This window comes from Pristiophorus japonicus, unplaced genomic scaffold (genome assembly GCF_044704955.1).
Source record: "Pristiophorus japonicus isolate sPriJap1 unplaced genomic scaffold, sPriJap1.hap1 HAP1_SCAFFOLD_79, whole genome shotgun sequence".
Classification (NCBI taxonomy): Eukaryota; Metazoa; Chordata; class Chondrichthyes; family Pristiophoridae; genus Pristiophorus; species Pristiophorus japonicus.
In genome coordinates, this window is record NW_027254707.1 from 1949710 (window position 1) to 2021798 (window position 72089).

Genomic DNA, 72089 nt, shown 5'->3' on the forward strand with positions numbered 1-72089 from the left:
AAGGGAAGGGAACATGAATTAGTCTCCCGTGCAGCGGCATGGACCCGGCCTGCATGACCATCAGCAGGTCGGGGCCATCAGAGGGAGCAGGGTGCGGCGGTGGCATTCCATTGTAGGATGGTGACGCCTGCAAAGTCACGTCGCTAATTGCAGTGAGGGCAGGCACAGCAGGAGGGGAGAAGGAGCGGCAATAGATTATAGAAGGACGTGACCGGGGCCCAGGAGAGGCATGAGACTGGGGCCCAGAAGGGGCAAGGGCCTCGGGGCAGCACGGGCCAGCCCAAACTGGTATATGTGTGCTCAGTCCGTGCAGCACAGCTAGTCTCCAGTCGCCTGGGGTAATCCTTGCCACTGGACCAAGACCGAGCTCTGACAAGCCAGTGTGGTGGCTGGTGTGCAAAATCCCAACACAGCCAGGTTCCACCCTTCAAGATGTAGCTCGGGATCTGCAATATTACGTCCTTCATTAAAACACCTGTGAACTTATTCTTTTTGGGCATGGAAGCAAGTCATCCTCGCTTCCAGGGACTGCCTGTGATGATGATGGTTATGGAGAAATCCAATATTGGACACAGGGTGTTTGAAACAATCCTGAGACAGAACATTACTCTCCATCTCAGGGACAGTGTAAAACAGAGCAGCAGAAACAAAGTCTCAGTGCCAGAATGAACATGGTTCAGTGCCCAATGGGGGCCCAGTAAATCCTGTCCCAGTCACTAAAGTGGTCTTGGGTATTTACCCAGCATTCCTCGCGATGGAGAATGTGCCGAGCCCAGACTACAGGGGCCCAGTGCGCAGGCGCGCGACCTGGCTGTATTCGGAGCATGCGCGGTGCGTGTAATGGCGGAGCGGCTGTGGTGAAATGTGCTCCGTAAAACAGCTCAATCTGTGCGGGGCGGAGGTGAGTAAAGGACCAGCGGGGAGCCCGGGAGGCTTCAGAAACACCTGGTGCCCGCCGGAAGCCTGGGATAACAAATGGAATATCGGCGGCTGCAGCCTCGAGGCTTTCTCCCGGTCACAGGCCCAGGGTAACGGCGGCCATCTTTGTACAGGAAGGCAGCGTCAGTCCTCTGACATCTTTGTTCAGTGAGCAGCAAAGCGCATGCGCGGCCATCTTGGTAAAGTAAGAGCTGAGTTATATTCTGACACCTCGGATTTCTCACCATCTCCGAGAGGCGCTGCTCAGTGCTCAGCTTCTGGTTACATCCCAGACAGTTGTAACAGGAAAGCCCCAGAGCTGTTCACTCCCAGGGTTAGAGTCCCCATGTACAGTCCCAGGGTTAGAGTCCCCATATACAGTCCCAGGCTTAGAGTCCCCATGTACAGTCCCAGGCTTAGAGTCCCCATGTACAGTCCCAGGGTTAGAGTCCCCATGTACAGTCCCAGGGTTAGAGTCCCCATGTACAGTCCCAGGGTTAGAGTCCCCATGTGTAGTCCCAGGGTTAGAGTCCCCATGTACAGTCCCAGGGTTAGAGTCCCCATGTACAGTCCCAGGGTGAGAGTCCCCATGTACAGTCCCTGGGTAGAGTCCCCATGTACCGTCCCAGGGTTAGAGTCCCCATGTACAGTCACAGGGTTAGAGTCCCCATGTACAGTCCCAGGGTTAGAGTCCCCATGTACAGTCCCAGTGTTAGAGTCCCCATGTACAGTCCCAGGGTTAGAGTCCCCATGTACAGTCCCAGAGTTAGAGTCCCCATGTACAGTCCCAGGGTTAGAGTCCCCATGTACAGTCCCAGGGTTAGAGTCCCCATGTACAGTCCTAGGGTTATAGTCCCCATGTACAGTTCCAGGGTTAGAGTCCCCGTGTACAGTCCCAGGGTTAGAGTCCCCATGTACAGTCCCAGGGTTAGAGTCCCCATGTACAGTCCCAGGGTCAGAGTCCCCATGTACAGTCCCAGGGTTAAAGTCCCCATGTACAGTCCCAGGGTTAGAGTCCCCATGTACAGTCCCAGGGTTAGAGTCCCCATGTACAGTCCAAGGGTTAGAGTCCCCATATACAGTCCCAGGGTTAGAGTCCCCATGTACAGTCCCAGGGTTAGAGTCCCCATGTACACTCCCAGGGTTAGAGTCCCCATGTACACTCCCAGGGTTAGAGTCCCCATGTACAGTCCCAGGGTTATTATCTCATAAGAACATAATAACCTAAGAAATAGGAGCAGGAGTGGGTCATTTGACCACTTGATCCTGCTCTGCCATTCAATAAGATGATGGCTGATCTGATCATGGACTCACCTCCACTTCCCTGCCCGCTCCCCATCACCCTTTAATCCCTTATCGCTCAAAAATCTGTCTATCTCTGCCTTAAATACATTCAATGACCAAGCCTCCACAGCTCTCGGGCAGAGAATTCCACAAATTTACAACTATCTGAGCGAATAAATTTCTCCTCATCTCAGTTTTAAATGGGTGGCCCCTTATTCTGAGACTATGCACACTAGTTTTAGTTTACCTTGAGTGGAAATATCCTCTCTGGATCCACCTTGTCCAGTTCCCTCGTTATATGTTTCAATAAGATCACCTCTCATTCTTTTGAACTCCAATGTGTATCGGACCAACCTACTCAACCTATCCTCATAAGACAATCCCCTCATCGCCAGAATTAACCTCTGAACAGCCTCCAATGCAAGTATATCCTTCCTTAAATACAGAGACCAAACTGCATGCAGTATTCTAGGTGTGGTCTCACCAATACCCTGTACAGTTGTAGCAGGACTTCTCTGTTTATCCCCCTTGCAATAAAGGACAATTTTCCATTTGGCTTCCTGATTACTTGCTGTACCTGCACATTAACTTTTTGTGTTTTATGCACAAACACCCTCAGGTCTCTCTGTCCTGTAGCACTTTGCAATTTTTCTCCATTTAAATTATAATTTGCTTTTCTATTATTTCTGTCAAAGTGGATAACCTCACATTTTCCCATATTATACTACATCTGACAAATTTTTGCCCACTCATTTCGCCTGTCGATATCTCTTTGCAGATTTTTCGTGTTCTCGATTTGCTTTCCCCCCCATCTTTGTATCATCGGCAAACTTGGCTCTATTACACTCGGTGCCTTCTTCCAAGTCATTAATATAGATTGTAAATAGTTGAGGAACGAGCACCGATACCTGCGGCGCCCCACTAGTCACCATTTGCCAACCGGAAAAAGACCCATTTATCCTGACTCTCTGTTTTCTGTTAGTTAACCAATCCTCTCTCCATGCTAATATACTGCCCCCAACACTATGAGGTTTATCTTGTGCAGTAACCTCTTATGTGGTACCTTATCAAATGCCTTCTGGAAATCCAAATACACCACATCCACTGGTTCCCCCTTATCTATTCTGCTTATTACATCATCAAAGGACTCCAGCAAATTTGTCAAACATGATTTCCCTTTCATAAAGCCATACTGACTCTGCTGGATTGAATCATGCTTTTCCAAATGTCCCGCGACTGCTTCCTTAATAATGGTCTCCAGCATTTTCCCAATGACAGATGTTAGGCCAACTGGTCTATAGTTTCCTGCTTTTTGTCTGCCTCCTTTTTTAAATAGAGGCGTTACATTTTTGGTTTCCAATCTGTTGGGACCACCCCAGAATCCAGGGAATTTTGGTAGATTACAACTAATGTGTCCACCATCTTTGCAGCCACTTCTCTTAAGACCTTACGATGTAAGCCATCAGGGCAAGGTGACTTGTCTGCCTTTAGTCCCATTATTTTACCGAGTTCTACTTCATAATGAATAGTGATTGTATTAAGTTCCTGCCTCATGAAAGCCCCTTGATTATCCACTTCGGTATTACTCTGAGTGACCGAGTGTTTTACTCTAATTAAACTGACCTCAGATTGTTTCTGTTAGATATTAACTCCTGCACGGTCCCAGCAAACACTCCAACTCCCTCGTCCCTCCGATGTAGCTGCAGGATTGCTTTGTGAAGATGGGCTCATGGAGAGAAACACCCTGCACGGAATGATCTCAAATTGAGCATCTCCAAGGGACAAAGCTCCCAGCTTTAATCATTCTCTGTCCTTTCCCCCCAGGCCCAGTCCCTTTGCTCAGATTCTGATAAAAGTAAATTGGCAAAAGTGCACTTTGATTTTAACAGGCTGAATTATTGCAGAGAGCTGCGCATGCACGGTTCAGCCCCACCCCCTGTGTCAATTCCCAGTGAGCAGAAGAGCACATGCACCCTCCCCTCCCCCAGCACTGCCTGCAATCACCATTCACTCAGTGAGCAGAAGAAGATGGTTTAAAACAGCCAGGAATGGTGACACAGTGGCCCCGGGGTAAGGCAGCGAGCAGCAGCCTCCTTACAGCAGCACAGCACTTTGGGAGCGTGTCCGCAGATGGTCTCAGAGATCAGCATTGAGTCCGGGGGAAACAGCCTGACAGTGAGGATGTGGGGAGTTTCACAAAGTGCATCTATTGCAGGCAACAGGAGAGGAGTGTGGGAGAAGATATTTTAAAGACGGGTTATATTGTTTCGGTGAGCTGAGTTCTCCAAAACCGTGTTGCTGGTGATTGAGAGCTACATTGTCGCTCCCTCAGGTACATCATATTCTCTCCTGCATCCATATCTTAGAACTAATAATGTTCTCGTATTATTATTCTCACAGCAAAATTATTCAACCAGCCATAACAAATGTGATCTTTCCTCCACCCAGAACACAAGGAACAGTGCAGGCAGCTCCTTCTCACACACAGTAAGTAGATTATCACTCACAGAACGCAGACACACAGAACTGGCCTCAAGTCTATTGTCACAGACAGCAGAAGCTGTCAGTATCACAGTGATCTGAAGTGGCACAGAGTGACATTGTGAATCTTACAGCCACATGGAGCAGTAGAATCACATGCTGTTTCACCATTGAAACAGATCACACTGACAGGTACATTAAACACCCACACTCACTTGCCAGAAACTGGCAGGTAGAGAATAAAATACAATCATCTATCAGAAAAAATGTCAAACAGAAAGTATAAACCACATTAGCATATCAGAAGCTGATGGGTACAGAGCAAAAGCCATATTCATGTTTCAGAATCTGACAGATTCAGTATTTAAACCCCCCGAACATACCAGAAGATGACAGGTGCAGAATAAACCCCACATTCCCGTACCACAGACTGACAGATACAGTATACAACACACACCCACATATATGAAAGTGACAGTAACAGAATAAAATCCCCACTTGCATACCAGAGAGTGACAGGTAAAGTGTAAATCCCATGAGCACATATCGAAAAACTGAAAGGCAGTCAGTAAAATTTTTACTTGCATCGCAGAAACTGATAGGGGCAGAATAAAACCCACACACACATATCTGAACAATGACAGGTAGAAGGCAAATTCTTCACACATATCAGAGAAATACAGGTTAAAAGTTCAATTGATTCTCATGTTCACATACCAGATACAAGCAGATACAGAGTAAATTCCACACTCACATAGCAGCAACTGACAGGTACAGTCTAAAACATACAATCAAGAAGCAGGAACAAATAGGTACAGTCTAACATAGCAGAAACTGAGAAGCACAGATTAAACCTCAACACACAACAAAACCCGACAGTTACAGAAAAATACACACATTTGCACATGAGAGACTGAGAAATACAGTATAAAACCCACACTCACACATCAGAGGCTGACTTATTACAATCCATATTCCCATAACATAAATTGACATACAGTGACATGCCCAGACTCACAAACCAGTAATTGACAGGCACAAGGTAAAGAGCTCTCTTTCATTCCAGAAACTGACAGGTACAAAGGAAAGCCCACTCGCAATTAAACAGAAACTGGCAGTTATAGAGTAAGGCCCACAATCACATATCAGAACTTGACGGGTACAGAATAAAACCTAGACTCCCATAACAGAAATGGAGATACAGAGAAAGGCCCACACTCACATAGCAGACACAGATAGATACAGAGTGAAACTCAGACTCATTTACCAGAGACCGACAGATTCAGCATAAACACTCACCTCCATAACACAAATTGACAGTTAGAAAGTAAAACCAATACTATAAGAGATTGGGGGTACACAGTAAAACAATACTAACATACTGGAGAATGACGGGTATGGAGTAGAGCTCACATTCACATTACAGAGATGGACAGATACAGCACAAAATACACACTCACTCACCAAGAATGGAAAGATACATGAAACATTGAAAATAGGTGCAGGAGCAGGCCATTCGGCCCTTCTAGCCTGCACCAACATTCTATATGATCATGGCTCATCATGCAACTTCAGTACCCCACTCCCGCTTTCTCTCCATACCCCCTGAGCCCCTTAGCCGTAAGGGCCACATCTAACTCCCTCTTGAATAAATCCAACAAACAGTACTCCACAACTTTCTGTGGTAGAGAACTTCACAGGTTTACCACTCTGGGTGAAAAAGTTTCTCCTCATTTCAGTCCGATAAGGCTTACCCCTTATCCTTAGACTGTGACCCCTGATTCTGGACTTCCCCAACATCAGGATCATTCTTCCTGCCTCTAACCTGTCCAGTTCCGTCATAATTTTATATGTTGCTATGAGATCCCCTCTCATTCTTCTAAATTCCAGTGAGTGTAAGCCTAGCCGATCCAGTCTTTCTTCATATGTCAGTCCTGCCATCCCGGGAATTAGTCTGGTGAACCTTCGCTGCAGTCCCTCAATAGCAAGCACGTTCTTCCTCAGATTAAGAGACCAAAACTGCACACAATACTCAAGGTGTGGTCTCAGCAAGGCCCTGTACAATTGCAGTAAGACTTCCCTGCTCGTATACTCAAATCGCCTTGCTATGAAGGCCAGCATGCCAGTTGCTTTCTTTACTGCCTGCTGGACCTGCATGCCTACCTTCAGTGACTGATGTACCATCACACCCAGGTCTCTTTGCACCTCCCATTTTACTAATCTGTCACCATTCAGATAATCTGCCTTCCTGTTTTTGCACCCAAAGTAAATAACCTCACATTTATCCACATTATACTGCATCTGCCATGCAATTGCCCATTCACCTAACCTGTCCAAGTCACCCTGTAGCCTCTTAGCATCCTACTCACAGCTCACACTGCCACCCAGCTTAGTGTCATCTGCAAATTTGTAGATATTACGTTAAATTCCCTCATCTAAATAATTAATGGATGTTGTAAATTGCTGAGATCCCAGCACTGAACCTTACGGCACCCCACTAATAAATGCCTGCCATTCTGAAAAGGACACGTTTATTCCCACTCTTTGCTTCCTGTCTGCCAAGCAGTTCTGCCTCCACATCAATACATTACCCCCAATACTATGTACTTTAATTTTGCACACTAATCTCTAGTGTGGGACGTTGTCAAAAGCCTTTTTTAATTCCAAATGCACCACATCCACTGGTTCTCCCTTATCCACTCTACTAGTTACATCCACAAAAAACTCAAGAAGATTTGTCAAGCATGATTTCCCTTTCATAAATCCATGCTGACTTGGACCGATCCTGTCACTGCTTTCCAAATGCTCTGCTATTAAATCTTTAATAATTGATTCCAGCATTTTCCCCACCACCAATGTCAGGCTAAACGGTCTATAATTCCCTGTTTTCTCTCTCCCTCCTTTTTTAAAAAGTGGGGTTACATTAGCTACCCTCCAATCCATAGGTACTGATCCAGAATCTATAGAATGTTGGAAAATGACCACCAATGCATCTTCTATTTCTAGGGCCACTTCTTTAACTACTCTGGGATGCAGACTATCAGACCCTGGGGATTTATCGGCCTTCAGTCCCATCAGTTTCCCTACAACCATTTCCTGACTAATAAGGATTTCCCTCAGTTCATCTTTCCCGCGAGACCCTCGGTCCCCTAGTATTTTCGGCAGGTTATTCGTGTCTTCCTTAGTGAAGACAGAACCAAAGCATTTGTTCAATTGGTCTGCCATTTACTTGTTCCCCATTATAAATTCACCTGATTCTGACTGCAAGGGACCGACATTAGATTTCACTAATCTTTTTCTCTTCACATATCTTTAGAAGCTTTTGCAGTCAGTTTTTTATGTTCCCTGCAAGCTTACTCTCATATTCTATTTTCCCCCTCCTTATTACACTCTTAGTCCTCCTCTGCTGAATTCTAAATTGCTCCCAGTCCTCAGGTTTGCTGCTTTTTCAGGCCAATTTATGTGCCACTGTCCCTAATTTCCTTGGTTAGCCACGGTTGAGCCACCTTTCATGTTTTATTTTTACGCCAGACAGGGATGTATAATAGTTTTAATTCATCCATGTGATCTTTAAATGTCTGCCATTGCCTATCCACCATCAACCCTTTAAGTATTATTCGCCTGTTTATCCCAGCCAAATCACGTCTCATACCATCGAAGTTTCCTTCAAGTTCAGGACCCTAGTCTCTGAGTTAACTGTGTCGCTCTCCATCTTAATGAAGAATTCTACCATATTATGGTCACTCTTCCCTATGGGGCCACGCACGACTAATTGCTAATTAATCCTCTCTCGTTATACAAGACCCAGTCTAGGATGGCCGGCTCTCTAGTTGGTTCCTCGACATATTGGTCTAGAAAACCATCCCTTATACACTCCAGGAAATCCTTCTCTACAATATTGCTACCGGTTTGGTTAGCCCAATCAATATGTAGGTAAAAGTCACCTATGGTAACTGCTGTACCCTTATTGAACGCCACCCTAATTTCCTTTTTGATGCCATCCCCAACCTCCCTACTACTGTTAGTTGGGTTTGTTTACAGACCACCAAACGTTTTCTGCCCTTTGTTGTTTCGCAGCTCGACCCATACAGATTCCACATTATCCCAGCCAATGTCCTTCCTTACTGTTGCATTAACCTCCTCTTTAACCATTAACTCTATCCCACCTCCTTTTCTTTCTTCAATATTGAATACCCCTGCATATTATGTTCCCAGCCTTGGTTACCCTGGAGCCATATCTCTGTAATCCCAATTACATCATATCCATTAACAGCTATATGTGCAGTTAATTTGTCCACCTTATTACCAATGCTCCTCACTTTGAGACTCAGAGCCTTCAGGCTTGTTTTTTTAAAACTCTTTATCCTTGTAGAATTATGTTGTAATGTGGCCCTTTTTGATACAGAATGAAACCCACAGGCAATTACCAGAAATTGACAGGTACAGGATAAAATCCACGCTCTCGTATCAGAAACTAACACACAGAGTAAAATCCTCATCCACATACCAGAGATGGACAGATATGAGTCAAATCCACACTCCCATACGAGACTACATTAGAAAATAAGAACATAAAAAATAGGAGCAAGAGCAGGCCATACGTCCCCTCGAGCCTGCCCCACCATTTAATACGATCATGGCTGATCCGATCATGGACTCGGGTCCACTTTCCTGCCCACTCCCCATAACCCCTTATTCCCTTATCGGTTAAGACACTGTCTATCTCTGTCTTAAATATATTCAATGTCCCAGATTCCACAGCTCTCTGAGGGAGCGAATTCCACAGATTTACAACCCTCAGAGAAGAAATTCCTCCTCAGCTCAGTTTCAAATGGAGGGCCCCTTAATCTAAGATTATGTCCCCTATTTCTAGTCTCCCCAATCAGTGAAAACATCCTCTCTGCTACCACCTTGTCAAACCCCCTCATTATCTTATATGTTTCGATAAATCACCTCTCATTCGTTCTTCTGAATTCAGTGAGTAGAGGCCCAACCTCCTCAACCTTTTCTCATAAGTCAACCCCCTCATCTCCGGAATCAACCCAGTGGACCTTCTCTCAACTTCCTGCAAAGCAAGTGTATCCTTTCATAAATATGGAAACCAAAACTGCACGCAGTATTCCAGGTGTGGCCTCACCAATACCCTGTGTAACTGTAGCAAGACTTCCCTGCTTTTATACTCCAGCCCCTTTGCAATAAAGGCCAAGATTGCATTGGCCTTCCTGATCACTTGCTGCACCTGCATACTAACCTTTTGTGTTTCATGCACAAATACCCCCAGGTCCCGCTGTACTGCACCACTTTGCAATCTCTCTCCATTTTAATAATAACTTGCTCTTTGATTTTTTTCTGCCATAATGCATGACCTCACACTTTCCAACATTATACTCCATCTGCCAAATTTTTGCCCACTCACTTAGCCTGTTTATGTCCTTTTACAGATTATTTGTGTCCTCCTCACACGTTGCTTTTCCTCCCATCTTCATAACGTCAGCAAACTTGGCTACGTTAAAGTCGGACCCTTCTTCCAAGTCGTTAATATAGATTGTAAATAGCTGGGGTCCCAGCACTGATCCCTGCGGCACCCCACTAGTCACTGATTGCCAACCCAAGAATGAACCATTTACCCCAACTCTCTGTTTTCTGTTAGTTAGCCAATCCTCTATCCATGCGAATATATTACCCCCAGCCCCGTGAACTTTTATCTTGTCCAGTAATCTTTTATGTGGCACCTTGTCAAATGTCTTCTGGGAAACCAAATACAAAAGATCCACTTTATCCACCCTGTTCATTACATGCTCAAAGAATTGCAGCAAATTTGTCAAACTTAACCTCCCCTTCATAAATCCATGCTGACTCTGACTGACCGAATTATGCTTTTCCAAATGTCGTGCTATTGCTTCTTTAAGAATGAACTCTTCAACATTTTCCCAACCACAGATGTTAGGCTAACTGGTCTATAGTTTCCTGCTTTTTGTCTGCCTCCTTTTTAAACGAGTGTGGCTCTCAGTCCCCGGGCAACAGGGAGTGTGGCTCCCGGGCCCCGGGCAACACCGAGTGCGGCTCCCGGGCCCCGGGCAACACCGAGTGCGGCTCTCAGTCACCAGGCAACACCGAGTGCGGCTCCCGGGCCCCGGGCAACACCGAATGCGGCTCTCAGTCCCCGGGCAACACCGAGTGTGGCTCTCATTCCCCGGGCAACACCGAGTGCGGCTCTCAGTCCCCGGACAACACCGAGTGTGGGTCTCAGTCCCCGGGCAACACCGAGTGTGGCTCTCAGTCCCCGGACAACACCGAGTGTGGCTCTCAGTCCCCGGGCAACACCGAGTGAGGCTCTCGGTCCCCGGACAACACCGAGTGCGGCTCTCGGTCCCCGGGCAATGCCAAGCGCGGCTCTCGGCCCCGAGTCAGAGCCACCGGGCCCGGCCTCAGCAACCCCTGGGGGCAGCACCTCCCCCACACCAGGCCAACAACAACTTACTTTTATACAGCAGGCCCAGCAATTCCCAGCCGCTCTGTATCAGTGGGCGCTGGATGTGGAAGTCACTCACTGGCCTCCTGTGTGGGTCTGTTTGTTACATCAGTTTGAGCTGGATGGAGAGGGGGTAGAAGCTGCTGGGTATCACCCCCAGTAATTCTGGGCCCAGTGGGAACAATAATTTCCCATGTGGGCCTGTCGAGGGAGGTGGGTTTCCTTCCCTGACGGACAGCAGTGATCCAGATGTGTTTTTATGTCAATCCGGCAGCTTTCATGGTCACTTTTTTCTGGTGCCGGCCCCACAAATGACCAGACTCATTAAGCTCAATTTCACAACCTGCCTTTGTGGTTTTGTGGGTTCTCTCACACACTCCCTTTTTCCTGTTTGAAATTCACTTTACAGGGTGTTAAAAGGGGAGGATTTGTAGACTGGAAGCTCAAACCAAACATCACCTCAAGGTCTGACGGTCACTTGGTACATCGGGACTGGAATATCATCAGCTTTTGACCATGGAAGCAGAAGGCACCGTTCACAGTGGGGAGAAACGGTACACGTGCTCTGTGTGTGGACAAGGCTTCAGTCAATCATCCAACCTGGAGAGACACAAGTGCAGTCACACTGGGGAGAAACCGTGTAAATGTGGGGATTGTGGGAAACGTTTCAACTACCCATCCCAGCTGGAAACACATCGGCGAGTTCACACTGGGGAGAGACCGTTCACCTGCTCCGACTGTGGGAAGGGATTCATTCAGTCATCCGACCTGCTGATACACCAGCGAGTTCACACTGGGGAGAGACCATTCACCTGCTCCAAGTGTGGGAAGAGATTCGCTACATCATCCCACCTGCTGACACACCAGCGAGTTCACACTGGCTTGAGGCCATTCACCTGCTCCGACTGTGGGAAGGCATTCATTCAGTTATCCCACCTACTGATACACCAGCGAGTTCACACTGGGGAGAGACCGTTCACCTGCTCCGACTGTGGGAAGGAATTCACTGCATCATCCAGCCTGCTGATACACCAGCGAGTTCACACTGGGGAGAGACCGTTCACCTGCTCCGAGTGTGGGAAGAGATTCGCTGTATCATCCAGCCTGCTGATACACCAGCGAGTTCACACTGGGGAGAGGCCATTCACCTGCTCCGAGTGTGGGAAGAGATTCACTGCATCATCCAGCTTGCTGATACACCAGCGAGTTCACACTGGGGAGAGGCCGTTCACCTGCTCTGACTGTGGGAAGGAATTCACTGCATCAACCCACCTGCTGAAACACCAGCGACTTCACACTGGGGAGAGACCTTTTAAATGTTCTGAGTGTGGGAAGGGATTCACTCGGTCATCCCACCTGCTGACACACCAGCGAGTTCACACTGGGGAGAGGCCGTTCACCTGCTCTGAGTGTGGGAAGGGATTCTCTCTGTCAGGCAACCTGCTGAGACACCAGCGAGTTCACAAGTGACTGCAGGGGTTGAATTCTGTTGTTATTGCTGCTGGTAATCACATCCTGGACTAAATTGTGTTCATTCTGATAGTTGGGGTTTATAAATCCTGTAACGCTGATGTTAATAACTCCTGTAACGGGATTGGAGTTTAATATTTGGGATATAGACACACAAATTAGTGTTGCTTTCAACACATTGCTGTGGATTTTTGTCTTTCCCACTGAGTGTTTAGCATCACCTGATTGGAGCTGAGAAAGGACATTCTGTGGGGAGGATTTTACAGGGGGAACAGAACTTGAGCCTGGACACAGTCCTTCAGGGCCACACTGAGATCACCTCATTCTTCTGAACTCCAATGTGTCTAGGTCCAACCTACTCAACTTATCGTCATAAGTCAACCCCCTCATCTCCGGAATCAACTCTGGAATCTGCAGCAGACATGAGCAAGGACCTGAGGCTTATTAAATGACACATATTTAATTACAGACAAGGTTAGACTGGGAGAAATGTTCAGTTAGAACATTAGAACATAATAAATAGGAGCAGGAGTAGGCCATTTGAACCCTCGGGCCTGCTCCGCCATTCAATAAGATCATGGCTGATCTGATCATGGACTCAGTTCCACTTCCCTGCCCATAATCCTTTACTCCCTTAATCGCTCAAACATCTGTCTATGTTTCAGCCTTAAATATATTCAAAGACCCAGCCTCCACAGCTCACCTGGGCAGAGAATTCCACAGATTTACAACCCTCAGAGAAGAAATTTCTCATCTCAGTTTTAATTGGGTGGTCCCTTATTCTAAGACTATGTCTCCTTCTTTTAGTTTCCCCTATGAGTGGAAATATCCTCTCAGCATCCACTTTGTCGAACCCCCTTATTATCTTATGTTTCGATAAAATCACCTCATTCTTCTGAACTCCAATGTGTTTAGGCCCAATCTACTCGACCTATTTTCATAAGTCAATCCACTCATCTCCAGAATCAACCTAGTGAACCTTCTCCGAACAACCTCCAATGCAGGTCTATCCTTCCTTAAATACAGAGACCAAAATACAGAGTCTATTACAGGCAAAATGCCAATCAAACCAGCAGCACACTGGCACGTTAACAGTGTCTCATTGGCCGACAGGCTTTTCTTTAATAGATTTGCTGAGTGGATATAAACTTAAACGAGGTTTACAGGCGTGATGCTCTATTCACATATTGAAGGTAGAAGAGATGTTGTGGGGCACATGCTAAGTCCAGTAGCTGAAAGTGATTAACAGACTGAGTTTTGTGTTTAGTGATTCCAGGCGTGTTACCAATACCAGCAAAATCGAAGCCCATGGAATAACGGGGACAGTGGCAGCATGGATATGAAAGTGGCTAAGTGATACAGACAGAGTCGTGGTGAACGGTTGTTTTTCAGACTGGAGGAAGTGGTGTTCCCCAGGGGTCGGTATTGGGGCCACTGCTTTTTAGACCTATATTAATGACCTATGTACAGGGCACAATTTCCAAATCTACAGCTCACACAAAATTTGGAAGTACAGTGAACCGTGAGGAGGTAGTGATAGACTTCGAACCCCCTCATTATCTTATGTTTCGATAAAATCACCTCTCATTCTTCTGCACTACAATGTGTTTAGGCCCACTAGCTTCCACACTAAAAATTAGTCCTTTGGTGGCTGAACAGCCCACCCATTACACAAGCGTGTCTATGTGGCAGATGAAATTTAACGTAGAAATGTTCAAAAGTGATACATCTTTGTCGGAAGAAAGAGGAGAGGAAATATAAACTAAAGGGTACAATTGTAAAGGTGTGCGTGAACAGAGAGACCCAGGAGTATGTGTGCACCAATCACTGAAGGTGGCAGCACAGGTTGAGAAAGTGGTTACAAAGACTTACGGGATCCTATTTTTCATGAATGGCGGTATAGAGTACAGAAGTGTGGATATTATGTTGAACCTGCATAAAACACTGGTTCGGCCTCAACTGGAGTATTGTGTGCAGTTCTGGGTCATCATCATCATAGGCAGTCCCTCGAATCGAGGAAGACTTGCTTCCACTCTAAAAATGAGTCCTTTGGTGGCTGAACAGTCCAATACGAGAGCCACAGTCCCTGTCACAGGTGGGACAGATAGTCGTTGAGGGAAGGGCTGGGTGGGACAGGTTTGCCGCACGCCCTTTTTGATGCCACGGTTGATTTCTGCATGCTCTCGGCGATGAGACTCGAGGTGCTCAGCGCCCTCCCGGATGCTCTTCCTCCACTTAGGGCGGTCTTTAGCCAGGGACTCCCAGGTGTATCAGGGAGGCTTTGATGGTGTCCTTGTAACATTTCATCAGCCACACCTTTGGCTCGTTTGCTGTGAAGGAGTTCTGAGTAGAGTGCTTGCTTTGGGAGTCTCGTGTCTGGCATGCGAACAATGTGGCCTGCCCAGCGGAGCTGATCAAATGTGGTCAGTGCTTCAATGCTGCAGATGTTGGCCTGGTCGATGACGCTAACGTTGGTGTGTCTGTCCTCCCAGGTAATTTGTATGATCTTGCGGAGACATCGTTATTGGTATTTCTCCAGCAACTTGAGGTGTCTACTGTACATAGTCCATGTCTCTCAGCCATACAGGAGGGTGGGTATTACAACAGCCCTGTAGACCATGTGCTTGGTTGTAGATTTGAGGACGTGGTCTTCAAAGACACTTTTCCTCAAGCGGCCGAAGGCTGCACTGGAGGCGGTGTTGAATCTTGTCGTCAATGTCTGCTCTTGCTGACAAATGGTTCCTGAGGTATGGGAAATGGTTCACACTGTCCAGGGCCGTGCCATGGATTTTGATGACTACGGGGGGTGGGTGAAGTGGGGAGTGCTATGTGGCGAGGACAGGCTGGTGGAGGACCTTTCTCTTATGGATGTTTAGTGTAAAGCCTATGCTTTCGTAACGTCAGTAAATACGTCGACTATGACTTGAAGTTCTGCCTCTATATGTGCGCAGACACAGGTATTATCCGCGTACGGTAGCTCAACGACAGAGATTGAGGTGGTCTTGGACCTGGCCTGGAGACGACGAAGGTTGAACAGGTTCCCACTGGTTCTGTAGTATAGTTCCACTCCAGCGGGGAGCTTGTTGACTGAACTGGAGCAATTCTGGCTACCACATTTTAGTAAGCATGCGAAGGCCTTTTAAGAGCGTGCAGAAAAGATTTACGAGAATGAATCCAGGGATGAGGGACTTCAATTACGTGGATAGTCTGGAGAAGTTGGGGTTGTTCTCAGAACAGAGAAGATTGAGAGGAGATTTGACAGAGGTTTTCAAAATCATTAGAGGTCTGGTCAGAGTAGCTGGAGTGGGATTAGCAGAAGCTCTTGCAGATAGCCAACATAGGCTCGACGGGCAAATGGCCTCCTTCCATTTTGTAACCAGTCTCTGATTCTATGAAGAAGAAAAATGTGTTGCCCAGGATGCTCCATCTCCCGGGCACTGGGACCCAGTTGGGAACAGAGACTCTGAAGCCCCGCCCACTCTCTGATCCTGAACGAAGATGGCCACGCATGCGCCCTGATCCCGCCCTGTGCAAGATGGCGGCCAGTGACCCCGCTCACCCGGGGCCTGTCACCACGGGGCCTGTGGGCTCTAATTCGGGGCCTGAGATTTATTCTGTATCTAAGCCGTGCTGTACCTGCTCTGGTAGTGTTAAATGGGACAGTGTAGATGAAGCATTTTAATACATACGAAAAATGACGGACAGGTAAAGACCATCTGGTCCATCAAGCCTGTCCCACACAATTGCGATATATCACAGCGTATACACTCCACTCCACCCGAATCCATGTGATCTCCTGGGAGAGGCAAAAATACAGATTTAAAATAAACCTAGGACAATTTGGGAAAATAAAATCTGGGAAATTCCTCTCCAACCCAAGTGATGGAAACTAGTCCAGGAGATCACTCTGGCCATTAAACTCCCTGCAGTACCTACCTTCTGTAAGTGTTAATCTCCGACGCAGCCAGAAACAAATCCAACTTTTACTTGAAGGAATTCAATGAGACTGCATCCACCACATGAGAGGGCAGCTTGTTCCAGAGGTCTACTGTTCTCTGGGAAAAGAACCACCTCCTGATGTCTAACCTAGATCTAGCCTTGTACAACTGAAATTTGTGTCCCCTGATGCTGCCTAACCTATTTAAGTGAAATAAACGGTCAGCTGGAACACTCTCTTTCACTTTCATTATCTTATAAACCGCAATCATATCGCCCTAAGTCTACGCTGCTCTAAGGTAAAGAGTCCCAACTCTTTTAACCCATCTTGATAACTAAGATCCTTTAGACTTGGAATTAGTCGAGTGACCCTTTCCAGAACCTCAATATCACCCACCATGTGAGGAGATCAAAACTGGACACAGTATTCCAAGTCTGGCCTGACTAAGGTCTTGTACTCGGACAAAACAGTACTCCTCGCCTTATACTGAATTGTCCTATGGATGCACCCCAGCACCCTATTTGCTCTAACTGTCGCTGCACTGCATTGCTCGTGTACCTTTAAGGGTGTATTCACTAGAATGTCTAAATCTCTTTCTATCTCCACCATCTTTAATGCCTTTCCCTGGAGGGTGTATGAATGTTGAGCATTTGCCCTGCCCACATGCATAACACTGAACTTATCTAAGTTATACATCATTTTCCAGTTGTTAGTGTTAGTTTTTATCAGAAGAATCACTCAACACTCAGAGTCGGTTCCAACGCCAGTGCGGCCTTTAATTACGCCAGCGGGGAGGAAATCACAAGACTGAGTCCAGGCTTCTCTCCACTGAACAAAGGGTTTCATGGATCTTTATAGGTTTTACAACAGTTTACTACAGTTACATACAACAGTTTACTACAGTTACATTAGACCAATAGCGTTAGTCTCTAAACGTAAAGTGGCTCATGTGTTGCCAAGAGATGTGTTGCGAAGGGGTGTGTTGCTAGGGATGACTCATGTGTCTTGTAACATGGCCTGGGCTTCTCTTATCTTACTGTCCTTGGATGCTGGAATTGGGTAGCCTCCTTATCCCCATCCAGCTACAGAGCCGTATTGTTACTAGAACATATGGTCCTGAGGTATGCTGATTAGAGACACCTGCAGAGCTTGCATGCTGGTCCTGTGTGTGGGAAACAACAAGTATCAGTCTCCAGGAATGCAGTCTATTTCAGCTAACAGAAATCCCTTGAGGCTTCACTTGTTACCATTTTATGGTACAAGTTACATGTTACATATTTAATTCTAACCTTATCCTACAGGTGCCGTTGCCCGAGGGTGCCTAATACCTACAACACAGTCATGAGGCCAGTGTCCCAACACTTCAACATGTGCCTGAATCAGACGAGCCACTTCTACAGTTCGAGCACTCGCACACATCTTGGTATCATTTCAAAATTGTGCCCCAACCCCAAAATCCAGATCATTAATAAAAATAGGGAAAAGCAATGGTCCCAACACTGATCCCTGCAGGACACCACTGGTGACTGGTCTCCAAACAGATCCAAATCCATCAAAAACTGCTCTTTACCTACATCCTGCCGGCCAGTTCTGTATCCACTTCAATATATTTCACTAATACCAGAGACTCCGATCTTAGAGAAGCCTCTTGTGCGATAGCTTATCAAAAGGTTTTTGGAAATCTAAGCAGACAATGTCTACTGGGCTTCCCTCATCCACCAACATTGTAACTTCTTCAAAAAAAACAATTAGAGTTGCGAGACATGAACTCTTTATGAAGCCATGTTGGCTTTCCCTAATATGTCCCTCCCTATCCAAGTATTCATATATTGCATCCCTTATGATTCTTTCAAGCATCTTACCTATTACTGATTTTAAACTGATGGGCCTATAGTTACCCAGGTTTGCCTTGTCACATTGTTTTAAAAATGGGGACTACTTTAGCCTCCTTCCTATCTGTAAGGCCCATTCCAGAGTGCAGTGAGCTATTAAACATACAGGCCAGGGGTTCACACAGCACATGTCCCATCTCCCGGAGGGGCTCACACAGCACATATCCCATCTCCCGGAGGACCCTCACACAGCACATGTCCCATCTCCCGGAGGACCCTCACACAGCACATGTCCCATCTCCCGGAGGGGCTCACACAGCACATGTCCCATCTCCCGGAGGACCCTCACACAGCACATGTCCCATCTCCCGGAGGGGCTCACACAGCACATGTCCCATCTCCGGGAGAGGCTCACACAGCACATGTCCCATCTCCCAGAGGACCCTCACACATCACATGTCCCATCTCCCGGAGGGGCTCACACAGCACATGTCCCATCTCCCGGAGGGGCTCACACAGCACATGTCCCATCTCCCGGAGGACCCTCACACAGCACATGTCCCACCTCCCGGAGGACCCTCACACAGCACATGTCCCATCTCCCGGAGGACCCTCACACAGCACATGTCCCATCTCCCGGAGGACCCTCACACAGCACATGTCCATCTCCCGGAGGACCCTCACACAGCACATGTTCCATCTCCCGGAGGACCCTCACACAACACATGTCCCATCTCCCGGAGGACCCTCACACAACACATGTCCATCTCCCGGAGGGGCTCACACAGCACATGTCAAATCTCCTGGAGGGGCTCACACAGCACATGTCCCATCTCCCGGAGGGGCTCACACAGCACATGTCCCATCTCCTGGAGGGGCTCACACAGCACATGTCCCATCTCCCGGAGGGTTTCACACAGCACATGTCCCATCTCCCGGAGGGGCTCACACAGCACATGTCCCATCTCCCGGAGGACCCTCACACAGCACATGACCCATCTCCCAGAGGGGCTCACACAGCACATGTCCCATCTCCCGGAGGACCCTCACACAGCACATGTCCCATCTCCCGAAGGACCCTCACACAGCACATGTCCCATCTCCCGGAGGACCCTCACACAGCACATGTCCCATCTCCCGGAGGGGCTCACACAGCACATGTCCCATCTCCCGGAGGACCCTCACACAGCACATGTCCCATCTCCCGGAGGGGCTCACACAGCACATGTCCCATCTCCGGGAGAGGCTCACACAGCACATGTCCCATCTCCCAGAGGACCCTCACACATCACATGTCCCATCTCCCGGAGGGGCTCACACAGCACATGTCCCATCTCCCGGAGGGGCTCACACAGCACATGTCCCATCTCCCGGAGGACCCTCACACAGCACATGTCCCACCTCCCGGAGGACCCTCACACAGCACATGTCCCATCTCCCGGAGGACCCTCACACAGCACATGTCCCATCTCCCGGAGGACCCTCACACAGCACATGTCCATCTCCCGGAGGACCCTCACACAGCACATGTTCCATCTCCCGGAGGACCCTCACACAACACATGTCCCATCTCCCGGAGGACCCTCACACAACACATGTCCATCTCCCGGAGGGGCTTACACAGCACATGTCCCATTTCCCGGAGGGGCTCACACAGCACATGTCCCATCTTCCGGAGGACCCTCACAAAGCACATGTCCCATCTCCCGGAGGATCCTCACACAGCACATGTCCCATCTCCCGGAGGGTTTCACACAGCACATGTCCCATCTCCCGGAGGGGCTCACACAGCACATGTCCCATCTCCCGGAGGACCCTCACACAGCACATGACCCATCTCCCAGAGGGGCTCACACAGCACATGTCTCATCTCCCGGAGAACCCTCACACAGCACACGTCCCATCTCCCGGAGGATCCTCACACAGCACATGTCCCATCTCCCGGAGGACCCTCACACAGCACACGTCACATCTCCCGGAGGACCCTCACACAGCACATGTCCCATCTCCCGGTGGACCCTCATACAGCACATGTCCCATATCCCGGAGGGGCTCACACAGCACATGTCCCATTTCCCGGAGGATCCTCACACAGCACATGTCCCATCTCCCGGAGGACCCTCACACAGCACATGTCCCATCTCCCGGAGGACCCTCACACAGCACATGTCCTATCTCCCGGAGGACCCTCACACAACACAAGTCCCATCTCCCGGAGGACCCTCACACAGCACATGTCCCATCTCCCGGAGGATCCTCACACAGCACATGTCCTATCTCCCGGAGGATCCTCACACAGCACATGTCCTATCTCCCGGAGGACCCTCACACAGCACATGTCCTATCTCCCGGAGGACCCTCACACAGCACATGTCCCATCTCCCGGATGATCCTCATACAGCACATGTTCCATCTCCTGGAGGACCCTCACACAGCACATGTCCCATCTCCCGGAGGATCCTCACACAGCACATGTCCCATCTCCCGGAGGACCCTCACACAACACAAGTCCCATCTCCCGGAGGAGCTCACACAGCACATGTCCCATCTCCCGGAGGACCCTCACACAGCACATGTCCCATCTCCCGGAGGACCCTCGCACAGCACATGTCCCATCTCTCGGAGGGGCTCACACAGCACATGTCCCATCTCCTGGAGAACCCTCACACAGCACATGTCCCATGTCCAGGAGGACCTTCGGCTGGCTACTCTATGTATTTTTAAGTTCTTACTTTTTTTCTAAAGCAATATTCTTTTCTATGTTAATGTTACTGAGGAAAACTAGTGTTATTAAATTCTAATATTTTTGCATGATCTTCAAGGGTGAAGACTCATCAAAGTGCTGATTAATATTTCTGCCATACAAAGTGAGTCCTTTGTAACCTGTCCTTGAACACCCTTCAGTGGCCCAACACAGTCTTTGATAGTTCTCTGACTCTTTACATAAATAAAAAAGGCTCTTCCCATGACTGCCACAGTTGCCTACAATTCTTTTTTCCAAATAACCTTTTTGCTGATCGAATAGCCGCTTCCGTTTTCTTTGTATTCAACGCTATTTGTTTGTGTGTTAAATTTCTTTAATTTATAGAGACATTTCTGTTTACATGTTATTTGTCTTTGCACAGAGCCAGTCAGCCACCTTGGCTTTTTCTTACCACATTTCCATCTTTAGATTTTGGCTACGTTAGTTTTCCACATTTTAATTCTGAAATACGTTCCATTTGTATTCAACATCGGTCACATCACCACCGAGTAGGATTGGCCAATTTACCTGTTGCAAGTACTCTGCCATTTTGGAGAAGTTTGCCCTTCTGAAATGCGGTGCGAGTTGCAGGTTCTCAGTCACTTTGGTTCTCCTGGCCAATTGGGACCCGACAATGTGATTACTGTTGCCCAGATGTTCCCCCACACGGAGACCTGATAGGAGGTCAGGCTCACTACTAAACACCACATCCAATATATAATTTTCCCAAGTTACTTCATTAACATGTTGAGTCAGGAAACATTCCTGTATATTTTCAACAAATAAGAACAGAAGAAATAGGAGCAGGAGTAGGCCATAAGGCCTCTTGAACCTGCTCCTCCGTTCAATAAGATCATGGCTGATGCGATCATGGACTCAGCTCCACTTCCCTGCCCGCTCCCCATAACCCCTTAACCCCTTATCGTTTAAATGAATTTAAGACAGAAATAGACAGTTTCTTAATGTCCTAACTTCCACAGCTCTCTGAGGCAACGAATTCCACAGATTCACAACCGTTTGAGAGCAGAAATTTCTCGTCATCTCAGTTCTAAATGGGCGGCCCCTTATTCTAACATCAAGCCATCTAGTTATAGTCTCCCCCATCAGTGGAAACATCTTCTCTGCATCCACCTTGTCCAGGCCTGTCATAATCTTATATGTTTCTATAAGATCAAATCTCATTCATAGAACCATAGAAAATCGGTGCAGGAGTAGGCCATTCGGCCCTTCCAGCCTGCACCACCATTCAATAAGATCATGGCTGATCATTCCCTCAGTATCCCTTTCCTGCTTTCTCTCCATACCCCTTGATCCCCTTAGCCGCAAGGGCCATGTCTAACTCCCTCTTGAATATATCCAATGAACTGGCATCAACTGTCTGCGGCAGGGAATTCCACAGGTTAACAACTCACTGAGTGAAGAAGTTTCTCCTCATCTCAGTCCTAAATGGCCTACCCCTTATCCTAAGACTGTGTCCCCGGGTTCTGGACTTCCCCAACATTGGGAACATTCTTCCCGCATCTATCCTGTCCTGTCAGAATCTTTTATGTTTCTATGAGATCCCCTCTCATCCTTCTAAATTCCAATGTATAAAGGCCCAGGTGATTCAGTCTCTCCTCATTTGTCAGTCCTGCCATTCCGGGAATCAGTCTGGTGAATCTTCGCTGCACTCCCTCAATAGCAAGAAAGTCCTTCCTCAGATTAGGAGACCAAAGCTGAACACAATATTCCAGGTGAGGCCTCACCAAGAGCCTGTATAACTTGCTCCTATACTCAAATCCCCCAGCTATGAAGGCCAACATTCCATTTGTCTTCTTCACCACCTGCTGAACCTGCATGCCAACTTTCCATGACTGATGAACCATGACACCCAGGTCTCGTTGCACCTCCCCTTTTCCTAATCTGCCACCATTCAAATAATATTGTCATCGCGTTTTTGCCCCCAAAGTGGATAACCTCACATATATCCACATTATACTGCATCTGCCATGCATTGGCCCACTACCTAACCTGCCCAAGTCAACCTGCAGTCTTTTAGCGTCCCCCTCACCGCTCACACTGCCACCCACTTTAGTGTCATCTGCAAACTTGGAGATATTACATTCAATTCCTTCATCCAAATCATTGATGTATGTTGTAAAGAGCTGGGATCCCAGCATTGAGCCCTGCGGCACTCCACTGGTCACTGCCTGCCATTTAGAAACGGACCCGTTTATCCCGACTCTCTGCTTTCTGTCTGCCAACCAGTTCTCTATCCACGTCAGTATATTACCCCCAATACCATGTGCTTTAATTTTGCACACCAATCTCTTGTGTGGGACTTTGTCAAAAACCTTTTGAAAGGCCAAATACATGACTTCCACTGGTTCTCCTTGTCCACTCTACTAGTTACATCCTCAAAAAATTGCAGAAGATTTGTCAAGCATGATTTCCCCTTCATAAATCCATGCTGACTTGGACCGATCCTGTCACTGTGTTCCAAATGTGCTGCTATTTAATCTTTAATAATTGATTCCAACAATTTCCCCACTACTGATGTCAGGCTAACCAGTCTATAATTACCCGCTTTCCCTCTCCCTCCCTTTTTAAAAAGTGTTGTTACATTAGCTACCCTCCAGTCCATAGGAACTGATCCAAAGTCGATAGACTGTTGGAAAATGATCACCAATGAATCTACTATTTCTAGGGCCACTTCCTTAAGTACTCTGGGTTGCAGACTATCAGGCCCCGGGGATTTATCGGACTTCAATCCTATCAATTTCCCTAACACAATGTCCAACCTTATATGGATATCCTTTAGTTCTCACTGGCACTCTGTCCCCTAGTACTTCAGAAGGTTATTTGTGTCTTCCTTCGTGAAGACAGAACCAAATTATTTGTTCAATTGGTTTGCCATTTCTTTGTTCCTCATTATAAATTCACCTGAATCCGACTGCAAGGGATCTACGTTTTTCTTCACTAATCTTTTTCTCATCACATATCTATATAAGCTTTTGCAGTCAGTTTTTATGTTCCCAGCAAGATTCTTCTCATACTCAATTTCCCCCTCTTAATTATACCCTTTGTCCTCCTCTGCTGAATACTAAATTTCTCCCAGTCCTCAGGTTTGCTGCTTTTTCTGGCCAATTTATAAGCCGCTATCTTGGATTTAACACTATCCTTAATTTCCTTTGTTAGCCACAGTTGAGCCACCTTCCCAGTTTTATTTTTACTCCAGACAGGGATGTACAATTGCTGAATTCATCCATGTGATCTTTAAATGTTTGTCATTGCCCATACACCGTCAAACCTTTAAGTAACATTTGCCAGTCTATTCAAGCCAATTCACACATCAAACCATCAAAGTTACCTTTCCTTAAGTTCAGGACCTTAGTTTCTGAATTAAGTGTGTCACTCTTCATCATAATAAAGAATTCTACCATATTATGGTCACTCTTCCCCAAGGGGCCTCGCCCAACAAGATTGCTAATTAGTCCCTTCTCATTACATGTCACCCAGTCTAGGATGGTCAGCTCCCTCGTTGGTTCCTCGACATATTGGTCCAGAAAACTATCCCCAATACACTCCAGGAAATCCTCCTCCACCGCATTGCTACCAGTTTGGTTAGCCCAATCTATATGTAGATTAATGTCGCCCATGATAACTGCTGTATCTTTATTGCATGCATCCCTAATTTCTTGTTTGAAGCTGTCCCCAACCTCACTACTATGGTTTGGTGCTCTGTACACAATTCCCTCTAGTGTTTTCTGCCTTTCCGTATTCCGTAGCTCCACCCATACCGATTCCACATCATCAAAGCAAATGTCCTTTCTTACTATTGCATTAATTTCCTCTTTACTTAACTATGCCACCCTGCCTCCTTTTCCTTTCTGTCGACCCTTCCTAAATGTTGAATACCCCTGGATGTTGAGTTCCCAGCCTTGGTCACCCTGAAGCCATGTCTCCGTGATGCCAATTACTTCATACCAGTTAATTGCTATCTGCGCAGTTAATTTGTCCACCTTATTCCGAATACTGCTCGCATTGAGGCACAGAGCCTTCAGGCTAGTCTTTCTAACACACTTTGCCCCTTTAGAATTTTGCTGTAATGTGGCCCTTTTTGCCTTAGGTTTCTCTGCCCTCCACTTTTACTTTTCTTCTTTCTATCTATCTTTTGCTTCTGCCCCCATTCTACTTCTCTGTCTCCCTGCATAGGTTCCCATCCCCCTGCCATATTAATTTAAGTCCTCCCCAACAGCATGAGCAAACACTTCCCCTGTGACATTGGTTCCAGCCCTGCCCAGGTGCAAACCGTCCAGTTTGTACTGGTCCCACCTCCTCCAGAACCGGTTCCAATGTCCCAGGAATTTGAATCCCTCCCGTTTGTACCACTCCTCAAGCCACATATTCATCTGAGCTTTTCTGAGATTCCTACTCTGACTAGCACGTGGCATGTGGCACTGGTAGCAATCTTGAGATTACTACTTTTGAGGGAGCATTATTCTGTATTTAACCCATGTTGTACCTGTACAGGGAGTGTTTGATGGGACAATGTAGAGGGAGCTTTATTCTGCATCTAACCCATGTTGAACCTGTACTGGAAGTATTTGATGGGTTAGTGTAGAGGAAGCCTTACTATGTTTGTAACCCATGTGGTAGGTGTCCTGAGATTGTTTCATGGGACATTGTAGACGGAGCTTCACTCAGCATGTAACCTCTGCTGTATGTGTTTGGGAATGTTTGATGGGACAGTGCAGAGGGAGCTTTACTCTGCACCTAACCCGTGCTGTACCTGCCCTGGGATTGTTTATTGGGACAGTGTAGAGGGAGCTTTACTCTGTATCTAATCCCCTGTACCTGCCCTGGGAGTGTTTGATGGGACAGTGTAGAGGGAGCTTTACTCTGTATCTAACCCCCTGTACCTGTCCTGGGAGTGTTTGATGGGACAGTGTAGAGGGAGCTTTACTCTGTATCTAACCCTTGATGTACCTGTCCTGGTAATTGGACCATGCAGAGGGAGCTTTAGTCTGTATCCAACCCATGCTGTTTTTGCCCCTGGGAGTGTTTAGTTGGACAGTGCAGAAGGAGCTTTCCTCTATATCCAACGCGTGGTGTACCTGCCTGAGTGTTTGATGGGACAGTGTAGAGGGAGCTTTACTCTGTATCTAACCCGTGTTGTACCTGCCTGGGAATGTTTGATGGGACAGTGTAGAGGGGGCTTTACTCTGTATATAACCCGTGCTGTACCTGCTCTGGGAGTGGTGATGTGAACCTAGCTGTGTTCATTCTCATTCTTGTTGAAGATGTTGGATCTTCTCCCCTGTTTGGACCTTCAGCCATGGTGGTGACAGGCGTTCCCAGGTTCTGATGCTCTGTAATAAATATATTAATAGGAGGGTTAGAGGGAAATATTAAAATGGGAAGGAGGACATTGCCTTGGTAAACATGATACTCAGTCCCTCCTCCCCCACCAGTACAACAGCGGTTTGCTCTGGGATCGAGCATTTCCCAAGTGTTACGATGAACTCTCCTCATCAGGTGTGACACAGACAGCTGCCCAGTAAATCCAGTGAGTCCCACTGATCTCCACAACCCAGTTCCAGATGGGCTCCCGTGGGCGGAGACTCCGCACTGGGAGCGACCATTGGTGAGATTTATTCACAGTGTAGGCCCAAACCATTACTCCCAAGGTAGGGAATATTCAGCAGGGAAATGTGGAGCGGGTGATCATTGATGAACTAAATGATCCTTCATTCAGTTTTACTTGGTCTGGCATAAGAACATAAGAAATAGGAGGAGTAGGCCATCTGGCCCCTCAAGCCTGCTCCGCCATTTAATGGCGGTATTGTATTATTTTTATTCACAGATGTGTGATTAATATTTTTGAGTTGGGATATTAATTTATGGCATTTTATGACTATTATATCTATCCACATACACAGCATATAGCTGGGTGTAATTCCTCTGGTCTCTATGGGCAGTGATATTGGCCGTGTGTTCAGGGAGATGTGAACTGGTTGCTGCTTCTATTTTATATTGACCATATCTCATGGTGTCAGCACCTGACTAATGAACTCCACTGGGCGGGCCACATTGTTCACATGCCTGACACAAGACTCCCAAAGCAAGCGCTCTATTCGGAACTCCTTCACGGCAAACGAGCCCAAGGTGGACGGACGAAACATTTCAAGGACACCCTCAAAGCGTCCTTGATGAAATGCAACATCACCACCGACACCTGGGAGTCCCTGGCCAAAGACCGCCCTAAGTGGAGGAAGTGCATCCGGGAGGGCGTTGAGCACCTCGAGTCTCGTTGCTAAGAGCATGCAGAAATCAAGCTCAGGTAGCGGAAGGAGCGTGCGGCAAACCAGTCCCACCCACCCTTTCCCTCAACCACTGTCTGTCCCACCTGTGACAGAGATTGTGGTTCTCGTATTGGACTCACATTTAGAGTGGAAGCAAGTTTTCCTCGATTCTGACGGACTGCCTGCGATGATGAAGAATGAGCACTTTAGGAGGTGAGGACATTTCCCACTGTCCCACTGATAACATAATGTAGAATGAATTGTGTACCTTCAGTCAGGGGATACATAACATTGATTTGTTTCATTATCTTTAGGTGTTTTACAATCTCAAAACACCATAAATATATCATTGGTAGAGTTAGCTGATGTTTTACAATCACAATTCTCCACTTGTGCGTGTGCAGACACACGCTCATGCACGTTAACTCTCAGCATCCTTTCCTTTCCCCACTGGGGAAATGCAAGCGATTCAGTCTCGGATACGGAATTTCTCCAAACAGTTGTTGAAGTTATTCTCTGGCATTAATTTGTGAGGAGTTAGGAAATGAGCAACAGGGTTTTGGAGGAGTGCAAGTTTGCGGAGGGTGTAAGAAGGGAGGCCGGCCAGGAGAATGATGGGATATTCAAGTCTAGAGGTAGCAAAGGCAGAGATAAGGTTTTCAGCAATAGATGGTTCACCTGCTTTTGTTCCTCAGTCTGCAACACCTGTTCACTTCCAGCTGCAGACCTTTTTCTGTCACTCCATCATTTACCCGAGATCTAATTATGCGAGACAGAAAATTAGATAAATATTGATAAAGTGACGTGGATTGGGACTCCCTCTGACCTTTCTCCCCAGTCGATCCCCAGGACCAGTGTGTATCTGATTCAATGGGACTCTCTCTGACCTTTCTCCCCAGTCCATCCTCAGGACCAGTGTTTATCTGAGTCAATGGGACTCTCTCTGATCTTTCTCCAGTCCCCCAGGACCAGTGTTTATCTGAGTCAATGGGACTCTCTCTGATCTTTCTCCACAGTCTATCCCCAGGACCAGTGTTTATCTGAGTCAATGGGACTCTCTCTGATCTTTCTCCAGTCCCCCAGGACCAGTGTTTATCTGAGTCAATGGGACTCTCTCTGATCTTTCTCCCCAGTCTATCCCCAGGACCAGTGTTTATCTGAGTCAATGGGACTCTCTCTGACCTTTCTCCCCAGTCTATCCCCAGGACCAGTGTTTATCTGAGTCAATGGGACTCTCTCTGATCTTTCTCCAGTCCCCCAGGACCAGTGTTTATCTGAGTCAATGGGACTCTCTCTGATCTTTCTCCCCAGTCCATCCCCAGGACCAGTGTTTATCTGACTCAATGGGACTCTCTGACCTTTCTCCGCAGTCTGTCCCCAGGACCAGTGTTTATCTGAGTCAATGGGACTCTCTGACCTTTCTCCCCAGTCTATCCCCAGGACCAGTGTTTATCTGAGTCAATGGGACTCTCTAACCTTTCTCCCCAGACCCCCAGGACCAGAGTGCATCTGAGTCAATGGGACTCCCTGACCTTTCTCCCCAGTCTATCCCCAGGACCAGTGTGTATCTGAGTCAATGGGACTCTCTCTGATCTTTCTCACCGGACCCCCAGGACCAGTGTTTATCTGAGTCAATGGGACTCTCTCTGATCTTTCTCCCCAGTCTATCCCCAGGACCAGTGTTTATCTGATTCAATGGGACTCTCTCTGACCTTTCTCCCCAGTCAACCCCAGGACCAGTGTTTATCTGAGTCAATGGGACTCTCTCTGACCTTTCTCCCCAGTCTATTCCCAGGACCAGTGTTTATCTGAGTCAATGGGACTCTCTGACCTTTCTCCCCAGTCTATCCCCAGGACCAGTGTTTATCTGAGTCAATGGGACTCTCTCTGACCTCTCTCCCCAGACCCCCAGGACCAGAGTGTATCTGAGTCAATGGGACTCTCTCTGACCTTTCTCCCCAGTCTATCCCCAGGACCAGTATGTATCTGAGTCAATGGGACTCTCTCTGACCTTTCTCCCCAGTCTATCCCCACGGACCAGGGTGTATCTGAATCAATGGGACTCTCTCTTACCTTTCGCCCCTATCGATGTATGAAAGCTCTTTGAATCAATAGTTTTCTCTCACAATCCTGGGCTGGTTCACCTGGTGTTGTTCCTCAGTCTACAATCCCTGTTAGGTCCACAGCTGGAATTTTCTCAAGCACTCCAACATTCACCGGGACATCTAATCAGGACAGAAAATGAGAACAATATTATCGGTGTGAAATAGAGTGCGATGTTAACCTACCTTGTAGTTACTGGTCGAAACAAAACATTCAAGTAAAAATAATTCCATATTCCGCGGTTAGAGACTCCTCATATACTGGCCGTGCATTTTCCAGGAGTAGGTCACATATTAAAGATAGAAACATAGAAAATAGGTGCAGGAGCAGGCCATTCGGCCGTACTAGTCTGCACAGCCATTCAATAAGATCATGGCTGATCATTGAACCAGAGTACCCCACCCCTGCCTTCTCTCCATACCCCTTTATCCCTTTAGCCCTAAGGGCCACATGTAACTCCCTTTTGAAGATATTTAGTGAACTGGCCTCAACAACTCTCTGTGGTAGAGAATTCCACAGGTTCAACACTCTCTGGGTGAAAAAGTTTATCTTCATCTCGGTCCTAAATGGCTTACCCCTTATCCTTAGACTATGTCCCCTGGTTCTGGACTTCCCCAACATCGGGAACATTCTTCCTGAATCTACCCTGTCCAATCCCATCAGAATTTTATGTTTCTATGAGATCGCCTCTCATTCTTCAAAATGCCAGTGAGGATAAGCCTAGCCAATCCAGTCATTCCTCATATGTCAGTCCTGCCATCCCCGGACTCAGTCTGGTGAACCTTCGCTGCACTCCCTCAATAGCAAGAATGACCTTCCTCAGATTAGGAGACTAAAACTGATCACAATATTCCAGGTGTGGTCTCACCAAGGCCCTGTACAACTGCAGTAAGACCTCCCTGCTCCTATACTCAAATCCTCTCGCTATGAAGGCCAGCATGCTTTCTCCGCTATCTACAATCACTGCCCATTCCTTTATATTCCTGGCTGAGCCCAGCCAGGACACACCCGCCCAGTCTCCACCTGCCTGCCTGTCCCTCGTGTTTTGCTTTCTCTCAGTGACACCTCAGGCAGAGAAAGAGCTGACAGACAATATATTCAGCTCAGACACTCAGCAACTTCCCTGGAGCGTTGACCAGCTTTCATGACACTGATTAACAAGGGGTTTCTCCCTCGCCCTCCCACTGTCTGGGGCTCTCTCTGTGTCCGGAGAGACAACAATGGACATCCAACTCGCTCTCAATTCCTGTCTGAGAGAGGGACCGCTCACTGTGTGTGAGGTCAGGGCCCCGCCCACACAACGCGAGGGACATGGCCCCGCCCACCATGTGAGGGGTCAGGGCCCCGCCCACATAGCCCCTGAGCCCAGCAGCGGGAATGCTGCAATGTGAGAGAATAAAGAGAGAAGGTGCTGGGAACAGTCAGCCTGAGAGCTCAGGCAGTGTGTGTGGGGGGAGAGAGAGAGAATGGAGCTGAGGAAAGATCATTGTCATTGGCCTGACATTCAGGGCCACGGGCCTTTACCTGCTGCTGGGGGCAGTGCAGCTGAAAGATTGAGTGACAATATACAGCACTGTTTCCTGACACAACATGTTAATGCAGTAACTGGGGAAAACCAGAGATTGGATCCGGTGTTTATTAGTGAGCCTGACCTGGGATCAGGCCTCCGTGTGGGGAACATCTGGGCAACACTGATCACATTATACCGTCCCGATTGGCCGGGAGAACCAAAGGGACTGAGACCCTGCGACACCGACCGCATTTCAGGGCAAACTTCTCCAAACTGGCAGAGGATTGTAACAGGTAAATTGGTCAACCCTCCTCGGTGGTGATGTGACCGATGTTGGATATAAATGGAAAGGTTTTAAGAACAAGTTTAAAAATGTGATTAACAAACGTAGTCAAAATTAAAAGACAGAAATGTGGTAAGAAAAAGCCGAGGTGGCCGACTGGCTCTGTACAAAGATGTAAACAGAAAAGTTTCCATAAATTAAATAATTTAACCTTAAATAAATAGGGGGAATACAAGGAACAACTAAAGAAAACGAAGGCTGCTGTTCAATCAGGAAAAAGTCTCTTGGAATAAAAGGATTGTAGAAAACTGGCCGTCATGGGCAGAGCTTTTTCAGTTATGTGCAGAGTCTGAGAACAATCAAAGTCTGTATTGCGCCACTTTAGGGTGTTCAAGGACAGGTTACACAGGACTCACTGAGTATGGTGGGAATATTAGTGAGTACTTTGCATCAGTCTTCACCCTTTAACATCATCTCAAATATTAGAATTTACTAACAATACTTTTATCAGTAACATTAACATAGATAAGCATATTGTTTTAGAAAACATTCAGAACTTAAAAAGAGATAGAGCAGCCGAACTGGAGGATATCCATCCAAGGGTCCACCGGGAGATGGGACCTGTGCTGTGTGAGGGTCCTCCGGGAGATGGGACATGTGCTGTGTGAGGGTCCTCTGGGTGATGGGACTTGTGTTGTGCGAGCCCCTGGCATGTATGTTTAATAGCTCACTCTGAAATAGTTCCTACAGATTGGAAGGATGCTAATGAAGTCCACATTTTAATAAAAATGTGACAAGGCAGACCCGGGTAACCAGAGGCCCATCAGATTAATATCAGTAATAGGTAAGATGATTGAAAGAATCATAAGGGATGCAATATATGAATACTTGGATCGGGAGGGACATATTAGGGACACCACAACCCATTATAAAGAGTTCATGTCTCACAACTCGAATTATATTTTTTGTCTACTTAGATTTCCAAAAACCTTTTGACAAGGTACCACACAAGAGGCTTCTCTATAAGATCGGAGCCTCTGGTACTGATAATATATTGAGCTGGATACAGAACTGGCCGGCAGGATGTAGGTAAAGAGCAGTTTTTGATGGATTTGGATCTGTTTGGAGACCAGTCACCAGTGGTGTCCTGCAGGGATCAGTTTTGGGACTGTTGCTTTTCCCTATTTTTATTAATGATCTGAATTTTGGGGTTGGGGCACAATTTTGAAATGATACAAAGATCTGTGCAAGTGCTCGAACTGTAGAAGAGGCTCGTCTGATTCAGGCAGATCTTGAAGTGTTGGGACACTGGCCTCATGACTGGAAAATTATGTATAACTTAGATAAGTTCAGTGTTATGCATTTGGGCAGGGCAAATGCTCAACATTCATACACCCCCCAGGGAAAGGCATTAAAGATGGTGGAGAGAGAAAGAGATTTCAACATTCTAGTGAATACATCCTTAAAGGTACACGAGCAATGCAGTGTAGCGACAGTTAGAGCAAATAGGGTGTTGGAGTATATCCATAGGACAATTCAGTATAAGACGAGGAGTACTGTTTTGTCCGAGTACAAGACCTTAGTCAGGCCACACTTGGAATACTGTGTCCAGTTTTGGTCTCCTCACATGGTGGGTGATATTGAGGTTCTGGAAAGGGTCACTCGACGAGAAACATAGAAACATAGAAAATAGGTGCAGGAGCAGGCCATTCAGCCCTTCTAGCCTGCACCGCCATTCAATGAGTTCATGGCTGAACATGAAACTTCAGTACCCCATTCCTGCTTTCTCGCCATAACCCTTGATCCCCCGAGTAGTAAGGACTTCATCTAACTCCCTTTTGAATATATTTAGTGAATTGGTCTCAACTACTTTCTGTGGTAGAGAATTCCACAGGTTCACCACTCTATGGGTGAAGAAGTTTCTCCTCATCTCGGTCCTAAATGGCTTATCCCTTATCCTCAGACTGTGACCCCTGGTTCTGGGCTTCCCCAACATTGGAAACATTCTTCCTGCATCGAACCTGTCTAAACCCATCAGAATTTTAAACGTTTCTATGAGGTCCCCTCTCATTCTTCTGAACTCCAGTGAATACAAGCCCAGTTGATCCAGTCTTTCTTGATATGTCAGTCCCGCCATCCCGGAAATCAGTCTGGTGAATCTTCGCTGCACTCCCTCAATAGCAAGAATGTCCTTCCTCAAGTTAGGAGACCAAAACTGTACACAATACTCCAGGTGTGGCCTCACCAAGGCCCTGTACAACTGTAGCAATAACTCCCTGCCCCTTTATTCAAATCCCCTCGCTATGAAGGCCAACATGCCATTTGCTTTCTTAACCGCCTGCTGTACCTGCATGCTAACCTTCAATGACTGATGTACCATGACAGCCAGGTCTCGTTGCACCTTCCCTTTTCCTAATCTGTCACCATTCAGATAATAGTCTGTCTCTCTCTTTTTACCAGCAAAGTGGATAACCTCACATTTATCCACATTATACTTCATCTGCCATGCATTTGTCCACTCACCTAACCTATCCAAGTCACTCTGCAGCCTAATAGCATCCTCCTCGCAGCTCACACTGCCACCCAACTTAGTGTCATCCGCAAATTTGGAGATACTTCATTTAATCCCCTCGTCTAAATCATTAATGTACAATGTAAACAGCTGGGGCCCCAGCACAGAACCTTGCGGCACCCCACTAGTCACTGCCTGCCATTCTGAAAAGTACCCGTTTACTCCTACTCTTTGCTTCCTGTCTGACAACCAGTTCTCAATCCACGTCGGCACACTACCCCCAATCCCATGTGCTTTAACTTTGCACATTAATCTCTTGTGTGAGACCTTGTCGAAAGCCTTCTTAAAATCCAAATATACCACATCAACTGGTTCTCCTTTGTCCACTTTACTGGAAACATCCTCAAACAATTCCAGAAGATTTGTCAAGCATGATTTCCCTTTCACAAATCCATGCTGACTTGGACCCATCATGTCACCATTTTCCAGATGCACTGCTATGACATCCTTAATAATTGATTCCATCATTTTACCCACTACTGAGGTCAGGCTGACCGGTCTATAATTGCATGTTTTCTCTCTCCCTCCTTTTTTAAAAAGTGGGGCTACATTGGCTACCCTCCACTCCATAGGAACTGATCCAGAGTCAATGGAATGTTGGAAAATGACTGTCAATGCATCCGCTATTTCCAAGGCCACCTCCTTAAGTACTCTGGGATGCAGTCCATCAGGCCCTGGGGATTTATCGGCCTTCAATCCCATCAATTTCCCCAACACAATTTCCCGACTAATAAATATTTCGCTCAGTTCCCCCTCCTTACTTGACCCTCTGACCACTTTTATATCCGGAAGGTTGTTTGTATCCTCCTTAGTTATTACCGAACCAAAGTACTTGTTCAATTGGTCTGCCATTTCTTTGTTCCCCGTTATGACTTCCCCTGATTCTGACTGCAGGGGACCTACGTTTGTCTCTACTAACTTTTTTCTCTTTACATACCTATAGAAACTTTTGCAATCCGCCTTAATGTTCCCTGCAAGCTTCTTCTTGTACTCCATTTTCCCTGCTCTAATCAAACCCTTTGTCCTCCTCTGCTGAGTTCTAAATTTCTCCCAGTCCCCAGGTTCGCTGCTATTTCTGGCCAATTTGTATGCCACTTCCTTGGCTTTAATACTATCCCTGATTTCCCTCGATAGCCACGGTTGAGCCACCTTCCCTTTTTTATTTTTACGCCAGACAGGAATGTACAATTGTTGTAATTCATCCATGCGGTCTCTAAATGTCTGCCATTGCCCATCCACAGTCAACTCCTTAAGTATCATTCGCCAATCTATCCTAGCCAATTCGCGCCTCATACCTTCAAAGTTACCCTTCTTTAAGTTCTGGACCATGGTCTCTGAATTTACTGTTTCATTCTCCATCCTAATGCAGAATTCCACCATATTATGGTCACTCTTCCCCAAGGGGCCTCGCACAATGAGATTGCTAATTAATCCTCTCTCATTACACAACACCCAGTCTAAGATGGCCTCCCCCCAAGTTGGTTCCTCAACATATTGGTCTAGAAAACCATCCCTTATGCACTCGAGGAAATCCTCCTCCACCGTATTGCTTCCAGTTTGGCTAGTGCAATCTATGTGCATATTAAAGTCACCCATTATAACTGCTGCACCTTTATTGCATGCACCCCTAATTTCCTGTTTGATGCCCTCCCCAACATCCCTATTACTGTTTGGTGGTCTGTACACAACTCCTCCTAACGTTTTTTGCCCTTTGGTGTTCTGCAGCTCTACCCATATAGATTCCACATCATCCAAGCTAATGTCTTTCCTAACTATTGCATTCATCTCTTTAACCAGCAATGCTACCCCACCTCCTTTTCCTTTTATTCTATCCTTCCTGACTGTTGAATACCCCTGAATGTTGAGTTCCCAGCCCTGATCATCCTGGAGCCACGTCTCCGTAATCCCAATCACATCAAATTTGTTCACATCTATTTGCACAGTTAATTCATCCAGCTTATTGCGGATACTCCTTGCATTAAGACACAAAGCCTTCAGGCTTGTTTTTTTAACACCCTTTGTCCTTTTAGAATTTTGCTGTACAGTGGCCCTTTTTGTTCTTTGCCTTGGGTTTCTCTGCCCTCCACTTTTCCTCATCTCCTTTCTGTCTTTTGCTTTTGCCTCCTTTTTGTTTCCCTCTGTCTCCCTGCATTGGTTCCCATCCCCCTGCCATATTAGTTTAACTCCTCCACAACAGCACTAGCAAACACTCCCACTAGGACATTGGTTCCGGTCCTGCCCAGGTGCACTCAGCCTGTTCTCAATGGGCCTCTGGGTTACACAATGCCTGATCTCACTGCGTCCAGTGTGTAAACCGTGGCCCAGTGAGATCAGACAGTATGGAACCCAGGGGCCCAGTGAGAACAGAACGTTTGTAATCCGGAGGCCCAGTGAGTTCAGACAGTGATCTGGGTAAAACAAATTGTCCTAGGTTTTTTTTTAAATCTGTATTTTTGCCTCTCCCAGGAGATCACATGGACTCGGGTGGAGTGGAGTGTATACGCTGTGATATATTGCAATTTTGTGGGACAGGCTTGATGGACCAGATGGTCTTTACCTGTCCGTCATTTTTCGTATGTATTAAAATGCTTCCTCTACACTGTCCCATCGAACACTACCAGGGCAGGTACAGCACGGCTTAGATACAGAATAAATCTCAGGCCCCAAATTAGAGCCCACAGGCCCCGTGCTGACAGGCCAGGGTGAGCGGGGTCACTGGCCGCCATCTTGCACAGGGAGGGATCAGGGCGCATGCGTGGCCATCTTGGTTTGGGAACAGAGAGTGGGCGGGACTTCAGGGTCTCTGTTCCCAACTGGGTCCCAGTGCCCGGGAGATGGAACATTTTGGGCAACACACTTTTCATCATCTTAAAATCAGAGACTGGTTACAACATGGAAGGAGGCCATGCCGGCTACCTGCAAGAGCTTCTACTAATCCCACTCTAGCGACTCTGTCCAGACCCCTCATGATTTTGAACACCTCTGTCAAATCTCTCTCAATCTTCTCTGTTCTGAGAACAACCCCAACTTCTCCAGACTATCCACGTAACTGAAGTCCCTCATCCCTGGAATCATTCTTGTAAAACGTTTCTGCACGCTCTCAAAAGGCCTTTGTATACTTACTAAAATGCGGAAGCCAGAATTGCTCCAGTTCAGTCAACAAGCTCCCCGCTGGAATGGAACTAAACTACAGAAACAGTGGCAACCTGTTCAACCTTCGTCGTCTCCAGACCAGGTCCAAGACCACTCCAATCTCTGTCGTTGAGCTACCGTATGCGGACAATACCTGCGTCTGTGAACATACAGAGGCTGAACGTCAAGTCATAGTCAACGTATTTACTGAGGCGTTCCAAAGCATGGGCCTTACACTAAACATCTGTAAGCCCGAGGTCCTCCACCAGCCTGTCCTCGCCGCACAGCACTCCATCCACCCACCCTCCGCAGTCATCAAAATCTATGGCGTGGCCCTGGACAATGTGGACCATTTCCCATACCTCGGGAACCTCTTATCAACAAGACCAGACATTGACGACAAGATTCAACACCGCATCCAGTGCAGCCTTCAGCCGCTTGAGGAAAAGAGTGTTTGAAGACCACGCCCTCAAATCTACCACTAAGCTCATGGTCTACAGGGCTGTAGTAATACCCACCCTCAGAGACATGGACTATGAACAGTCGACACCTCAAATTGCTGGAGAAATAACATCACCGAGGTCTCCGCAAGATCCTACAAATTCCCTGGGAGGACAGATGCACCAATGTTGGTGTCGTCGGCCAGGCCAACATCCGCAGCATTGATGCACGGACCACATTTGATCATCTCCGCTGCACAGGCCACATTGTTCGCATGCCAGACACGAGATTCCCAAAACAAGCACTCTACTCAGATCTTCTTCACAGCAAACGAGCCAAAGGTGGGCAGAGGAAATGTTACAGGGACACCCTCAAAGCCTCCCTGATAAAGTACAACATCCCCATCGACACCTGGGAATCCCTGGCTAAAGACCGCCCTAAGTGGAGGATGTGCATACGGGAGGGCGTTGATCACCTCGAGTCTCATCGTCGAGAGCATGCAGAAATCAACCGCAGGCATCAGGAAGAACATGCGGCAAACCTGTCCCACCCACCCCTTCCCTCAACGACTATCTGTCCCACCTGTGACAGGGACTGTGGCTTCGTATTGGACTGTTCAGCCACCTAAGGACTCATTTTTAGAGTGGAAACATGTCTTCCTCGATCCGAGGGACTGCCTATGATGATGATGATGAACCAGAATTGGACACAATACTCCAGTTGAGGCCGAACCAGAGTTTTACGTGGGTTCAACATAATATCCACACTTCTGTACTCGATACCTCTATTCATGAAGCCTAGTGTCCTGTAAATCTTTGTAACCACTTTCTCAACCTGTGCTGCCACCTTCAGTGATTGGTGCACACATACTCCTGGGTCTCTCTGTTCACGCCCCCCTTTACAATTGTACCCTTTAGTTTATATTTCCTCTCCTCTTTCTTCCTCCCAAAATGTATCACTTTTAAACTTTTCTACGTTAAGTTCCACCAGCCTGTCTATGTCTTTCTTAAGTCTATCACCATCCTCCTCACTGTTCACTGTACTTCCAAGTTTTGTGTGAGCTGTAGATTTGGAAATTGTGCCCTGTACACCCAAGTCTAGGTCATTATTATAGATTTAAAAAAGCAGTGGCCCCAATACCGACCCCTGGGGAACACCACTTCCTCCAGTCTGAAAAACAACCGTTCACCACTACACTGTGTGTGTCACTTAGCCACATTCATATCCATGCTGCCACTGTCCCCGTTATTCCATGGGCTTCGATTTTGCTGGTATTGGTAACACGCCTGGGATCATTAAACACAAAACCAAGCCTGTTAATCACTTTCAGCTACTGGACTTAGCATGTGCCCCACAGCATCTCTTCTACCTTCAATATGTGAATAGAGCATCACGCCTGTAAACCTGGTTTAAGTTTATATCCACTCAGCAAATCTGTTTAAGAAAAGCCTGTCAGCCAATGAGACACTGTTAAGGTGCCAGTGTGCTGCTGGTTTGATTGGCATGTTGCCTGTAATGGACTCTGTATTTTGGTCTCTGTATTTAAGGAAGGATAGACCTGCATTGGAGGCAGTTCAGAGAAGGTTCACTAGGTTGTTTCGGAGATGAGGGGATTGACTTATAAAGATAGCTTGAGTAGATTGGGCCTAAACACATTGGAGTTCAGAAGAATGAGGTGATTTTATCAAAATATAAGATAATGAGGGGGCTTGATAGGTGGATGCAGAGAGGATATTTCCACTTACACGGGGAACTAAAACTAGGGGACATCGTCTTAGAATAATGGGCCACCCAATTAAAACTGAGACGAGGAATTTCTTCTCTGAGCGTTGTAAATCTGTGGAATTCTCTGCCAAGGAGAGGTGTGGAGGCTGGGTCTTTGAATATATTTAAGGCGGAGATAGACAGATTTTTGAGCGATAAGAGAGTAAAGGGTTATGGGGAGTGGGCAGGGAAGTGGAACTGAGTCAATGATCAGATCAGCCATGATCTTATTGAATGGCGGAGCAGGCCCGAGGGGCCAAATGGCCTACTCCTGCTACTATTTCTTATGATCTAACTGAACATTTCTCCCAGTCTAACCTTGTCTGTAATGAAATATGTGTCTTTTAATAAGCCTCAAGTCCTTGCTCATGTCTGCTGCAGATTCCAGAGTTGATTGCAGAGATGAGGGGATTGACTTATGGTTGAGTAGGTTGAGTAGGTTTGGCCAATACACATTGGAGTTGAGATGAATGAGATCTGTGTGTGGCCCTGAAGGACTGTGTCCAGGCTGAAGTTCTGATCTCCCCGTAAGATCCTCCCCACAGATTGTCCTTTCTCAGCTCCAGCCAGGTGATGCTAAACACTCAGGTGGGAAAGACAAAAATCCACAGCAATGTGTTGAAAGCAAAACTAATTTATGTGTCTTTATCCCAAATATTAAACTCCAGTCGATTTCAGGAGTTATTAACATCAGTGTTACAGGAGTTATAAACTCCAACTGTCAGAATGATCACGATTCAGTCCGGGATGTGAATAACAGCAGAATCCAACCCCTGCAGTCACTTGTGAACTCGCTGATGTCTCAGCAGGTTGCCTGACAGAGAGAATCCCTTGTCACACTCAGAGCAGGTGAATGGTCTCTCCCCACTGTGAACTCGCTGGTGTCTCAGCAGGTCGGATGATCGAATGAATCCCTTCCCACACACAGAGCACGTGTACCATTTCTCCCCACTGTGAACGGGTCCTTCTGCTTCCATGGTCAAAAGCTGATGATATTCCAGTCCCGATGTACCGAGTGACTCTATCAGATCTTGAGGTGATGTTTGGTTTGAGCTTCCAGTCTACAAATCCTCCCCATTTAACACCCTGTAAAGTGAATTTCAAACAGGAAAAGTGAGTGTGAGAGAGAACCCACAAAAACACAAAGGCAGGTTGTGAAATTGAGCTGAATGAGTCTGTGTGGGGCCGGCACGAGAAAAAAGTGACCATGAAAGCTGCCGGATTGTCGTAAAAACACATCTGGGTCAGTGCTGTCCTTCAGGGAAGGGAACCCACCTCCCTCGACAGACCCACATGGTAAATTGTTGGTCCCACTGGGCCCAGACGTACTGGAGGAGAAACCCAGCAGCTTCTCCCCCTCTCCATCCTGCTCAAACTGGTGAAACAAACAAACCCACACAGGAGGCCAGTGAGTGACTTCCACATCCAGCGCCCACCTGATACAGAGCGGCTGGGAATTGCTGGGCCTGCTCTATAAATGTAAGTTGTTGTTTTCCTGGTGTGGAGGAGGGGCTGGGCCCGGTGGCTCTGACTCAGGGCCCGAGAGCCGCGCTCGGTGTTGCCCAGGGCCCGAGAGCCGCGCTCGGTGTTGCCCGGGGCCCGAGAGCCACGCTCGGTTAAAAAGGAGGCAGACAAAAAGCAGGAAACTATAGACCAGTTACCCGAACATCTGTGGTTGGGAAAATGTTGAAGAGTTCATTCTTAAAGAAGCATTAGCATGACATTTGGAAAAACATAATTCGGCCAGGCAGAGTCAGCATGGATTTATGAAGTGCAAGTTAAGTTTGACAAATTTGCTAGAATTCTTTGAGCATGTAACGAACATAGAAACATAGAAAAATAGGTGCAGGAGTAGGCCATTCGGCCCTTCGAGCCTGCACCACCATTCAATATCATGGCTGATCATTCCTTCAGTACCCCTTTCCTGCTTTCTCTCCATACCTCTTGATCCCCTAAACCGTAAGAGCCATATCTAACTCCCTCTTGAATATATCCAGTGAACTGGCCTCAACAACTCTCTGCGGCAGGGAATTCCACAGGTTAACAACTCTCTTGAGTGAAGAAGTTTCTCCTCATCTCAGTCCTAAATGGCCTACCCCTTATCCTAAATGCAATGATTATTTTCATTTTTGGTGTTATTCAAAACAGGTGGACTTGGAACTTGGAACTTGAAATACACAGCAAATCAAAACTTAAAAAAATTAGAAGAAAATATGCAATAGTAGCCAACTAAATCAGTTCTCGATTAGGCAATGGCATACATCATCAAACTCCTTCTCTGCTTTTACCATGTTGAAAAAAATTCTGAAATGAAATATTTTTGTCCTCAAATATCAGTCTATTTTTAAACAGTATGCGAAAGTTATAATTTTATCTCATCTCAAAATCACTAATCCATCATTTAGGACCAGGAATGGACATTTGGAAGAAATGCATTTTTTCGATTTTTGTCTTGTACAATACCAAACATTCAGGAATTCATTTTTCACATTTGTTCGGTCATTTTCTCCTCAACACTGTCAGAGGTGCTTTCGATGAATTATGTTCCACTTCACATCATGGGCCAGGGTGGATAAAATGGGTGTGGTGTATTTGGACTTCCAGAAGGCATTTGACAAGGTGCCACATAAAAGGTTACTGCACAAGATAAAAGTTCACGGGGCTGGGGGGAATATATTAGCATGGATAGAGGATTGGGTAACTAACAGACAACAGAGAGTCTGGGTAAATGGTTCATTCTCGGGTTGGCAATCAGTAATGAGTGGGGTGCCGTAGGTATCAGTGCTGGGACCCCAACTATTTACAATCTATATTAACGACTTGGAAGAAGGGACCGAGGGGCCACTGTACAGCAAAATTCTAAAAGGACAAAGTGTGTTAAAAAAACAAGCCTGAAGGCTTTGTGTCTTAATGCAAGGAGTATCCATAATAATGTGGATGAATTAACTGTGCAAATAGATGTTAACAGATATGATGTGATTGGGATTACAGAGACGTGGCTCCAGGATGATCAGGGCTGGGAACTCAACATCCAGGGGTATGCAACATTCAGGAAGGATAGAATAAAAGGAAAAGGAGGTGGGTTAGCATTGCTGGTTAAAGAGGAGATTAATGCAACAGTTATGAAGGTCATCAGCTTGGATGATGTGGAATCTATATGGGTAGAGCTGCAGAACAACAAAAGGCAAAAAACTTTAGTGGGTGTTATGTACAGACCTCCAAACAGTAGTAATGATGTTGGGGAGGGCATCAAACAGGAAATTAGGGGTGCATGCAATAAAGGTGCAGCAGTTATAATGGGTGACTTTAATATGCACATAGATTGGGCTAACCAAACTGCAAGCAATACAGTGGAGGAGGATTTCCTGGAGTGCAGAAGGGATGGTTTTCTAGACCAATATGTCAAGGAACCAACTAGGGGGGAGGCCATCTTAGACTGGATGTTGTGTAATGAGAGAGGATTAATTTGGAATCTCGTTGTGCGAGGCCCCTTGGGGAAGAGTGACCATAATATGGTGGAATTCTACATTAGGATGGAGAATGAAACCGTTAATTTAGAGACCATGGTCCAGAACTTAAAGAAGGGTAACTTTGAAGGTATGAGCCGTGGATTGACTAGGATAGATTGGCGAATGATACTTAAGGGGTTGACTGTGGATGGGCAATGGCAGACATTTAGAGACCGCATGGATGAACTACAACAATTGTAGATTCCTGTCTGGCGGAAAAAGAAAAAAAGGGAAGGTGGCTCAACCGTGGCTATCAAGGGAAATCAGGGATAGTATTAAAGCCAAGGAAGTGGCATACAATTTGGCCAGAAATAGAAGAGAACCCGGGGACTGGGAGAAAATTAGAACTCAGCAGAGGAGGACAAAGGGTTTGATTAGGGCAGGAAAAATGGAGTACGAGAAGAAGCTTGCAGGGAACATTAAGGCGGATTGCAAAAGTTTCTGCAGATATGTAAAGAGATAAAGGTTAGTAGAGATAAAGGTTAGTAAAGACAAACGTAGGTCCCCTGCAGTCAGAATCAGGGGAAGTCATAACGGGGAACAAAGAAATGGCACACCAATTGAACAAGTACTTTGGTTCGGTATTCATGAAGGAGGACACAAACAGTCTTCCGGATATAAAAGGGGTCAGAGGGTCTAGTAAGAAGGAGGAACTGAGGGAAATCCTTATTTGTCGGGAAATTGTGTTGGAGAAATTGATGGGATTGAAGGCCGATAAATCCCCAGGGCCTGATGATCTGCATCCCAGAGTACTTAAGGAGGTGGCCCTGGAAATAGCGGATGCATTGACAGTCATTTTCCAACATTCCATAGACTCTGGATCAGTGGAGGGTCGCCAATGTAACACCACTTTTTAAAAAAGGAGGGAGAGAGAAAACAGTGAATTATAGAATGGTCAGCCTGACATCAGTAGTGGGTAAAATGATGGAATCAATTATTAAGGATGTCATAGCAGCGCATTTGGAAAGAGGTGACATGATAGGTCCAAGTCAGCATGGATTTGTGAAAGGGAAATCATGCTTGACAAATCTTCTGGAATTTTTTGAGGATGTTTCCAGTAGAGTGGACAAGGGAGAACCAGTTGATGTGGTATATTTGGACTTTCAGAAGGGTTTCGACAAGGTCCCACACAAGAGATTAATGTGCAAAGGTAAAGCACATGGGATTGGGGATAGTGTGCTGACATGGATTGAGAACTGGTTGTCTGACAGGAAGCAAAGAGTAGGAGTAAATGGGTACATTTCAGAATGGTAGGCAGTGACTAGTGGGGTACTGCAAGGTTCTGTGCTGGGGCCCCAGCTGTTTACACTGTACATTAATGAATTAGAGGGGATTAAATGTAGTATCTCCAAATTTGTGGATGACACTAAGTTGGGTGGCAGTGTGAGCTGCGAGGAGGATGCTATGAGGCTGCAGAGCAACTTGGATAGGTTTGGTGAGTGGGCAAATGCATGGCAGATGAAGTATAATGTGGATAAATGTGAGGTTATCCACTTTGGTGGTAAAAAGAGAGAGACAGACTATTATATGAATGGTGACAGATTAGGAAAAGGGGAGATGCGACGAGACCCGAGTGTCATGGTACATCAGTCATTGAAGGTTGGCATGCAGGTACAGCAGGCGGTTAAGAAAGCAAATGGCATGTTGGCCTTCATAGCGAGGGGATTTGAGTACAGGGGCAGAGAGGTGTTGCTACAGTTGTACAGGGCCTTGGTGAGGCCACACCTGGAGTATTGTGTGCAGTTTTGGTCTCCTAACTTGAGGAAGGACATTCTTGCTATTGAGGGAGTGCAGTGAAGGTTCACCAGACTGATTCCCTGGATTGTGGGACTGACCTATTAAGAAAGACTGGATCAACTGGGCTTGTATTCACTGGAGTTCAGAAGAATGAGAGGGGACCTCATAGAAATGTTTAAAATTCTGATGGGTTTAGACAGGTTAGATGCAGGAAGATTGTTCCCAATGGTGGGGATGTCCAGAACCAGGGGTCACAGTCTAAGGATAAGGGGTAAGCCATTTAGGACTGAGATGAGGAGAAACTTCTTCACCCAGAGAGTGGTGAACCTGTGGAATTCTCTCCCACAGAAAGTTATTGAGGCCAGTTCACTAAATATATTCAAAAAGGAGTTAGATGAAGTCCTTACTACTAGGGGAATCAAGGGGTATGGCAAGAAAGCAGGAATGGGGTACTGAAGTTGCATGTTCAGCCATGAACTCATTGAATGGTGGTGCAGGCTAGAAGGGCCGAATGGCCTACTCCTGCACCTATTTTCTTTGTTTCGATGTAAGTAGCCAAGTTTGCTAATGATACAAAGATGGGAGGAAAAGCAATGTGTGAGGACACAAAAAATCTGCCAAAGGACACAGATAGGCTCAGTAAGTGGGCAATAATTTGGCAGATGGAGTATAATGTTGGAAAGTGTGAAGTGATGCACTATGGCTGAAAAAAATCAAAGATCAAGTTATTATTTGAATGGAGAAAGATTGCAAAGTGCTGCAGTCCAACGGGACTTGGGGGTACTTGTGCATGAAACACAAAAGGTTAGAATGCAGGTACAGCACGTGATCAGGAAGGCCAATGCAATCTTTTCCTTTATTGCAAAGGGGCTGGAGTATAAAAGCAGGGAAGTCTTGCTGCATTTACACAGGGTATTGGTGAGGCCACACCTGGAATACTGCGTGCAGTTTTGTTTTCCATATTTATGAAAGGATATACTTGCTTTGCAGGAAGTTGAGACAAGGTTCAGTTGGTTGATTCCAGAGATGAGGGGCTTGACTTATGAGAAAATGTTGAGGAGGTTGGGCCTCTACTCATTGAATTCAGAAGAATGAATGAAAGGTGATTTCTCGAAACGTATAAGATTATGAGGGGGCTTGACAGCGTAGTCGCAGAGAGGATGTTTTCACTGATAGGGGAGACTAGAACTAGGGGGCATAAACTTAGAATAAGGGCCCCCACATTTAAAACTGAGAGGAGGAGGAATTTTTTTCTCTCAGAGGGTTGTAAACCTGTGGAATTCGCTGCCTCAGAGAGCTGCGTAAGCTGGGACATTGAATATATTTAAGACAGAGATAGACAGTGTCTTAACCGATAAGGGAAGAAGGGGTTATGGGGAGCGGGCAGGGAAGTGGTCCTGAGTCCATGATCGGATCAGCCATGATCATATTAAATGGCGGAGCAGGCTCGAGGGGCCGTATGGCCTACTCCTGATCCTACTTCTTATGTTCTTATTTTCTTATATAGTGGGTGTCTGGTATGGGAGTGTGGATTTGACTCTATCTGGCCACCTCTGGTATGTGGATGAGGGTTTTACTCCGTATGTTAGTTTCTGATACGAGAGGTGGATTTTATCCTGTACATGTCAATTTCTGGTCATTGCCTGTGGGTTTCATTCTGTATCAAAAAGGGCCACATTACAACATAATTCTAAAAGGACAAAGAGTGTAAAAAAAACAAGCCTGAAGGCTCTGAATCTCAAAGCGAGAAGCATTTGTAATAAGGTGGATGAATTAACTGCACAGATAGCTGTTAACGGATATGATGTCATTGGGATTACAGAGACATGGCTTCAGAGTAACCAAAGCTGGGAACATAACATCCAGGGGTATTCAATATTCAGGAAGAATAGCCAGAAAGGAAAAGGAGGTGGGGTAGCGTTAGTGGTTAAAGAGGAGGTTAATGCAATAGTAAGGAAGGACATTGGCTGGGATAATGTGGAATCTATATGGGTAGAGCTGCGAAACACCAAAGGGCAAAAAATGTTAGTTGGGGTTATGTACAGACCACCAAACAGTCGTAGGGAGGTTGCGGATTGCATCAAACAGGAAATTAAGGAAGCGTGCAATAAGGGTACAGCAGTTATCTTGGGTGACTTTAACCTACATATTGATTGGGCTAACCAAACTTGTAGCAATACTGTGGTGGAAAATTTCCTAGAGTGTATAAGGGATGGTTTTCTAGACCAATATGTCGAGGAACCTATGAGAGAGCAGGCCATCCTAGACTGGGTTTTGTGTAACGAGAGAGGATTAATTAGCAATCTGGTCTTGCGTGGCTCCTTGGGGAAGAGTGACCATAACATGGTAGAATTCTTCATTAAGATGGAGAGCAACCCAGTTAACTCAGAGACTAGGGTCCTGAACTTAAAGGAAACTTCGATGGTATGAGGGGTGATTTGGATAGGATAAACTGGCGAATGATACTTAAAGGGTTGACGGTGGATAGGCAATGGCAGACATTTAAAGATCACTTGGATGAATTACAACTATTGTACATCCCTGTCTGGCGTAAAAAATAAAACAGGAACGGTGGCTCAACCGTGGCTAACAAGGGAAATTAGGGACAGGGTTAAATCCAAGGAAGAGGCATAGAAATTGGCCTGAAAAAGCAGCAAACCTGAGGACTGGAAGACATTTAGAATTCAGCAGAGGAGTTTAATTAGGAGAGGGGAAATAGAATATGAGAGTAAGCTTGCAGGGAACATAAAAACTGACTGCAAAAGCTTCTATAGATATGTGAAGAGAAAAAGATTAGTGAAGTCTAATGTCGGCCCCTTGCAGTCAGAATCAGGTGAATTCATAATGGGGAACAAGGAAATGGCAGACCAACTGAACAAATACTTTGGTTCTGTCTTCACTGAGGAAGACACGAATAACCTCCCAAAAATATGAGGGGATCGAGGGTCTAGCGGGAAGGAGGAACTGAGGGAAATCCTTATTAGTCAGGAAATGCTTGGAGGGAAACTGATGGGATTTGAAGGCCAATAAATCCCCAGGATCTGACAGTCTGCATCCGAGAGTAGTTAAAGAAGTGGCCCTAGAAATAATGGATGCATTGGTGGTCATTTTTCAAAATTCCATGGACTTTGGATCAGTTACTATGGATTGGAGGGTAGCAAATTTAACCCCACTTTTTAAAAAAGGAGGGAGAGAGAAAACAGGGAATTATAGACATGTTAGCCTGACATCAGTGGTGGGGAAAATGCTGGAATCAATTATTAAAGATGTAATAGCAGAGCATTTGGAAAGTAGTGACAGGATCGGTCCAAGTCAGCATGGATTTATGAAAGGGAAATCATGCTTGACAAATCTTCTAGAGGTTTTTGAGGATGTAACTAGTAGAGTGGATAAGGGAGAACCAGTGGATTTGGTGTGTTTGGAATTTCAAAAGGCTTTTGACAAGGTCCCACACCAGAGATTAGTGTGCAAAATTAAAGCACATGGGATTGGGTGTAATGTACTGATGTGGAGGCAGAACTGGTTGGCAGACAGGACGCAAAGAGTGGGAATAAACAGATCCTTTTCAGAATGGCAGGCAGTGACTAGTGGGGTGCCACAAGGTTCAGTGCTGGGACCCCAGCTATTTACAATATATATTAATGATTTAGACGATGGAATTGAAAGTATTATCTCCAAGTTTGCAGATGACACTAAGCTGGGTGGCAGTGTGAGCTCTGAGGAGGATGCGAAGAGGCTGCAGGGTGAATTGGACAGGTTAGGTGAGTGGGCAATTGCATGGCAGATGCAGGAAAATGTGGATAAATGTGAGGTTATTCACTTTGGTGGCAAAAACAGGAAGGCAGATTATTACCTGAATGGTGACAGATTAGTAAAAGGGGAGGTTCAAAGATACCTGGGTGTCATGGTACATCAGTCACTGAAGGTAGGCATGCAGGTCCAGCAGGCAGTAAAGAAAGCAACTGGCATTCTGGCCTTCATAGCGAGAGGATTTGAGTGTAGGAGCAGGGAGGTGTTACTGCAGTTGTGCAGGGCCTTGGTGAGACCACACCTTGAGTATGATGTGCAGTTTTGGTCTCTTAATCTGAGCAAGGACTTGCTTGCTATTGAGGGAGTGCAGTGAAGGTTCACCAGGCTAATTTCCAGCATGGCAGGACTGACATATGAAGAAAGACTGGATCGGCTAGGCTTACACTCACTGGAATTTAGAAGAATGAGAGGGGATCTCATAGAAACATATAAAATTGACAGGACTGGACAGGTTAGATGCAGGAAGAATGTTCCTGATTTTGGGAAAGTCCTGAACCAGGGGTCACAGTCTAAGGATAAGGGGTAAGTCATGTCGGACTGAAATGAGGAGAAACTTTTTCACCCAGAGAGTGGTAAACCTGTGCAATTCTCTATCACAGAAAGTTGTGGAGTCCAGTTCGTTGGATATATTCAAGAGGGAGTTAGATGTGGCCCTTACGGCTAAGGGGATCAAGGGATAGGGAGAGAAAGCGGGAGCGGGGTACTGAAGTTGCATGATCAACCATGATTATATTGAATGGCGGTGCAGGCTCGAAGGGCCAAATGACCTGCTCCTGCACCTATTTTCTATGTTTCTTTCCATCCTTGGTGTGTGATGTGAATTTTGCGCTGTATCTATCCATCTGTTATGTGAATGTGAGCTCCACTCCATACCCGTCATTCTCCAGTATGTTAGTATTGTTTTACTGTGTACCACCAATTCCTGATCGAGTATTCGTTTTACTTTTTAACTGTCAATTATTGTTATGGAGGTGAGTGTTTATGTTGACTCGGTTGGTCTCTGGTAAATGAGTCTGAGTTTTACTCTATATCTATCTGTCTCTGCTATGAGTGTGGTCCTTGCTCTGTATCTCTCCATTTCTGTTATGGGAATCTGGGTTTTATTCTGTACCTGTCACGTTCTGACATGTGATTGTGGGCCTCACTCTATAACTGCCAGTTTCTGCTTAATTGTGAGTGGACTTTCCTTTGCACCTGTCAGTTTCTGGAATGAAAGAGAGACTTCACCCTGTACCTGTCAATTACTGGTTCATGAGTCTGGGCATGTCACTGTATGTTATGGGAATATGGATTGTAATATGTCAGCCTCTGATATGTGAGTGTGGGTTTTATACTGTATCACTCAGTCGCTCATATGTGAGTGTGGTTTTTATACCGTATCACTCAGTCTCTGATATTCAAGTGTGTGTATTTTTCTGTAACTGTCAGGTTTTGTTGTGTGTTCAGGTATAATCTGTGCTTCTCAGTTTCTGCTATGTTCGACTGTACCTATTTGTTCCTGCTACTTGATTGTGTTTTAGACAGTACCTGTCAGTTCCTGCTATGTGAGTGTGGAATTTACTATGTATCAGCTAATCTCTAGTATGTGAACGTGAGAATTAATTTTACTTTTAACCTGTATTTCTCTGATATGTGAATAAAGATTTTGCCTTCTCTGTCATTTTTTCTGATGTGTGTGTGTGGGTTTTACTCTGCCCCTATCAGTTTCTGAGATGCAAGTAACAATTTTACTTACTGCCTTTCAGTTTTCCGACATGTGCACATGGGATTTACACTTTACCTGTCAATCTCTGGTATGCAAGTGGGGATTTTATTCTGTTACTGTCACTTTCATATATGTGGGTGTGTGTATCTGTCAGTCTATGCTACGGGAATGTGGGTTTTATTTTGCACCTGTCATCTTCTGGTATGTTCGGGGGGTTTAAATACTGAATCCGTCAGATTCTGAAACATGAATATGGCTTTTGCTCTGTAACCATCAGCTTCTGATATGCGAGTGTGGTTTATACATTCCATTGGACATTTTTTCTGATAGATGATTGTCTTTTATTCTCTACCTGCCAGTTTCTGGCAAGTGAGTGTGTGTGTTTAATGTACCTGTCAGTGTGATCTGTTTCAATGGTGAAACAGCATGTGATTCTACTGCTCCATGTGGCTGTAAGATTCACAATGTAACTCTGCCACTTCGGATCACTGTGGGACTGACAGCTTCTGCTGCCTGTGACAATAGGATTGAGGCCAGTTCTGAGTCTCTGCGCTCTGTGAGTGATAATCTACTTACTGTGTGTGAGAAGGAGCTGCCTGCACTGTTCATTGTGTTCCGGGTGGAGGAAAGCTCACATTTGTTCTGGCTGGTTGAAGAATTTTGCTCTGAGAATAATAATACGAGAACATTATTAGTTCTAAGAGATGGATGCGGGGGAGAATATGAGGGAGCGACAATGTATCTCTCAACCACCAGCAACATGGTTCTGGAGAACTCAGCTCACCGAAACAATATAACTTGTCTTTAAAATATCTTCTCCCACACTCCTCTCCTGGTGCCTGCAATAGATGCACTTTGCGAAACTCCCCACATCCTCACTGACAGGTGTGTTTCCACTTCTCACTGTCCAAGAACTACAGACACGGTGAGATTGGAACTGAATCAGGAACATTCACGACTGGTTTAGGGAAAGAAAGCAGCAATGATTTGAAAGAGCGACTGGTTTACTTTTTCTGTTACCTTACACTGTCCACACACAGCCCGAGAATGGGCTCCCCCTTCCCCCACTCACATCATGTTCCGGAACTTGTTCCTGATCCACTCTGCCCCTTACACACAGCCCCCGAGGGAACTAAACCAGGAACGTTCACTCCTGGTTTGGAGAGAGAAAGCAGCAGATTGTAAACAGCAGATTCTGACCATTCTGTCTCCCTTACCCTGGACACACACTGTCCACACACAGCCCGAGAATGGCCTCTCCCTTCCCCCACTCACACCACGCACTGACACTGATTCTTGGTCCACTCTGCCTCTTACACACAGCCCCCGACTCCCCCTGAACTCCCCCCGGACTCAATGCCGATCTCTGAGCCCATCTGCGGACACACTCCCAAAGCGCTGCTCTGCTGTAAGGAGGCTACTGCTCGCTGCCTTACCCTGGGGCCGCGGTGCCTCCATTCCTGGCTGTTTTAAACCATCTTCTTCTGCTCACTGAGTGAATGGCGATCACAGGCAGGGCTGGGGGAGGGGAGGGCACATGTGCTCTTCTGCTCATTGGGAACGACAGAGGGTGGGGGCTGAACCGCGCATGCGCAGCTCTCTGCAATAATTCAATCTGTAAAAATCAAAGTGCACTTTTCCCAATTTACTTTTATCAGAATCTGAGCAAAGGAACTGGGCCTGGGGGGAAAGGACAGAGAATGATTAAAGCTGCAAGCCTTGTCCCTTGGAGATGCTCAATTTGGGATCATTCCGTGCAGGGTGTTTCTCTCCCTGAGCCCGTCTTCACAAAGCAATTCTGCAGAAACATCAGAGGGACGAGGGAGTGGGAGTGTTTGCTGGGACCGTGCCGTAGTTAATATCTGACAGAAACAGTCCAAGATTAGTTTAATTACAGTAAAACAGTCAGTCACTGAGAGTAATACCAAAGTGGATAATCAAGGGGCTATAGTGAGGGAAGAACTTAATACAATAACGATTCATAATGAAGTAGTACTCGGTAAAATAATGGGACTAAAGGCAGACAAGTCACCTTGCCCTGATGGTTTACATCGTAGGATCTTAAGAGAAGTGGCTGCAGAGATAGTGGACACATTAGTTGTAATCTACCAAAATTCCCTGGATTCTGGGGCCGTCCCAACAGATTGGAAAACCGAAAGTGTAACGCCTATATTTAAAAAAGGAGGCAGACAAAAAGCAGGAAACTAAAGACCAGTTAGCCTAACATCTGTCATTGGGAAAGTGCTGGAGACCATTATTAAGGAAGCAGTAGTGGGACATTTGGAAAAGCTTGATTCAATCAAGCAGAGTCAGTATGGCTTCATGAAAGGGAAATCATGTTTGACAAATTTGCTGAAGTTCTTTGAGGATATAATGAGTAGGATGGATAAGGCGGAACCAGTGGATGTGGTGTATTTAGATTCCCAGAAGGCATTTGATAAGGTGGGACATAAAAGGTTACTGCACAAGATAAAAGCTCACTGGGTTGGGAGCAGTATATTAGCATGGATAAAGGATAGGCTAACTAACAGAAAACAGAGAGTCTGGATAAATGGGTCTTTTTCTGGTTGGCAAATGGTGACTAGTGGGGTGCCGCAGGAATCGGTGCTGGGTCCTCAACTATTTAAAATCTATATGAATGACTTGGATAAAAGAACCGAGTGTAATATAGCCAAGTTTGCTGATGATACAAAGATGGGTGGGAAAGCAAATTGAGGACAAACAAAATTTGCAAAGGGATATAGACAGGGTAAATGAGTGGGCAAAAATTTGTCAGATGGAGTATAATATGGGAAAATGTGAGGTTATCCACGTTGGCAGAAATAATAGAAAAGCAAATTATAATTTAAATGGAGAAAAATTGCAAAGTGCTACAGGACAGAGAGACCTGAGGGTGTTTGTGCATAAAACACAAAAAGTTAGTCTGCAGATTCAGGAAGTAGTCAGGAAGGTAAATGTAATGTTGGCCTTTATTGTCAGGGGGATAGAATAAAAAGCAGAGAAGTCCTGCTCCAAGTGTGCAGGGTATTGGTGGGACCACACCTGGAATACTGTGTGTTTAAGCAGAGAAGTCCTGCTCCAAGTGTACAGGGTGTTGGTGAGACCACACCTGGAACACTGTGTGTTTAAGGAAGGATATACTTACACTGGAGGCTGTTCAGAGGTTGATTCCGGCGAGGAGGGGGTTCTCTGATGAGGACAGGTTGAGCAGGTTGGGACGATACACTTTGGAGATCAGAACAATGAGAGAAATCCGAGGTGTGAGAATAAATAACTCAGCTCTTACTTTACCAAGATGGCCGCGCATGCGCTTTGTTGCTCACTGAACCAAGATGGCGGAGGACTGACCCTGCCTTCCTATACAAAGGTGGCCGCCGTTACCCTGGGCCTTTGACCGGGAGAAAGCCTCGAGGCTGCAGCCGCCGATATTCCGGTTGTTATTCCGGGCTTCCGGCGGGCACCAGGTTGTTTCTGAAGCCTCCCCGGCTCCCCGCTGGTCCTTTACTCCCCTCCGCCCCGCGGAGTAGGAGCTGTTTGGCGGAACACATTTCACCACAGCCGCTCCGCCATTACACGCACCGCGCATGCTCCAAATACAGCAGGTCTCGCGCCTGCGCACTGGGCCCCTGTATTCTGGGCTCGGCACATTCTCCATCGCGAGGAATGCTGGGTAAATACCCAAGACCACCTCAGTGACTGGGATAGGATTTCCTGGGCCCCCATTGGGCACTGAACATGTTCATTCTGGCCCTCAGTCATTGTTCCTGCTGCTCTGTATAACCCTGTCCCTGAGCTGGACAGTAATGTTCTGTCTCAGGATTGTTTCAAATACCCTGTGTCCAATATGGGATTTCTCCATAAAAATAGACTCATTAATGTTCCCGTCCCTTCCATTCTGGGACTTTTCTTACTCTAGATTATTTCACTTCTCACGTAATTCATCTTTTCCCACATCAAATCCCAAACATGTTTCGTTTGAGTAACCGGCTTGTGGATGTCTCAGACTGAAGCGGCGTGTCTCACTTTACACTCATTTAACGTTCCTTTCAACCAACCCTTGAAAGAACTATCTTGTGTAAGACGGTAAATCTGTTATTTTCTGTATTTAACGATTGTTGAATGCGGTTAATAGATCTTCACACATACTGCATGTGATCAACTTTGAAATGTTCTGACCTTTGTAATTGCCTTTGCTTATTTTGATGGGTTAGTTGATTACAATTACTTGTTACTAACATACCTTGCAGTATTTCTTGCATCAAAATAATTGTTAACTACTTCCTTTATCAGGTTTTTAGCTTCCCCACTGATCTCTGTTTCTTCTTGTGGGGGAATCGAGAACTAGGTGGCAAAGTCTGAGCTTAAGGGGGGCCCCAATTAAAATGGAAATGAAGAGGAATTTCTTCTCTCAGAGGGTTGTGAATCTCTGAAATTCTCTACCCCAAAGAACAGTGGAGTCTGGGTCTTTGAAAATATTTAAATGCAGATAGAGTGATTTTTGAAAGAGAGTGGAGTCAAGGTTTATGGGGAGAGGGCAGGGAAGCGGAATTGAGGCCAAGATCAGATCAGCCAAGATCTTATTGAATGGCGGGGTGGGCTGAAGGGGCCAGATGGCTTCTGCTGCCCCTATTTCTTATGTTGTTAGCGTTGGTTAGGGGCTGGGTTTAGATGTAGGTTTAGTGGTTGTGGTTTGTGGTTATTTGTTTAGGATTGGAATTAGTGATTGGGATAGTCAATAGGATATTCGGCTTCGGATATAATGATTAACTTAGAAAGCACTATTGGCAATATAAGTGTTACTGGACATGCCCTTTTCCATTTCCTGTTTTTAACCTCACAGAGCCGAGTCACAAAACAGCCTCACAATGTGTTCATTCAAGGAACCAGCTTTCCTGCACAAGCCTCATTTCTTTCTGTCAACAACACATCGTAATCTCAACATTTCTCATGGAAAAATAAATTTGGGTATTTTGGAACAATAACAGATGGATACAGTTGTTGCACTGGTTACATCTAATCATCAACCTGTCTGAAAAGGACTTCTGGCAATAATCTGTCACCAGGCCCCACCAGTCACCGTCTGATTCCTCCATCGTCTCTTCATTCATTATCCACCATTCTCACTAACTGGAGCTGCTTTCACCGGCATGACCATTCTCCATACTGAGGCTATCTCATTATCAAGCAGAGCATAATCACCGGCACTGATTGGTTAGTCCGAGTGGCTCATTTCTGTGTAATTCTGTAATTTTGTAGTCTCAGTGTAACTGGTCCCTGGATTTGGTGCCTCAGTGCAAGGGGTCCCTGGATTTGGTGCCTCAGTGTAAGGGGTCCATGGATTTTGTGCCTCAGTGTAAGGGGTCCCTGGATTTGGTGCCTCAGTGTAAGGGGTCCCTGGATTTGGTGCCTCAGTGTAAGCGGTCCCTGGATTTGATTCCTCAGTGTAAGGGGTCCCTGGATTTGGTGCCTCAGTGTAAGGGGTCCCTCGATTTGGTGTCTCAGTGTAAGGTGTCCCTGGATTTGATGCCTCAGTGTAAGGGGTCCCTGGATTTGGTGCCTCAGTGTAAGGGGTCCCTGGATTTGGTGCCTCAGTGTAAGGGGTCCCCGGATTTAATGTCTCAGTGTAAGGGGTCCATGGACTTGGTGCCTCAGTGTAAGCGGTCCCTGCATTTGACGCCTCAGTGTAAGGGGTCACCTGATTTGGTGCCTCAGTGTAAGGAGTCCCTGGATTTGATGTCTCAGTGTAAGTGGTCACTGAATTTGATACCTCAGTGTAAGGGGTCGCTGGATTTGATGCCTCAGTGTAAGGGGTCCCTGGATTTGATGCCCCAGTGCAAGTGGCCCCTGGATTTGATGCCCCAGTGCAAGTGGTCCCTGGATTTGGAGTTACCATGAAAGTGGTTCCTGGATTTGGTGTCTTAATGTTGGTGGTCCCTGGATTTTGTCATGTATTCAACTATCATTGTAACCCATGTATAAGCTGACCTAAGTTGTACACCTTGAGAACATTGACCGCAAGGGGGTGAACTTGTGGCAGACACTCCTAACCTGGACTTTCAGGTATAAAAGGGGAAGCTCCACCTACCTTCATCGCTTGAGATCTTGGTAATAAAGGCAACTGGTCACAGAGTGACCTTCTCTCAAATATGGGCCTTGTGTCCATTTATACTGTATAATAAGGACATATCATTGGCGACGAGAAACTGGGATTTAAACCACGCGAGCATGGCCACTAGCAGCAGAGAAGAGAGGTACTGTGTTGGTGATGATTGGGACGACTTAATTGAGAGACTACTGCAAAGTTTTGTCACTAAGGAAAGTTTGGGACAGGATTCGGCCGACAAACGCAGGGCTCATCGCGACGGTTTGTGGATCCAGAATGTACTTCCTGATGAAGGCCCTTTTAGCACCAGAGAAGCCGGGGACAAGACATTCGAAGAGTTCAGTAAATTGATCGGGGAACACATTAAACCTGCGAGCAGCATACACATAGCGAGGCACCAGATTTACATGAACTGGCGGTGCGAAGCGCAAAGCGTTCCTGACTTCGTGGCAGATCTACAGCGACTGGCGAGCCGATGTAAGTTCACAGATGCTGGCAGAGCAGAAATGATGCATTTTTATTGAGGGCATCGGGCATGCTGGGGTTTTCAGGAAACAGATTGAGACCAAAGACTTGACCTTGGAAGCGGCTCTGACAGCCCAGACTTTAACTCAGGGGAGGAAGAGACCAGAATGATATATGACAAAAATCTTGGCTCAAATCCGGCAAATGACCAGGGAGTCAACATTGTTAACGCGGCACACAGTTCTCGAGGCAGACAAGGGCAATCGGACATGTCCCAGCATGCAGTCGAACCAAAAAGGGGAATTCAAGAGAGACAATGGATAGCTGAACGGTCAATCATGCCATTGCAATGGACAATGCGGCCAGTAATGGGGCAATCAACACGTGTTAATGGTGCATTTAAGGACAGTTACACAGACAGTCAGAGACGATCGACTGGTAATGGACCATTTATTTCCAACAACGGGTCCTCCAGCTCATGCTGGAGGTGTGAAGCCAAACACCCAGACAGAGCCTGCAGCTATCAGCAATATACCTGCAGAAACTGCAACGTCAGCGGTCATTTGGCGCGTATATGCAGGAAGCCTGAAGCCAGGTTGAAGTACGAGGACGACAAGCCCGATGTAAGCCCTACGAGGCCAAATGAATACTGTGGAAAATCACAGGAAGCTGAAGTTCAGCGAGTTCATGTGGAGCACATATACAGTTCATATGCCAGGACGGCACCAATAATGATGAAAGTGCTACTCAATGGCATCCCAGTATTAATGGAGCTAGACACGGGGGCCAGCCAGTCCTTGATGAGTATCAACCAGTTTGAAAGGTTGTGGGTGTCCAAGGCCAGGAGACCAAAATTATTGCCGATTGATGCACAGCTACGGACATATACAAAGGAGATTATTCCGGTGCTATATTCGGAGAACAGGTTGCCACTCTGGATTGTCCCAGGGGACGGTCCCACACTCCTGGGGAGGAGTTTGCTTGCTGTCATGAACTGAAAATGGGGCGAGGTCAAAGCATTTCTTTTGTGGAGCGAGTATCATGCTCACAGGTCCTGGACAAATTTGACTCATTATTTCAACCCGGCATCAGCACTTTCATGGGGGCTAAGGTAGTGATTCACATAAACCCGGACGCCAGGCCAGTACACCACAAGGCCAGAGCGGTGCCGTACGTGATGCGGGAAAAAATAGAATGCGAATTGGACCGCCTGCAGAGGGAAGGCTTCATCTCGCCAGTCGAATTCAGTGACTGGGCGAGCCCGATCGTGCCGGTGCACAAAGCGGATGGGTCGGTCAGGGTATGAGGCGCTTACAAGGCCACCATCAATCAGGTCTCACTCCAAGACCAGTACCCGCTACCGAGAGTGGAGGACCTCTTTGCGACACTATCCGCTGGCAAACTTTTTTCAAAATTGGACCTGACCTCAGCTCACATGACCCGGGAACTGGCGAGTGATTCAAAAAAGCTGACCACCATCACGACACACAAGGGGTTGTTTGAGTATAACAGATTTACGTTCGGGATTCGTTCAGCCGCCGTGATCTTTCAGCAAAATACGGAAAGCCTCCTCAAGTCGATTCCAAGGACGGTGGTTTTTCAGGACAACATCCTCATCACGGGTCGCGATGCTGAAGACCATCTCCACGACCTGGATGAGGTGCTACGCAGACTGGACCGGGTAGGGCTGCGACTGAAAAAGGCAAAGTGCATCTTCTTAGCTCCAGAGGTAGAATTCCTGGGGAGGAGGGTAGTAGCAGATGGGATCAGACCTACTGTGTCCAAAACGGAAGCGATCCGGAGAGCACCCACACCCCGTAACACGACGGAGCTGCATTAATTCCTGAACTTTTTTGGTAACTTTCTTCCCAAATTGAGCATGCTGTTAGAGCCGCTACACGTGTTCCCACGCAAAGGTCGCGATTGGGTCTGAGGGAACAGCCAGGAAAGGGCTTTTGATAGAGCACGCAACTTGTTATGCTCCAACAAACTGTTAACATTACATGACCCATGCTCTACCTGCTTCTCTCTGGAAAGAGAGAAGACTGCCTCGAAGAATCCCAGACTGAGGAAATTCAGAATCACGGTCACCTTCACAGCTAGTAGCAGCACTGTCCTTATCATGGAGTGAGGCTGCAGGTTTGGTTACAAGAGGTGGCATAGTTCTATGAGCACCTCCTTTGTAAAGAGCAGAAAACTCCCACACTGCTTCTAGCTCAGGCTGAGGTCAAACAATTGCTCTTGGAAGGCCCTAGTTTGGCAGGAAATTTGAGCTGGAGACAGATTACAAATCCCTAACGTTCCTTTTGGCCGATAACAAGGCCATAAATGTGAATGTGTCGGCCCGCATACAGAGGTGGGCACTTACGTCAGCCGCCCATGACTACACAATTCAGCACAGATCGGGCACTGAAAACTGCGCCGATGCACTCAGCAGGCTCCCACTAGCCACCACTGAGGGGGCAACTGAGCATGATGCTGAGATGGTCATGGCTGTTGAAGCTTTCGAAAGCGAAGCTTCACCTGTGACAGCCCGTCAGCTTAAAGTCTGGACAAATAAAGACCCGCTACTGTCTTTAATTAAGAAATGTGTCCTGAATGGGGACTGGGCAGCCACGTACAGGGCATGCCCTGAGTAAATTAAACCGTTTCATAGGCGCAAGGTAGAACTCTCCATTCAGGCCGATTGCCTACTATGGGGAAATCGAGTAGTCATGTCCCAGAGGGGCAGAGAGGTGTTTATCAGATAATTTCACAATGAGCACCTGGGCATTGTCATGATGAAGGCAATTGCCAGGTCACACATTTGGTGGACATGGATAGATGCAGACCTGGAACTTTGTGTTCGCAGGTGCAACACGTGTGCTCAGCTGGTCAACGCACCCAGGGAAGCCGCCCTTAGCCCCTGGTCCTGGCCCGCCAAGCCATGGTGACGCATCCATGTGGACTACGCAGGTCCGTTCATGGGAAAAGTGTATTTGGTTGTAGTAGAAGCCGACTGAAAATGGATTGAGTGTGCCATTTTAAATTCAAGCACATCCTCTGCCACGGTCGAAAGTCTACGGGCAATGTTCACCGCCCATGGTCTACCGGATGTCTTGGTCAGCTGCAATGGTCCGAGCTTCACAAGCATTGATTTCCAAGAATTCATGGCAGGCAATGGAATCAACCATGTCAGAACGGCACCGTTCAAGCCGGCCTCAAATGGCCAGGCAGAACGAGCAGTGCAGATAATCAAACAGTGGATGCTCAGAATCTAAGGGGGTTCCCTTTAAAGCTGCTTTATCACGCCTCCTGTAGGCCAATAGATCCCGGCCACACTCGCTCACAGGAATTCCACCCGCAGAGCTGCGAATGAAAAGGACGGTCAAAACCAGGTTATTCCTTATACACCCTACTATGAAAGAAATTGTTGAGAGCAGGCGCCAGTCACAATGTGACTACCATGACAGGAATGCGAGGGCGCCATTATTGATGTCAATACACTGTTTTTGTCCTTAATTACACTGCAGGGCACAAATGCTTCCAGGCACTCTGATTGCCAAAGAGGGAAATTAGGGTTTTGGTAGTTCAACTTACCAATGGACAAATCTGCCTCAAACATGTGGATCAAACTAAAAGGAGGTTCAGCAACCCCATAGAAAAAGCAGAGGAAGATCGCGACGTAGAGTTTACTCCACCACAGATGACTGAACACAGGAACCAAGTGGAGGAGAGCCCAGTCACTGTGGGCATTCCAGACAGGCCTGAGGCACCGCAAACAGCAGACACTCAGGCCAGCGCCCAACAACCGGAGCCCCAACTCAGGCGCTCTACAAGGGGGTGTAAACCACCAGAGAGACTTAGCCTGTGATCTCAATAAGCATTTGCGGGGAATTGATGTCATGTATTAAACTATCATTGTAATCCATGTATAAGCTGACCGAAGTTGTACACCGTGAGAACATTGAACACAAGGGGGTGAACTTGTGGGAGACACTCGTAACCTGCACTTTCAAGTATAAAAGGGGAAGCTCCACCCACCTTCATCACTTGACGTCTTGATAATAAAGGTAACTGGTCACAGAGTGACCTTCTCTCAAGTAAGGGCCTCGTGTGCATTTATACAGTATAGTAAGGACATGTCAGGTTTGGTGTCACAATGTAAGTGGTCCCTGGATTTGGTGACACAATGTAAGGGAATCCTGGATTTGTTGTAAGCAGCACCTCGTCATTGGGTCTGTGGACAGCCCCGCAGCCCAGCAATGCATTCAGCACAGAATGATCCCACTAAAATCTATTCCCAATTAACACTACCCACATTAATTCACCAGAAAAGCCCAGTGCCTGCAAGGAACTGCAGCCCCATGTCTACCTTCGGGGGAACACACAATACAAAATATTTTAAAGGAAAAATAAACCCAACAAAGGCAATTAATGGGCAGTAAATACCCCTCACTCATACACCTCCTTCACCTCTACTCTCCAATTACCCCTCCCCATCTACTCTTTCGCCGCGACCCTCCAAACCCCTCACCCCAACTCCTCTATCACCCCATTTCTTTCACACCCTCACCCCAACTCCTCTTTCACCCTTCTCTCCAAACCCCTCGCCCAACTCCTCTTTCACCCTTCTCTCCAAACCTTCACCCCAACTCCTCTTTCACCCTTCTCTCCAAACCCCTCCCCCAACTCCTCTTTCACCCTTCTCTCCAAACCCCTCCCCCAACTCCCCTTTCACCCTTCTCTCCAAACCTAGCTCCCCCAACTCCTCTTTCACCCCGACAATTTCATTTTCAACATCACTTACACAAGTCATCCACACTGGAGGTAAATCTAGGAGCTTCTGTGTGATGGTGAGGTGATCACTGGACAATAAAGTGCAGAGTCTGATGGGAGGCTGCTCATTACCCTCGGTGAGATTTAATCCCCTTACCACTGAATACTGCACACAGATGGTCACCTTGGTAACGGAATGGTCATTGTGACATCACTTTCTAAACAAGGGCACACAGGACAATGGGTCATCAATAAATGGTAAAGGGATTAAACACTCTGCAATTACATTGTAAATAATAGGAAATAAATGCTGAAAAATAACTAGCGAAGATAATAGCTTATCTTTGTGGAATTCACTAGCAAACAATAAGAATGATGTGTTTACTTTACACACAAACACTTACACATATATATGTAGCAAAGACTTTGTCTGCACACTTTTCAGTTGTTGTACTTAAGCTGATGCAATATGTTTAATTAGGTCTTGCTGCGTCAGGATATAAAGATACCGCACGCTATTGCTCCTCCCGCTGCCTGGAGGAATGGAGCAGATATTTAAAGGGACAGGGACTCCCTTTTCTCTGCCTAGTTATACTTAAAAGAACAGTCCAGTTTATCTCGGTGTGTCGGAGGGCTTCACAAGCCGAGCTCCCATTAACAGTCGCTCCCTTCTGTACTGTGCAGTGATTGTAAAGCTGTTTATTTTCAGTGACTTGAGCCTTTCTATAATGTCTCAATTGTTTTTGATATATTTGATTTGCTTTTCTAATTTGAAAGAATTTCAGAATTGTGCATTGTGACGAAGGTTTTGTATAAAGGTAGATTAAATTTTGTTTGAAAATATTTTTCCTAACACTTCCCCAAGCCCACAAATTTTAGAACACTCTGCAATACTGACTGGGAAGTTCCCAAGTTCGGTCCTTGATCTGGACTGTTAGTTTTTCTCAGTCAAGGCAGCAATTCAGGGGTTCTAATTGTCCTCACTATCACTGGGCTAAATATGAGTAAAAATTATCCAGTGCCCTTGCTCTTGATACAGATCCAGTGACATCAACTGGGAAGTGTGTTGATGTCACTTGAGGGCAGGATTGAACTCGGCTCTGATGCCTATCACAGTGGAAATTTCTATCCTGTATTTAAAGTAACAACTTTTGTAACCTCCATTTGCAGGGTATTAGAAGGGAAGGATCTGCAGCTTGGAAACGCAAATCAACCATCACGTCAAGATTTGAGGGAATCATCGGATTCATCAGGATCACCTTATCATCAGTCTTTGGAAAAACACCAATCACAGCGGGGAGAAACAGGACACATGTTCTGTGTGTGGATGCACCTTCAACCAGTCGTCTAGCCTGTGAGACTCGTGTGCCCAGCTGACTCAACACTGTAAATGTGGGGACAGTGGGAATGGATGCAGATGCGCCTTGGGTGAAAACACATCAGGGAGAGGCCGTTTACCAGCTGAATGTGGAAATAGATGCAGTCGCTTATCTCAACAACTGCTGTAGGCACATGCTAAGTCCTGTCACTGAAAGTGATTAACAGACTGGAATTTGTGTAAGTGATCTCGGGCGTGTTAGCTATCCCTAACCTGGACACCAAGGCAAAGAGAGGCACTCTGGAAGGTGTGGAGAACTGGGACTTGTCCCTGAGAGTAACCAAAGGCATGAGAACTGAAACAATCGAGAGTTAGAAGGAGAAAAGACCCCAAATGGAGCAGTCGCTAACAGGACATCAAAAGTCTCCTCTTATCATAGAGATATCAAATATTGACACATTGTGTAATTTGAAATATCAAAATATTAAACTCCAGCCCAGTTTTCAGAATGATTAACATCAGCAGAAACAAATCCCAACTGACAGAACGAACACGATTCAGTCAGAATGTGATTAACAGCAGTAATAACAGTTGAACCCAACCCCTGCAGTCACTTGTGAACTCGCAATTCAGATAACTGAATGAATCTCTTCCCACACTTCCCCAGTGTGAACTCGCTGGAGTTTCAGCAGATGATGGAGTGAAACCCTACCCACACACAGAGCAGGTGAACGGCCTCTTCCCGGTGTGACTGTGACAATGAATTTCTAGATCAGACGGGGAGCTGAATCTCTCCCCACAGTCTCCACATTCCCAAGGTTTCTCCATGGTGTGGGTGTCCTTGTGTCTCTCCAGGTTGGACGATCAGTTGAAGATTCGTCCACACACTCTGTCCCTCTTCTCTTTTCACCGAAGGACTCCCAGTTCTGGACTCACTGCCACCTCTGCGGGTGATCGATCGATAATCTATGAAATCCAACTTTTACAAAGAGTAAGCTGGAATGTGTCCCGATACAGAATCAGTGGAGATTGATTCCACTCATTGCAGATAGTTTGAAACGGAACCCGAATTTAATCCTGATTGTAACAGCCTGGGATTTACATGTGAAATATGGATTCAGACAAAAGGAAACAAAAAGTGTTTGGAAATATTTGGCTAATGGTGAAGTTACCAACATAATCCGCAATTTTAACAATTTTTGGCGGGATTTTTGAATTTCTAAATCATTAGAGGACCGACTGTTGAACAGTCATTTCCGCCTCGGTTTCATTGGCGGACTAAACAGGCTGCGAGTGGTCATCAGAAAAGACCCATGAAATTCACCACAGAGCGACCAATCACAAGTTCGCTCCCTGCATTTATCCTGAAGGTATAAGAAGGGCAGATGTGGGAGGAGTTTCTCATTCTTTCTCTGAACGTGTGCATTGTGGAAACGTGTAGAAGATGAAAAACCGGCGGTAAAGCTCGGGCCAAGGCCAAGTCTCGCTCCTCCCGGGCCGGACTGCAGTTCCCTGTGGGCCGTGTTCACAGGCTGCTGCGGAAGAGTAACTACGCTGAGCGTGTGGGTGCCGGAGCCCCGGTCTGCATGGCTGCTGTGCTCGAGTATCTGACCGCTGGAGGCCACGCGGCCCGCGACTACAGGAAGACCCGCACCATCCCCAGACACCTGCAGCTGGCCATCCGCAACGACCAGGAGCTCAACAAGCTGCTGGGAAAGGTGACCATCGCTCAGGGCGGGGTGCTGCCCAATATCCAGGCTGTGCTACTGTCATGAACTGGAAATGGGGCAATGCCAATGCAATTTCTTCTGTGGAGCGAAGATCATGCTCACAGGCCCTGGACAAATTTGACTCATTATTTCAACCAGGCATTGGCACTTTCATGTGGACCAAGATAGTGATTCACATCAACCCGGACGCCAGTCCAGTACACCACAAGGCCAAAGCGGTGCCGTACGTGATGCAGGAAAAGATAGAAGGCGAATTGGAATGCTTGCTGAGGGAAGGTATCTTCTCGCCAGTTGAATTCAGTTACTGGGTGAGCCTGATTGTGTTGTACTCAAGGCGGATGGGTCGGTCATGAGATGTGGTGATTACAAGGCCACCATCAATCGGGTGTCACTCCAAGACCAGTATCAGCTACCGAGAGCGGAGGACCTCTTTGCGACTCTATCCGGTAGCAATTTATTTTCAGAATTGGACCTGACCTCAGAATTGGACATGACCCAGGAGCTGGCGAGTGAGTCAAAGAAGCTGACCATCATCACGACACACAAAAGATTGTTTGAGTACAACATAGCTCCATTTGGAATTTGCTCGGCCGCCGCGATCTTTCAACAAAATATGGAACGCCTCCTCAATTCCAAGGACAGTGGTTTTTCAAGAGACATCCTCATCACGGGTTGCGATACTGAAGAATACCTCCGCAACCTGGAGGAGGTGCTATGCAGTCTGGACCAGGTAGGTCTGCGACTGAAAAAGGCGAAGTGCATCTTCCTAGCTCCAGAGATAGAATTCCTGTAGATGAAGGTAGAAGCAGACGGGAAATGGACCTACTGTGTCCAAAACGGAAGTGATCCAGAGAGCACCCAGACCCCGTAACACGACGAAGCTGCATTCATTCCTCGGGCTCCTGAATTATTTTGGTAACTTTCTTCCCAAATTCAGCAGGCTGTTAGAGCCGCTACACATGCTCCTGCGCAAAGGTCGTGAATGGGTCTGGGGGGACAGCCAGGAAAGGACTTTTTATAGAGCACAAAATTTGTTATGTTCCAACAATCTGTTAATGCTACATGACCCATGTAAGACATTTGTTTTAACATGCGATGCATCGTCCTATGGGGTCGGGTGTGTGTTGCAGCATGTTAATGCCAAGGGTCAGTTACAGCCGGTAGCTTATGCCTCCAGCAGTCTGTCCCAGGCAGAACAGGGCTACGGGATGGTAGAAAAGTAAGCGCTTGCATGGATATATGCTGTAAAAAAATGCACGAGTACCTGTTTGACAGGAACTTTGAGCTGGAGACGTATCACAAACCCCTAATGTCCCTTTTGGCCGACAACAAGGCCATAAATGCAAATGCATTGGCCCGCATACAGAGGTGGGCACTCACGTTAGCCGCCTATGACTATACAATTCAGCACAGACCGGGCACTGAAAACTGCGCCGATACACTCAGCAGGCTCCCACGAGCCAACACCGAGGGGGCAACCGAGCATGCTGCTGAGATGGTCATGGCTGTTGAAGTTTTCGAAAGCGAAGGGTCACCTGTGACAGCCCGTCAGACAAAAATCTGTACAAATAGAGATGCGCTACTGTCTTTAGTCAGCAAATATGTCCTGAATGGGGACTGGGCAGCCACGTATGGGGCATTCCCTGAAGAATTCAAACCATTTCACAGGCGCAAGGATGAACTCTCGATTCAGGCCAATTGCCTACTATGGGGAAACCGTGTAGTCATGCCCCAGATGGGCAGAGAGATGTTCATCAGAGAACTCCACAATGAGCACCCGGGCATTGTCATTATGAAGGCAATTGCCAGCTCCCACGTTTGGTGGCCAGGGATAGATGCAAACCTGGAACTTTGTGTTCACAGATGCAACACGTGTGCCCAGCTGGGCAATTCACCCAGGGAAGTCCCCCCTTAGCCCCTGATCCTGGCCCGCCAAACCATGGTCATGTATCCATGTGAACTACGCAGGTTCTTTCATGAGAAAAATGTTTTTGGTTGTAGTAGACGCCTACTCCAAATGGATCGAGTGCGACATTCTCAATTCAAGCACATTCTCTGCCACGGTAGAAAGTCTACGGGCAATGTTCGCCGCCCATGGTCTAACAGACGTCTTGGTCAGCGACAATGGCCCGTGCTTTACAAGCATTGAATTCCTGGACTTCATGGCAGGAAACGGTATCAACCATGTCAGAACGGTACCGTTCAAGCCGGCCTCAAATGGTCAGGTGGAACGAGCAGTGCAGATAATCAAACAGGGGATGCTCAGAATCCAAGGGGGTTACCTAAAAAACCACTTATCATGTCTCCTGTTGGCCAATAGATCCCGACCACACTCGCTCACAGGGGTTCCACCAGCAGAGCTGCTGATGAAAAGGACGCTCAAAACCAGATTATCCCTTATACACCCCACCATGAAAGAAATTGTTGAGAGCAGGCGCCAGTCACAATGTAACTACCATGACGGGAATGCGAGGGCGCGATGTATTGATGTCAATGACCCTGTCTTTGTCCTCAACAACGCTGCAGGGCCCAAATGGCTCGCAGGCACTGTGATTGCCAAAGAGGGGAATAGGATTCTGGTAGTTAAACTTACCAATAGACAAATCTGCCGCAAACACGTGGATCAAATAAAAAGGAGGTTCAGCAACCCCATAGAAGAAGCAGAGGAAGAACACGATGTAGAGTTCACTCCACCACAGGTGACTGAACACCGGAACCAAAGGGAGGAGAGCCCAGTCACTGTGGGCAGTCCGGACAGGCATGAGGCACCGCAAACAGCAGACACTCAGCCAACGCCCAACAACTGGAGCCCCAACTCAGGCGCTCTACAAGGAAGCGTAAACCACCAGAGAGACTTAACCTGTGATCCCAATAAGACTTTGGGTAGAGGTGATGTCATGCATTCAACTGTTATTGTAACCCATGTATAAACTGACCTAATTTGGACACCGTGAGAACATTGACCATAAGGGTGTGCACTTGTGGGAGACACTCCTAACCTGGACTTTCAGGTATAAAAGGGGAAGCTCCACCCATTATCATCACTTCATTGCTGGCTAATAATTGTTACTGGCCACAGAGTGACCTTCTCTCAAGTATGGGCCTCCTGTACATTTATACTGTATAGTAAGGACATATTAGACAGAGTGTTCAAACTGCCCTGGTTCTGGTCTCTGTAAGAACTCCCATTCTGGATTGTTATATTGCGGGGAGTGTCGGGTTAATAAACGGACTGACGCAACAGGAATTGAAAAATAAACTTGATAAGTACTTGCGAGAGAGAATGTGTGACTGAAATCTGAGTCTCAGCCGCTAAACATGCTCTTAATTCGGCAGGCGGTGTATATTAACAGGTCTGAGAGTGAAGCTGCTTGTCTGAGAATTCAAAACTAAACCTACAGCTGGAACTCCAAAGGTTCTCACACAACTGTTCAGGAAATAATTAGTGATTTAAGTTTAAAGGGAGATGCGTTTGTGCAGCTGTTTCAGAGAGGTTGTGGGTGGCTCTTAAAAGAGCCGTTGTGTTTGGGTTTGATCTCTCAGGACAGCGTGCAGTTTTACTTGGAGCTGGTGTACTTGGGCACCGCCTTTGTCCCTTCCGACACGGCGTGCTTGGCCAGCTCCCCGGGCAGCAGCAGGCGCACGGCGGTCTGGATCTCCCGGGAGCTGATGGTGCGGCGCTTGTTGTAATGGACCAGGCGGGAAGCCTCACCAGCGATGCGCTCCAAAATATCGTTCACAACCGAGTTCATGATGCCTATGGTCTTGGAGGAGATGCCGGTGTCGGGGTGAAGCTGCTTCATCACTTTGTCGATGTAAATGGAGTAACTCTCCTTCCTCGACTTTCTGCGCTTCTTGCCGCCCTTCGGTGTTGTGTTAGTGACCGTTTTCTTAGCGCCTTTCTTGGCAGTAACGGTTTTCCCCGGTGGTGGAAGCGTGCTCAGCGGCCGCCATATTGGTCAGGGCGGTCTCACGGCGCATGCACGGCCCTTTGTGCAGGGACAAAGGGTGGGCGCGGCTTCAGGATGTCTGTCAGTTTGATTGGCCACATGTTTATGTCCAGCTCCGTGGCCCCAGAAAGGGAGCCTTGTTGTTCTGATAGTTGTCTGTTGACCCTGGGCCGGCACACCTCACCCTATTGGGCCAGCCGAGCCCAAGCTAACCCTATTGGAACAGCCCAGGTTCACCCTATTGGGCCAGCACAGTCTCACCCCATTGGGTCAGCCCGGGCTCACACTATTGGGCCAGACCGGGCTCACCCTATTGGGCCAGCCAGGCTCATCCTATTGGGCCAGCCCTGGTTCACCCTATTGGGCCAGCCCGGGTTGACCCTATTGGGCCAGCACAAAAGACCCAGTGACCAGCAGAGAAAATTAGCAGCTCATTGATTTTATTCTCACTTTGCGTACTTACCCAACCATGTGTGCAAGAAATGATGAATACCATCGGCCTTTGAATGTGGCAGGAGAAACATTTTTCTGTTCTGTCTGTGGGAAAATATTTCAAACATCAGTGTGACTGTAAAAGCACCGAGACACACATACCCTATCCGAGTGAGACTGTTCCAGTGTACTGACTGTGGAAAGAGCTTCAACCAGTTACACAGCCTGAAAAACATCGCACCATTCACAGCGGGGAGAAACTACACGTGATCTGTGTGTGGACCAAACTTCAACTGATCCAACCTGGAGAGACACAAGGACACCTGCTCCATGGAGAAATCATGGAAATGTGGAGACTGTGGGAAGGGATTCAGTTCCCCGTCTGATCTAGAAATCCATCATCACAGTCACACTGGGGAGAGCCCATTCACCTGCTCTGTGTGTGGCCAAGGTTTCACTCAATCATCTGATCTGCTGAAACTCCAGCGAGTTCACACTGGGGAAGTGTGGGAAGGGAGTTACTCAGTCATTTGAATTGCGAGTTCGCAAGTGACTGCAGGGGTTGGGTTCTACTGTCATTACTGTTGTTAATCGCATCCTGACTGAATCGTGCTCATTCTGTGAGTTGGGATTTGTTTCTGCTGATGTTAATCACCCATAAAACTGGGCTGGAGTTTATTTTTTGATATTTCAAATAACATAGTGTGTCGATACTTGAGGTCTCCATGATAAGAGGAGACAAATTGATGTCTTGTTATCGACTGCTACATTTTGCGCCTTTACTGCTTTCTAACTGTAGATTGTTTCAGTTCTCAGACCTTTGGTTACTCTCAGGACAAGTCCCAGTTCCCCATACCGTCCACAGTGCCTTGATGTCCAGGGTAGGGATAGCTAACACGCCCTGGATCACTAAACACAAAATCCAGTCTGTTACTCACTTACACATACTGGAATGTTCGTGTGTCCACAGCATCTCTTTCACCTTCAATGTGTGAATAGAGTATCACCCCTGGAAAGCTGGTTTCAATTTAAATTTGAATCCACTCAGTAAATGTATTTTTTTAAATATCTACAAGTAAACCGATCACATCAACTAATTGGCAAAGGTTTACAGTCAACTAGATGAACAAGTAAAAACATCGCGGCCCAATAACACAGCTCTATATTCACAGGAGAAAGTCTGTTATCTAAGTCCTCGAATGTCAGTTGATGAGATGAGAGACTGAATCTCTTTCCACACTCAGCTGGTAAATGGCCTCTCCCTGATGTGTTTCCACCCAACGCCCATCTGCATCCATTCCCACAGTCCCCACATTTACAGTGTTTAGTCAGCTGGGCTCACGAGTCTCACAGGTTGATGAATGGTTGAAGTTCTATCCACACACAGATCATGTGTCCTGTTTCTCACCACTGTGATTGGTGTTTTTCCAAAGGCTGATGATAAGGTGATCCAGATGAATCCAGTGAATCTCTCAAATCTTGATGTGATGTTTGGTTTGAGTTACCAAGCTGCAGATCTTCCCATTCTAATATCTTGCAAATGTAGATTACAAAAGTTGTTACTTTAAGTACAGGATAGAAATTCAGAACAGACAAGTCTAGTTTCTATCGGACATTCTGTCCCCTCCTGTCCCTCCAAAGCTGTAAAAGCCTTATTCTAGACACTGTCCCTCCATCCTTATTGTCCTAAATCAACTGCGAATTACTTTCTCCAGGAAGTGTTGAATCTGGCTGGGTGCAATTCCACAGACAGTTGTTAACCTCTGGTGCTTCACCATCAGTCGACTCAGTGAGTGTCAGCAGGATTTCCACTGTGGTAGTCATCAGAGCCGAGTCCAATCCTACTCCCAAATGACATCCATACACTTCCCAATTGATGTCACTGGATCAGTATCAAGAGCAAGGGCAGTGGCTAATTTTTACTTATATTTAGCCCAGTGGTACTGAGGACAATTATAACCCCTGAACTGCTGCCTTGGCTGAGATCAACTAACAGCCCAGACCAAGGACCGAACTTGGGAACTTCCCAGTCAGTATTGCAGAGTGTTCTAAAATTTGGGGGATTGAGGGAGGGGTAGAAAGAATATTTTGAAACAAACTGTATTCCACCTTTAAACAAAAAATTCGTCACACTGCAAAATTCGGAAATGTTTCGAAATTGGACAAGCAAGTCAAATGGATTATAAAAACAATGTGTCATTTTAGAAAGGCTCAAGTCACTGAAATAGACAGCTTCACAATCACAGCACAATACAGAAGGGAGCGAATGTTAATGGGAGCTCGGTTCGTGAAGTCCGCCGACAAACTGAGATAAACTGGACTGTTCCTTTAAGTATAAATAGGCAGAGAAAAGAGAGTCCCTGTCCCTTTAAATAGCTGCCCCAATCCCGCGGGCAGTGGGAGGAGCAACGGCGCGCTCTATCTTGAGATACTGACACAGCAAACACCGCCGGATGGCTTCCCGCAGGTTCCTAAAGTCCTGAGAAATAAATTGCATCAGGTTAAGTCGAACAACTGAAAAGAATGCACACAGAGTCGTTGCTGTGTGCGTGTGTGTGTAAACAAAACACATCATTCTTAATCTTTGCTAGAGATAAGCTATTAACTGCACCAGTTATTATCCAGCATTTTATTTCCTATTATTTACAATGTAATTGCAGAGTGTTTAATTCATTTACCATTTATTGATGACCCATTGCCTTGTGTGCAATTGTTCAGAAAGTGATGTCAGAATGACCATTCCGTTACCAAGGTGACCGTCGGCCCGCAGTATTCAGTGTGACTGGATTAAATCTTTGCTCTGGGATTTGGACACAGTGGGAACATCGGCGCAAAATCACACGTTTTAATGTGAAATATGTCTGTTTCCTCACATGTCGACCGGCTGTGAGAAATGGAACTTTGAGTAAAAAATGGCGAGGATCGTCCGCGATTTGGACTCAGTACCTCTCGCATATCAAATGTGATCATCCCTAAGTGAGAATCATACCCCCAGACCAACGAGCCACCGACAGTGAAAAGCGCAGCTCTCAGATTCTGACAGTAGTGAGAAAAGGTATTCGGCCCATCGTGCGTGTGCTGTCCCTCAGAGACCTATCTAATTAGTCCCCCTCGCCATAGTCCTACAAATGTTATTCATTTGACGAATATATTATTAATTTGAGACATGGTATGAGCAAGCTCCCTTGTCAGTAAAAGGGAAATTTGGCGAAGCGGTTAAATGTGAATGACAAAACATCCAGGGAGCTCAAAGCTGTAAGACAATAAGGGCGTGGATGAGATTCGAATCCATGCATGCAGAGAGCAATGAATTAGCAGTCTAGCGCTTTAACCTCTCGACCACCTC

General features: G+C 46.6%; 1 protein-coding gene and 1 long non-coding RNA gene across 3 annotated transcripts; both read right to left on the reverse strand.

Annotated features, from left to right (window-relative positions):
- Positions 1-29549: 29549 nt before the first annotated feature.
- LOC139256880 (uncharacterized) lies at positions 29550-53250 on the reverse strand. 2 transcript variants are annotated; one of them, XR_011592208.1, is made up of 3 exons: positions 53133-53250; positions 50564-50652; positions 29550-29646 (listed from the first exon to the last, which is right to left on the reverse strand). It is a non-coding gene; the product is annotated as an uncharacterized lncRNA (long non-coding RNA). The 2 variants fall into 2 exon arrangements; XR_011592209.1 differs by lacking the exon at positions 29550-29646 and adding an exon at positions 39845-40312.
- Positions 53251-67918: 14668 nt separating this feature from the next.
- LOC139256888 (histone H2B 5-like) lies at positions 67919-71713 on the reverse strand. The gene is made up of 3 exons (XM_070874351.1): positions 71690-71713; positions 70152-70276; positions 67919-68300 (listed from the first exon to the last, which is right to left on the reverse strand). Exons 1-3 carry the CDS (start codon positions 71711-71713, stop codon positions 67919-67921), a joined length of 531 nt encoding a protein of 176 aa, XP_070730452.1.
- Between the last annotated feature and the right edge of the window lie 376 nt (positions 71714-72089).

What these genes read in the sequence shown, in the direction of transcription:
- LOC139256888 (XM_070874351.1), bottom strand. Translation starts at nt 71,713, where the DNA reads ATGATCACATTTGATATGCGAGAG. An exon ending in TCACATTTGATATGCGAGAG is followed by an intron (nt 70,277 to 71,689) that starts GTACTGAGTCCA and finishes TACATTTGCAAG; the next exon opens with ATATTAGAATGGGAAGATCT. An exon ending in GAAAAACACCAATCACAGTG is followed by an intron (nt 68,301 to 70,151) that starts GTGAGAAACAGG and finishes GCGGCCGCTGAG; the next exon opens with CACGCTTCCACCACCGGGGA.